This window comes from Sus scrofa, chromosome 2 (genome assembly GCF_054392235.1).
Source record: "Sus scrofa isolate SSC_HxYL_T2T_F1_AM1 chromosome 2, Sscrofa_HxYL_maternal_Yorkshire_Landrace_v2.0, whole genome shotgun sequence".
NCBI classification, from domain to species: domain Eukaryota; kingdom Metazoa; phylum Chordata; class Mammalia; order Artiodactyla; family Suidae; genus Sus; species Sus scrofa.
The window spans coordinates 17,141,599-17,213,687 of NC_139384.1; the positions used below are offsets into that span (position 1 = coordinate 17,141,599).

At 39.5% G+C, this 72,089-nt stretch overlaps 3 protein-coding genes and 3 pseudogenes across 3 annotated transcripts; 4 read left to right on the forward strand and 2 right to left on the reverse strand.

Annotated features, from left to right (window-relative positions):
- Positions 1-9,686: 9,686 nt before the first annotated feature.
- On the forward strand, positions 9,687-10,628 carry LOC110258146 (olfactory receptor 4B1-like). The gene has a single exon (XM_021081303.2). The coding sequence runs from the start codon at positions 9,687-9,689 to the stop codon at positions 10,626-10,628; it is 942 nt and encodes a 313-aa protein (XP_020936962.2).
- Positions 10,629-15,523: 4,895 nt separating this feature from the next.
- On the forward strand, positions 15,524-16,572 carry LOC110258145 (olfactory receptor 4X2-like; annotated as a pseudogene).
- A 13,201-nt stretch (positions 16,573-29,773) lies between these two features.
- Positions 29,774-35,907, forward strand: LOC110258144 (olfactory receptor 4C3D-like). The gene is given in 6 exon segments (XM_085015228.1): positions 29,774-29,788; positions 34,075-34,323; positions 34,326-34,592; positions 34,595-34,727; positions 34,730-34,885; positions 35,813-35,907. Coding segments are annotated over 6 exon segments (915 nt in total).
- Positions 35,267-35,641, reverse strand: LOC110258152 (CDGSH iron-sulfur domain-containing protein 1 pseudogene; annotated as a pseudogene).
- Positions 35,908-40,412: 4,505 nt separating the features above from the next.
- On the forward strand, positions 40,413-41,329 carry LOC110258143 (olfactory receptor 4C3-like; annotated as a pseudogene).
- A 7,036-nt stretch (positions 41,330-48,365) lies between these two features.
- LOC110258153 (olfactory receptor 4C45-like) lies at positions 48,366-49,319 on the reverse strand. Its single transcript, XM_021081306.2, has one exon. It carries the CDS (start codon positions 49,317-49,319, stop codon positions 48,366-48,368), a length of 954 nt encoding a protein of 317 aa, XP_020936965.2.
- Positions 49,320-72,089: the final 22,770 nt, after the last annotated feature.

A 72,089-nucleotide genomic window follows, 5' to 3' on the forward strand; every position in this document is an offset into this window, starting at 1 on the left:
TTGATATCTGCTTTTGTTGATTGTGCTTTCAGTGTCACATCCCAAAATTCACTGCCAAGACCAGTGTCAATGAGCTTCTCCCCTATGTTTTCCTGTGTGAGTTTTATGGAATATGGTCATATGTTTAGGTCTTTGATTTAATTTCTGAGTGGCATAAGAGAGCGGTCCAATTCCATTTTTTTTTTTTTTTTTGCATGGAATTATCCTGTTTTCCCAGGACCATTTGGTGAAGGGAATATTCTTTCCTGGAGTCTTCTTGACTTCCTTGTCAAACATTAGTTGACCATATATATGAGTGTTTATTTTCAGGTTCTTCATTCTATTCCATTGGTCTAAGTGTCTACTTTTATGCCAAGCAATACCTTAGTGTTTTAATTGCAACAGCTTTGTGGTATCATTTGAAATCTGAGGATGCATCTGGCTTTGTTTTCTTCTCAGAATTGCTCTGGTCAGTCAGGGTCTTTTGTGGTATTATCCAAATTTTAGAATTGTTTTTTCTGTTTGTATAAAAAATGCCAATGGAATTTTAAAAATAATATTTTTTTTTATGGCCGCACCCATGGCATATGGTTTCCCAGGCTAGGGGTCAAATTGGAGCTATAGTCGCTGGCCTATGCTACAGCCACAGCAATGCCAGATTCAAGCTGCATTTGTGAACTACACCACAGCCCATGGCATTGCTGGATCCTTAACCCACTGAGTGAGGCCAGAGATAGAACCTTCATCCTCATGGATGCTAGCTAGTCAGATTCGTTTCTGCTGAGCCACAATGGGAACTCCCCCAATGGAATTTTGATAGAGATTATGTTGAATCTATAGATGGCTTTGGGTAATACAAACATGTTAACAATATTAATTTCTCAAATCCATAAACAAAAATATCTTTACATTTGTTTTTGCCTTTTAAATTTTTTACCATGTCTTATAATTATCATTTTACAGATCTTTCACTTCCTTGGTTAAGTTCATTGCTCAATATATATATATATTTTTTTTCTCTTTTTACAGCTGCACCTGCTGCATATGGAAGTTCCCAGGCCAGGGGCTGAATCGGAGCTGCAGCTGAGGCCTAGGCCACTGCACGGCAACATCAGAGCTGAGCTACATCTGCAACCTATACTGCAGCTTGTGGCAATGCCAGATCCTTATCCCACTGAGTGAGACTAGGTTTGGAATCTGTATCCTCACAGAGATAACAGTTGCGTCCTTAACCTACTGAGCCACAATGCAAACTCCAATATTTTATTGTTTTGGTGCTATTGTGATGGAATTGGCTTCTTTCTTTCTTTTTCAGATATTTTGCTATTATTTTATAGAAATGCAACTAGTTTCTGTATCTTGATTTTATGTTTTTCACCTTTATTGAATTCAGTGATTTAGTCCAATAGTTTTTCTGTTGAGTCTTTAGCATTTTCCATATGTAAGATCCTCTTTTGCAAATAACAGCAATGTTACTTTTTCCTCTCCAATTTGGATACCTTTATTTGTCTTACTTAATTGTTCTTGCTAGGACATTCAGGATTATGTTGAATAAAATGATGAGAGTGGGTACTCTTGTTTTGTTGCTGATCTTAGAGAAAAATATTTCAGCTTTTCACTGTTGAGTATAATGATAGCTGCAGGTGTGTTGCATACAGCCTTTATTATGTTGAGGTACTTTCTAAATCCAGTGTGTTGATCATGAAAGGATGTTGTATTTTGTCCAATGCTGTTTTTTTGTATTTATTTAGATGACCATATGAGTTTTACTTTTCATTCTATTAACAGTCCATAAACAAAAATATCTTTACATTTGTATCACAGTGATTGATTTCCATATGTTGACTCCTCCTTACATCCCAGGGATAAATTGCACTTGGTTATACATTTTTAAAGTGTGTTTGTCAACTCAGTTTGCTAATATTTTGTTAAGAATTTTTGTATCTACAGTCATCCAGTAAATTGGTGATAGTTTTCTTTTGCTTAGTGTCCTTATCTAGCTTTGGTGTCAGGGTGATTCTGGCCTCAAAAATGAGTTTGGAATTCTTCTCTTATTTTTATTATTATTTTTTGGAAGAGTTTCAGAAGGATTAGCATTAATTTTTAAAAGGTGTTTTGTGGAGTTCACCAGTGAAGCCATCTAGTCCTGGGCTTTTCTGGGTTGGGAGGTTTTTGGCTGATTCAAATTTTGCTCTTCATTAGTATGTTTAGTTTTAAAAAATTTTTATGTGTCAGTATTGGTATGATACTTGTTTCTATGAATGATTCATTTTTTTAGGTTATCCAGTTTGTTGGCATATGATTGTTATGGTGGTTTGTTATAATCCTATGTATTTCTGTAGAGTTAATTGTAATGTCTCTGTCATTTCTGATTTTATTTGTGTCTTATCTTTTTTTAATTTTAGTTTTACTAAAGGATTGCTCATTTTCTTTATTTTTTAGAAAAACTGGCTTAGTTTTCTTGATGTTTCCTATTTTTTTGGGGGGGGGTTCTGTTTCATTTATTTCTCTTCTGACCTTTGTTATTTCCTTCCTTCTAGGTTTGGGTTTTTTTTTTTTTCCCTAGTTCTTTGAGGTGTAAAGTGAGATTGTTTGAGATCTTTCTGTTTTAATACATCCATTTATCACTGTAAACTTCCCTCTCTGAACAGATTTGGCAGCATCTCATAGGTCTTGGTATGTTTCATTTCCATTTCATTTATTTTGAGATTTTTTTGGGGTCCCCTTTTGATTTCTTCTCTGACCCATTGGTTGCTCAGGAGCATGTTGTTTAATTTGCATATGCTTGCAAATCTTCCATCTTTCTTTTTGTTGATTTCTAGTTATATACCATTGTGGTTGGAAAAGATACTTGATATTATTTCAGTCTTGAAGTTGTTAAAACTTGTTTTGTGTCGTGTCATATGTTCTATCCTTGAGAATGTGCCACGTGTGCTTGAAAAAATGTATAATGATTATGTTAAGTTGGATAGCATGTTCTATAAATGCCTTAGTTTCATTTGTCTAATGTATGGTTCACATCCAAAGTTTTGTTGTTCATTTTCTGTCTTGTAGATCTATTTATTGCTAAAAGTATGAAACCCCCTGTATTATAGTATTGCTTGTTTCTTCCTTCAGGTATGTTAGTATTTGCCTAATATATTTTGTTGTTCAAATGTTGCATGTGTATTTACAATTGTTATACCTTCTTGATGAATTATTTCCTTTATGATATAATGACGTTTTTGTTTCTTATAACTGTTTTTGACTTAAAATCTATTATGTTGGATATAAGTATAGCTACCCTTCCTTTCCCTTTGCTTCCATGTGCACATAATTACTTTTCCATCACTTTACTTTGAGTTCCTATGTATCTCTAAATCTGAAGTGAGTCTCCTGTAGGCAGCATGTAGTTGGGCCTTATTTACTTATTTGTTTTTTATCTAACTAGCCACTATATTCCTTTTGATTGCTGAACTCAATATATTAATGTTCAGAGTAATTATCGAAATGTAAGACCTTGGTAATGCCCATTTTATTAATTGATTTCTAGTATTGTATTTCCATTTTTTCCCCCCTCTGCGTTTCCCTACATTTGTAAATTAGTAGTATTCTGTGGTGGTATCATCTGTTTCCTCTTTCTTTGTATTTTGAGACTCTGCTTTAGATTTGTTGCTTTACGATTACCCTGAGACTTACAGAAAATATCTTCCAGATAAAGTAGTCCATTTTAAGCTGATGGCAACTTAACTTCGATTTCATATCAGAGATCCACATTTTTATACCCCTTTTATTATCTTGATATCACAATTTACCTTTTTAGATTGAGTTAAAAATGACTGTATCTGCAGTTATTATTAGTATTCTTTTCCTTTAATCTTTATAATATTGTTAAGTGTTTAATACCACCATCCTATTATAGAATTAGAGTTTCTAATTTTGACTGTTTTTTTCACCTTTTTCAATGTGTTGCGTACTTCTGTATGTTTACATGTCACCAAGTAGCATCTGTTCATTTTGTCTGGAGGGTTCTTTCGAGCTTTTTTTACAGTGCAGGTCTAATGCACTATAAAATGAACTCCTTAAACTTTTGCTTGTTTGAGAGAGTATTTAGCTTTATTTTTGAAGAACAATCTTACTGAATAAATATATGTGATTGACTTTTTTCCCCTCCAAACTTTAAATCTGTTTTTACACACTTTCCTACTCTATAGGCTTTCTTCTGAGAAACCTGCTGATAGCCTAATTGGCATTCTTTTGTGGGTTACAATCTTTTTTTTCCCTCTAGCTACCTTTAAAATTCCCTCTTTAATTTTGGGCAGTTCATGATATGTCTTGGAGAAGACTTTTTTCCATTGCATAAGCTATTTGTTTCTTGAACTAAGATCGTTCGAGTCTTCTCCTAGGTTTGGGAAATTCTCAGCTATCATTTCTTTTTTTCTTCTTCTTTTTTTTTTTTTTTTTTTTTTTTTTTTGTCTTTCTGCCTTTTCTAGGGCTGCACCTGTGGCATATGGAGGTTTCTAGGCTAGGGGTCAAATCAGAGCTGTAGCCACCGGCCTACACCAGAGCCACAGCAGTGTGGATCCGAGCCACGTTTGTGACCTACACCACAGATCTCAGCAACACCAGATCGTTAACCCACTGAGCAAGGCCAGGGATCAAATCCGCAACCTCATGGTTCCTAGTTGGATTCATTAACCACTGCGACACGAGGGAACTCCAGCTATTATTTCTTTAAATAGACTTCCTCCCCTTTCTTCCTCTTTTCTCCTTCTGAAACTCTTATTATTCTAATATTTGTATGTTTGATTGAATCCCATGAGCTTTCAAACACTCTTCTTCTTCCTTTTTTACTTTGTTCTCCTCTGATTGCGTTACTCAAAGTTCTTGTCTTATAGACCACTTATTCTGTCTTCTATTTGATCTACTCTGCTGTAGTGGTCTCTATTGCATTTTTCATTGCATTCATTTAATTCTTCAGCTACAGAGTTTCTTCCTTTTTTAAAAAAATGATTTTGATCTCTGTTAAATTTCTCATTTTGTTCATTGTATTTTCCCCTGATTTTGTTAATTTTTTTTTCATTGTGCACTTGTTTGCCTCATTGAATTTCTTCAAACAGCTATTCTGAAATCTTTATCAGCTCAACTGCAAGATTCTGTACTTTTGAGCTCAGTTATCAGAGAATTATTATTCTCTTCTGGTGAAAAGATGTTGCCTTGACACTTCATGTTCCTTGTAGTGTTGCCTTGCTGCTTCTGCTTTTGAAGTTTCAGATATCTCCTTGAATCTACACTAGTTCCCTTCAGATGGGGGTAACTGTTCATCCAGTTACATCCGGTGTTTTTCTTTGCATTAGCACACTTTACTTTATACTCCTTGCTCCCTCTTGTGGTGGAATCCTGAAGCTGTTTGTCTTTGGTTACAACTCACCAGGCTGGCTGACTAAAATCTCTCTTTTATTTTCAGAAGGTGATGCTATATAGCTCAAGTTTGGGGTTTCTCCCTTGCCCACAGATCCTCATCTGTTTTCCTGATAGCACTTCTCATACTGAACCCCATCTTTTTATTTTTAAATCAAAGTACAGTTGATTTATGGTGTCGTGTTAATTCCTTCTGAAGAGCAAAGTGATTTAATTATGCATATACACACACACTCTTTTTTTAAAAATATTCTTTTCTACTATGGTTTATCCTAGGACATTGAATATAGTTCTCTGTGCTACAATGTAGCACCTTGTTGATTATGCCCTTCATGTATAATAGCTTACACCTGCCAACCCCTAATCCCACTCCTTCCCTCTCCCAACCCCCTCCCTCCTGGTAACCACAAGTTTGTTCTCTATGTCTGTAAACCTATTTCTGTTTTGCAGATAGGTGCTTTTGTGTCATATTTCAAGTGACATCATATGTCATTTGTCCTTCTGACTTCTTTTTTTTTAATTTTATTTTTAATAGGTTTTTTTTTTTTTTTTTTTTTTGTCTTTTTGCCATTTCTTGGGCTGCTCCCGCAGCATATGGAGGTTCCCAGGCTAGGGGTTGAATCAGAACTGTAGCTGCCAGCCTATGCCAGAGTCACAGCAATGCAGGATCTGAGCCGCATATGCGACCTACACCACAGCTCTCAGCAACGCCGGATCATTAACCCACTGAGCAAGGGCAGGGATCGAACCTGCAACCTCATGGTTCCTAGTCAGATTCATTAACCACTGTGCCACGACGGGAACTCCTGACTTAACTTCTCTTAGTATTATAATCTTTAGTTCCCTCCATGTTACTGTGAATGGCATTGTTTCATTCTTTTTTAAGGCTGAGTAGTATTCCATTGTATATATGTACCACATCTTCTTTATCTATTCATATATTGCTGAACATATAAATGAGCTGTTTGTATATTTTGGAAATTAAGGCCTTATATTGCATCATTTTCAAATATTTTATCCCAGTCCATAGTTTGTCTTTTCTTTTTGTTTATGTTTTCCTTTTCTGTGAAAAAGCTTATAAGTTTGATTATGTCCCATTTGTTTATTTTTGCTGATCTAAGAAAACATTGCTATAATTTATGTTAATGTTTTGTCTATATTTTCTTCTAGTTTAATGGTGTCATATCATATGTTTAATTCCTTAAGTCATTTGAATTGACTTTTATATATGGTGTGAGGGTGTGTTCTAACTTCATTGATTTTCATGTGGTTGTCCAACTTTCCCAGCACCACTTGCTGAAGAGACTTTTGCCTCCTTTGTCAAAGATGAATTGACCATAGATGTGTGGGTTTTTTTCTATGCTCGCTATTCTGTTGCATTGATCCCTATGTCTGTTTTTGTACAAATACCATGGTGTTTTGACTGTGGTAGCTTTGTAATATTGTCTGAAGTCTGGGAGGGTTATGCCTCCTGCCTCCCCCACTACCCCCAGGATTGCTTTGGCAATTCTGGGTCTTTTATGGTTCTGTATAATCCTATGGTTTCATAGGATTATTGGTTCTAACTATGTGGGAAATGTCATGGGTAATTTGATAGGGATTGCATTAAATTTGTAGATTGCTTTTAGTGGTATGGCCATTTTAGCAATATTAATTTATCCAATCTAAGATTATGGGACTAAAAAAAGTATATAATGATAAATGAGTCAATCCAATAAGAGAAGGTAACACTTAAAAAAATTTATGCATCTGACATAGGAATACCTAAATGTATATCAAAATACTAATAGTTCTGAAGGGAGAAATGGATAGCAATATAATAGTAGTTGGGAATAGCAATATTCATATTTTAACAATGGCTAGATCTCTAAAAGAAATCAATAAAAAACACTGGAATTAAAGTACACATTGCATCAAATGGATTTAATACAGTTTAAAATTTTTTTTCATCCAATAGCAGCAATACAGATTCTTAAGTGTACATGAAACATTCTCTAATGTACATCATAGGCCACAAACCAAGTCTTAAAAAATTTATGAAGTTCAAAATCTACCAATGTTCTCTTCTGACCACTATGGTATAAAACTAGAAGTCAGTTACAAGAAGAAACTGGAAAATTCACAAATGCATGGAGATTGAAAAAACATCCTCCTAAATAACTGATGATTCAAGGAAGAAACAAAAGAGAAATCAAAGCATGCCTTTAGACAAATGAAAAGGGAAATAAATATTCCCCTGATGAAGCAAGAGCAGTTATAAGAGAAAAGTTCATGGCGATAAATACCTACATTAAGAAAAAAGAAAGAACTCAAATAAACAACATTATTTTATACCTCAAGGAACTAGGGAAAAAAGAGCAAAAAAAGCTTAAAGTTAGCAGAAAGAAAGAAATAACAAAGGTCAGAGTGGAAAGAAATAAAATAAATGCTTAAAGACAGTGGAAAATATCACTGGAACTAAGAGCTGTTTTTTGAGAGATAAAAAAATAGACAAATCTTTTTCTAGACTTACCAAGAAAAAAAAGAGAGAGGACTCAAATCAGTAAAGGAGAAGTGAAACAAGAGAAATTGTAACTGAAACAATATAAATCCAAAGATAATAAGAGATAATCATGAATAATACTCATCAGTCAAAATGTTAGAGAATCTAGAAAATAGATGAATTCCTGGAAACATAAAGCCTATCAGAACTGAGTCATGAAGAATGGAAAATATAATAGATCTATTGCTAATAATAAGAGTGGATTAGAAATTAAAAAACTCCCAATAAACAAAAGCTCAGGACCAGATCACTTCACTGGTGATTTCTACCAAACATTTAGGTAGAATTAATACCAATCCTTTTCAAACTCCTCCACAAAACAGAAGATAAGGGAACACTTTGAAATTCACTTTATGAGTCCAGTCATGCCCTTATGACCAAAACAGGGCATGCAATAACACTACAAGAAAAGAAAATTACAGGTAATATCCTTGTGAGTACAGATGCAAAAATCATCAAAAAGTTATGGCAAACAGAATTTAACAATTCATTAAAATGAGCGTATGCTATGTAAAATGGCATTTATTCCTGGGATAGAAGGGTGGTTCATCATTTGTGAATCTATTGATACACCACATTGACAAATGAAGTATAAAAATCAAGTGCAAAAAGATATGAAAAAAGCATTTGATAAAATTCAACATCCATTCATTTTAAAAACTCTCAAAGACTAGGTATAGAGAAAATGTACCTAACATAATAAAAAAGTGTATATATGACAAGCCTACCGCTTAGATCATAGTCAATGGTGAAAAGCTATAAGCTTTTCCTCTAAAGTCAGAAATAAGACAAGGATGCCCACCTTCATTCCTTGATTCAATATAATCTTAGCCAGACCAGTTAGTCAAGCAAAAAAGTAAATGCATACAAATCAGAAGGAAGGAAGTAAAACTGTTTCTATTTTCAGATGACATATATGTAGAAAACTCTATAGAATCCATTATAGCACCTGAGAAACAAATTTGGTTAAGTTGCAGGATACAAAACCAATGTACAAAAATCAGTTGCACTTTTAAACACGTGTAAGGAACAATCCAAAAGAGAAATACAGAAATCTTATTTACAATTTCACAAAAGTATAAGATACTTAGCATAATTTTAACCAAATGGTGAAAGATTGGTACACTGAAAGTTATGAAACATTGATGAAAGTAATTGAAGAGAGATATTCCTTGCTCATGGATTGGAAGAATTAATATTAAAATGTTCATATTACCCAAAGCAATTTACAGATCCCGTGTAATCCCTATCATAATTTCAATGGCATTTTTCACTGAAAAATGTATGTTGGTAACAGAGTAAAGATCTTCAATGTCCTCACTAAAAGAAAAAGATAAATATTTGAGATTCTAAGTGTGTTAATTAATTGGAGGGTGTGATCCTTTCACAGTGTAGAGTATGATAAACCACCAGCATGTACACTTTAAATATTGTGTAATTTTAACAATTATACCAAGTAAGTAAGCTGAAAATAAAGGAAAATCCAAAGAGAAGAAGAAAAAGAGATAATACTAAAAAATGCAATGGTGATAATAAAAAATGTAGGCTATGAACTTGAATGAAACCTAAATCAGAATATCTTGTGATGGCTTTGGATTTCTAGCATTTAATGCGGAATGAGTATAGATAGGCTGGATAAAGTGTTGGTTGCAAGTGTATATTGTATAGTGGTTTATATAGTGTAACATGCTATATCTGAGGTGAATTAGTTACAGTCAGTGTTTTATTGCAGGCCTCTGATTACCTCCTGTCAAGCACACCTGAATGGATTCCATGGCAACTACAAATAATGTGACCGAGTTGATTATCACTGGTCTTTTTGAGGATCCAGAGGTGCAGAGGGTGTGCTTTGCAGTGTTTCTTCCTGTGTACCTGGCCACAGTGGTGGGCAATGGCCTCATTGTTCTGACAGTCAAAGTCAGTCAGAGTCTGCATTCCCCCATGTACTTCTTCCTGAGTTACCTGTCCCTGGTGGAGATCAGCTACTCCTCTACTGTCGCCCCCAAGTTCATCGCAGACTTGCTTTCCAAGGTTAAGACCATCTCCCTGGAGGGCTGTGTGGCTCAGATATTCTTCTTTCACTTCTTTGGAGTTGCCGAGACATTCCTGCTCACAGTAATGGCCTATGACCGCTATGTGGCCATCTGCAAACCCCTGCACTACACAGTCATCATGAGCCGGGCTGTGTGTCACCGTCTGGTGGCTGGTTCCTGGCTGGGGGGCTTTTTTCACTCCATGGTTCAGATTATTGTCACAGTCCGATTGCCCTTCTGTGGTCCCAATGTGATTGACCACTACTTCTGTGACCTCCACCCCTTATTCAAGCTCGCCTGCACTGACACCTCTGTGGAGGGGCTTATTGTGTTGGCCAACAGTGGATTATTCTCTATCTTCTCCTTTCTCGTCTTGGTGTCCTCCTATATCGTCATCCTGGTCAACTTGAGGAACCATTCTGCAGAGGGAAGGCGCAAAGCCCTCTCCACCTGTGCCTCTCACGTCACGGTGGTCGTGTTGTTCTTTGGACCTGCCATCTTCCTCTACATGTGGCCCCCTTCCACCTTCACCGAGGACAAACTGGTGGCCGTGTTCTACACAGTGGTCACCCCCATGCTGAACCCCATCATCTACACCCTCAGAAATGCAGAGGTGAAAATCGCTGTGAGGAGGTTGTGGGGTAAGAAAGTGAACTCAGGGTTGGAACAATAATGAAAACCTTAAAAAAAATTAGTATATGTTTGGTGACAAAATATACCTTCTGATTTTAGTCAACTATGAAGAATAGAACAAAAGTTCCCCTATTCATGGTTTTGTTTTTGTTTTTGTTTTTTTTTTTTGGTTTTTTTTGTAGATGAGCCTTTATATTCCATAATATAAATCAGAATGCTTTCATAGCCATTTGTATTTTGGGGAATGTTGAAAATTGATCTGCTTCACTTCTGCATGGTCTTTAGTGTAAAGGGCATCAACTTTAGCAAGTGATTACTTGGACTGGAATCCCACCTCTATCATCTTCTACCTTTGCAGCCTTGAGTTCATTCACTTTAGCCCTCAGTGGTAGCATGCTATAGTATGTGGGGAGATTGTGGTGCTGGGAGAAAGAAGTTTATGATTTGTTCTTTCCCTCGCTATCAATGTGATCTTATGGGAGTACCTTGAAGGTTTTCTACTTCATTTTGATTTCCCTACTTTATTAACCTGATTCCAATGTGTACAGTTGCACAGTAGGAGCTTTGTTTCGTGGGAGTAGGGCACTGTTAGCAATGAAATGGTCTGTGGGAGGTGAAATATAATAAAGCTATTAGTATCCACGAATGTCTTAACCGGAGCAATTTTATACGACCCTTCCCTTTCTAGACAGTTATCTAGGCATTGAGTTATGGCTTAAGCCAAATCTAACCTGTTGCCTATTTCAGTATGCCTGAAAGGATTTTACATTTTTAAATGGTTGAAAAAAATTAAAGTAGGATAGTATTTTGTGATACAATAAAAATTATATGAAATTCAAATTTTATTGCCCATATACAGGATTTTAGTGGACTCTAGTCATGCCCATTATTTTACTTTTCATCTATGGCAGTTTTTGTGTTACGACAGTATGCTTGTGATAGAGACTGTATGGTCTGCAAAGCCTAAATATTGTCTATGCAACACTACTGAAAACTTGCCAGCCCCTGGTTTAAGCCACAGTAACAATTATTAACTCCTCCGCACAAAATTTGGAGGTCATTGATTGCAGGGTTTTTTGTTATTCCTAAGATGCCCAAGTATGCATCTTCTTGGTGCCCCTTCTAATCTCTTGGCTGTCTGCTCATGGCTGTAAGATGTCTATGGCAGCTTGAGGTATTATATGCTCACGCAGGGGATGGAAGGGCTCTCATTTTATTTGAGGAGTATTTCCAAGGACCTCTCCAGAACATTCTTGTTTTGTTCTTATTGAGCAGAACTAGGTCACATGTCTGTACCTAGATGCAAATGAGACCAAGATAGTGAGTAGTGGCAGAAACATTAAAAGAATAAACTGACCAATTCATCTCATCATTTTAACTTGCAAAATAACTTTTCATAAGAAGAAGTATGTGTAGTTATAGCTCTACTTTTTTTTTTTTTTCATCTTTTTAGGGCCGCACCTGTGGCATATGGAAGTTCCCAGGCTAGGGGTCAAATCGAAGCCACAGCCACAGTAACGCAGGATCCGAGCAGCATCTGTGACCTACACCACAGCTCATGGCAATGCCAGATCCTTAACCCACTGAGCAAGGCCAGGGGATCAAACCTGTGTCCTGATGGATGCTAGTCAGATTCATTTTCACTGAGCCACGACGGGAACTCCTGTTTCAACTTTAATTTTAATCAAGGCTGAATTAATGACATTTGTGAGTAGCACTGGTGTAGAGCATGTTGATTTTGTGAAGTGCCATTATGGCCTTTGTAAGAACTTTCATTACAGAAAATTTAGTAAATATACTGATGTGGTCAAAGGAGATTAATAAACTCACATGTAACCAACATCCATTTAAATAAATACCAATCCGGATATTTTGTTTTATCTTTAGCAGGATATTTCAATAGCAATAGTATTGTGATTTGGGCTCAGATAATCTTTTCTGGAGTTCCCGCCATGGTGCAGTGGGTTAAGAATCTCACTGCAGCAGCTTGTGTCACCGCAGAGGTTTGATCCCCAGCTCAGTGCAGAGGGTTAAAGGATCTGGTATTGCCATAGTTGCGGCGTAGGTTACAGATGCTGCTCGGATTCAGTCCCTGGCCCAGGAACGTCCATATGCCATGAGTGTAACTATATACATTAAAAAGAAAACTTTGCTGTGAGGGTCTTCCTGTGGATTGTAGAATGTTTTTTATAGCTTTTCTGGGCTCTCCTCACTAGATGCTTGGAGTGCCTTCTCCCCACCCAGGTTGGGACAATAAAAAATGTCCCTCCAGATATTGCCAAATACCCTGTCAGAGGCAAAATCACCCATGGTTGAGAACTACTGTTCTATACCTTTATCCACATTAAAGCCAAGGAGAAGTACTATTTCAGTTTTCTGATACTTAAGGCCCTTATTCCTTGGACGAATCCTTGTAATGGTGTCATTTCACGTAAAGCCCCATGGGTGAGTTTGCCATAAGCAAGAGCTGTGTCCAAATGACCTGTGAAGAGCATAGAGCCCCAAAGCCTAAGGGCCCTGTGAATATCGGCTGAAATTAATTTAACATTTCCTATTGATTTCTGAAGTCATGTTTCCTACAGAGACGTCTGAGATGTTAGTATCCAGGTCCTGCTTCCCAGGAGGCTGTCTGCCTGATGAGGAAGGGGAGCCTGGCTCTCTGGGGACCCACCTGCTCTCACTTGATCATCATGCCTTCCCCCTGGTGTCTCTCCAGCAGAGTGAACGCAAGGCTGAGCTGCCAGAATTCTTATTTCTCTATGGAACACATGGGAGGCAAGTCTACTATGTTCTTGGTCTAAGTCAGGTGGAGCAGATCCAGTGGCTTAGTCTCAGCATTCCCAAGCCTAAGGCTGTCGGGGGAACAGATCCTCCATCTGGAAACTTCTGAGATGTAGGAGTTCTGATTAGTAGCTTGGCTTTACTGCTTTCTGACTAGCTAACTGGGAAACCCGCACAAGCTGAGGGCTTTTCTCAGGGCACAATAGTGTCTTTCTGTGGTCAGAACAGAAATAGGAACTGTGGTGAGAACAGCAAAGTTACAGAAACACTGGGGTGAGCATGTGTGTATTTTGTTTTGTAAGCATGTGTGTATTTTGCATGTGATGATTACAATTCCACTTTGAAAGCAAAGAGAATGTTGCAGAAGCCCATAGCTTTTTGCAAAGTGCTCTCACAGTGGTCTGGTCTTTGCCCGAGGCAAGTAGAGTGATAGATACTGGAATTCAGGGATGAAGAAGACATGACTATATGCTTTGTTCTTTTAATATTTAGTGAACACCAACAATGTACCAAATAAGTGCTAAGAAGGCTAGGGAAGATCTATACCCACAGTTTTCTTCATTCTGTGTTCATTCAGGAAATGCTATTTCCTGAAGCTGCTTCAGTTAGCACTGGAGATGAAGTGTTGAGCAAGATATCATTCCTTCCTTGAGCACGTTTACAATTTAGAGGGGCAGATGGTCACTTAACACAATTATGATTCAATGAGTAACGTGCTGTAATTCCACGGGGTCCTAGGAGAAGAAAAACTGACTATAAGGACATGTGGATTGGGAAGATGGATTTTCTGTCTCTGAGAAGCTTCCCAGGCAGCACAGTGGATGAATATTTAACTTCTGCTGGGATGGGGTGGGACAAAGATGTATGGCTTCTACCTGTGAGGTAGGTCTTATCTCCATGGTACAGTTTGGCTCTTGAGTCTCTGAGAGGTTAAAGAGATTTCTAGGGATCACTAAGATACCACTGGAAGAAACCAGGATGTAAATCCAAGAGTCTGGACTGACAGCAGTGCTTTCTTTCATGAGTGATTTGGTGAAATTCCCAAGTGAATCTGAGAGTTTATGGCTGTTCTCTGACTTCTCTTGGTTTCTGCAGTCATGAACTCTATTAGTGATGTCCTTGTGGTGGTGGCTTAATCACCTGGGCATGTCCTTTTTGTTAAGGGAAGGAAGCTTGTGGCATGGGTGGGTATCATGTGACCCCTGATCTCAGGTGCCCTGGATGCTGACTGTATTGGGGATGTCTTGATACCAACTGATATCAGTCACCTTGGACAAAGTCCAGTATGGATGAAGATAGACTGCTAATAAGTCAGTGACCAGTCTTGGTGATGCTTTGAAGTGTTGGAAGGCTGGACTTCAGAGAAGGATGTGTCACAGCCATGAGCGTGCAGCCTGGGTGAGAAGTGCTTTGTACTTCTATTGCCACTGGAGGGAAATGAAGGTAGCAGTGAAGAGGAGAATTGAGAATGAGTTGTAACTGGACCTTTGGAAGGAACTAGGTCACCTAATGGCCAAGAGTAGAAGGAAATAATTGGGAGGAGAAGAAGAAATAAGAGTGGGTACTGAGTGTCAAGGGACATGTCTTCAGAAGACTCAGAAGGGTATATGGAGAGGTGAGAATCCTATTCTGCAAACCAAAAATGGAAAAGGAACAAACGGAAGCTGCCAGCAAAAGACGAAAGGATTCAAATGCAATAGAGAGACAGTTGTCATGGAGACAGCAACACTGTCCTTGCAGCCCTACATCACCCAATGGGGCACTCAATCTTTGTAATAGGTTTTTCCTCCCTCTCATCTGTTTCCACAAGTCCAACCTGTACGTAGAAAGTGATTTTTACTTTCCAGTTGACTAACATTCCTAATGATTCCGCATTGTCCCCTGAGTAAACCTGAAAATCCCAATAGTCCTTTATGAACTGGACCTAGAATTTCTTTTTAGCTTTATGGTTACTGTTCTCCAGTTTATTCCAGACCCATTCAATACATTTTCAAAGCCTTTCTCTTTTCTTAGAATTCTCTTCCCTTCTTCTTTGTATAACTTAACTCCTACTCATCCTTCTGTATCCAGCTTACAAGTTTCTCAGACATGAAAGAGATTATTATATAATTCACCATCCTAATGTAGGAGTCTTCTTTTGTATCATTTCAGATCTCTCTACCTAAAATATTGCCTCCTGGTGGTGACATCATGGCTAACACACACAATGTGACAGAATTTATTTTTTGGGACTTTTTCCCAATCCGAAGGTGCAGAAAATCTGCTTTGTGATATTTCTGCTCTTGAACACAGCCATTGTGCTGGGGAATTTCATCACTGTGCTCACCGTCATGACCAGCAGAAGCCTCGGCTCCCCCATGTACTTCTTCCTCAGCTCCCTGTCCTTTGTGGAGATCTGCTACTCCTCTACCACAGCCCCCAAACTCATCTCAGATTTGCTGGCTGAAAGAAAAGCTATATCTCTGTGGGGCTGCATGTCACAGGTTTTCTTTACCCATTTCTTTGGTGGAGTTGAGATGTTCTTGCTCACTGTGATGGCCTATGACCGCTACGTGGCCATCTGTAACCCCCTCAACTATGCCACCATCATGAACAGGCAGGTGTGTGCCTTCCTGGTGGGAGTAGCAGGCACAGGGGCCTTTGTGCATTCCTCGGCCCAAATCCTCCTCATTTTCCGCCTGCCCTTCTGTGGCCCCAACATGATTGATCACTACTTCTGTGATGTGCTTCCCCTGCTCAAGCTTGCCTGCTCTGATACCTTCCTGATTGGTCTGCTGATGGTTGCCAATGGGGGGACCCTGTCTGTGGTCAGCTTCCTGGTCCTTTTGGTCTCCTACGCGGTCATCTTGCTCCATCTGAGGACTCAAAGCTCTGAGGGGCGGCGCAAGGCCCTCTCCACCTGTGGGTCCCACATCGCCGTGGTTACCCTGTTCTTTGGGCCCTGCCTCTTCATCTATCTGAGGCCTTCCACCATCCTGCCTGTGGACAAGGTGGTAGCTGTGTTCTACACAGTGATCACCCCACTCCTGAACCCTGTCATCTACTCCTTGAGAAATGCCGAGATGAAGAAAGCCGTGAAGAGGCTGTGGATCAGGACAGTGAAACTAGAGGAGAAATAGAGTCTGAGTCTTGGTGTTGATCCTTGGGTTTAGAATGATGTTGAGTCCAAACTGAAGGGACAGAGTGGGACGAAAGACAGATGCCAGGACTTGTTAGTTCTAGAATTTTTCTAACAGGTTCCCATTTTCAACAGCTTCACTGTAATCACTTGCCAAATGTTTTCTCTTATTGTTACTTGACTAACCATTTTTATGATAGATGTTTAGATTTTTTTATGATTTTTTTATTACTATAAGTAACAATGGGCTAAGTTTCTTTAATGGAAATCCTTAAATATTTTTAAAGCTCCTTTGCTATCGTACATTTACTCTGTTAAAATTTACAGTAAATTTTGATGCGTGGTGTTAAATCAATTCTCAGAGTGGTTGTAATCCAACACTGCCATTAAACTCTTTTTTTTATAAGAAATAAGATTTTACTTAGTCTCAAAATATCTCCCTACAAAATATTTATTAATCGCAAAAGGTTAAATTTGACTTTATAATCGGGAAATCTGGAAGACATTCCCTGAAACACCTATATGTTTATGGTACTTAGATTGAGAGACACGGAATGTCATTACTGTGACATTCCTACCAAAAATATGTAACCTCAGGAGTTCCCATTGTGGCACAGCAGAGATGAATCTGACTAGTATCCATGAGGATGCAGGTTTGATCACTGGCCTTGCTCAGTGGGTCGGGGATCCGGTGTTGACGTGAGCTGTGGTGTAGTTTGCAGATGCAGCTCAGATCCCATGTTGCTGTGGCTGTGGCTCAGGCTGGCAGCTGTAGCTCTGATTTGACTCTTCACCTGGGAACTTCCACATGCCATGGGTGATGCCTTAAAAAGAAAAAAAAAGTAATGTTAGTTTAATTTTGAAAACTGTCAGTTAAGCCCAAACCAAACAATATTTTGCAAAGAGAGTGGTCAAGATGATAGAATAGGAGGATGCTGGGCTCACCTATCTTCATGAACATATCAAAGCTCTAACTACAAATATAGTGATTTGTACTGAAATCTACCAGAGGACTAGCAGGATAACTCTTCTACAACCAAATCTGTAAAGAAATATTTACTGAATTCTGGTAGGAATGGAAGAGAAGGGATCAGGACCCATAACCTCTGGTTGGGGGATCCAGCAGAGGAGGGTGATATCTCAGGCTTAGGGATCCTCCCTGGGGAGTGAGGGTTTCAAAGTACATATTAGGCACCTCAGCCCTTTGGTGTCCATACCAGGAAGACAAGACAAGCCCCCCCCCCCCTTAGCTGAAAAACCAGTTGAGATTACTGGAGGCTATAAGAAACTGAGACTATGCTCTTAAACACACACACACACACAGGCACACACATGCTCATGGGTGCTTACTCCCAGTCACAGTATAAGGCAGCAGGTAGAAAACTTCCTGGGGTTCTTGTTTGCCTGCCAGGACCATCTCAGTGTGCTGTCCAGCCCACAGCAGGCTCCTGCTTCACCCCTATTCCTCCTGGTGTTTCTCCTCATTAAGACAGAGGCTGCCATTGCCAATGAGGATGGGCACACTTTGGGTTAACAAAGCCAGTTTGGACCCTGGTCTTGCCTCTAATCAGGATAGAGGCAGCCATTGCCAACATATGTTTTGGGAGAGAGCAAGGCTGGCTCCAGAGTGGATACAGCCACTGCTAGAACACCTGCCCCTGCACACACTCTCTGAAGGGAAGGAGGCTAGCTTGGGTGGAAACCTCCATCCCCAGAGTGTGTCGTGTGCACACTTGACAGGGGATGGGGCAGGCTCAGTTGTGTGGCACCAACCCCCCAGGCCCCAACCCATCCTGTAATGAAGGTAGAAACACTGGGAAAAAAGTGAAACCAACACACTCCAGACATGTCCCAAACCAGGGTAGAGACTGACACCACACCTGGGAGAAACCCAATTCCCTAAGGGATCCCTCCCATAGTAGGGCAGTGAGGGCCATTGAGTGGACCGCCAAAGCCACTGGGCACACATAGACCACATAGGAATGCTCCCACCAAAGAATGTGCCTTCAAGATCAGGATAGGTGACTAAAACACTGCTTTCACAGAGAGAGAGTTAAACAAAAGGAGAAAACTGAAGGATACACTTCAAACAAAAGAAAAACAACAACTAAAAAAAAAAATCCCAAAGAACCTAAGCAAAACAGAGATAAATAATTTGCAATTCAAAAGATTGTAATAAGAATGCTAACTGAATTGGTAAAAGAACAGGCAAACACTGAGAATTTTAACAAAGATTTAGAAAATATAAAAAAGAGCTAGTTAAAGCTGAAGAATAAAATAACAGAAATGAAAAATGCAGTGAATCAACAGCAGAATTAGGTGATTCATAAGAATGAATAAGTGATTTGGTAGATAAAATAATGGAAGTCACTAAACCAGAACAGCAAAAAGAAAAACAAATTAAAAAAAATGAAAATAGTTTAAAGGACTTTTGTCACAGCATCAAATGTACCAACATTCATATTATATGGCTCCCAGAAGGAGAAGAGAGAAAGGGGTAGAAAATGTATTTGATGAAATTATATCTGAAAACTGAACTTGAAGAAGGAAATTGATATGGTGGTAAGGAATCACAGAGAATCCCAAACAAGATAAACCCAGAGAGCCACATGAGGACATAATTAAAATGGCAAAAGTTAAAAAGAGAATTCCAGAGTTCCCGTCGTGGCGCAGTGGTTAACGAATCCGACTAGGAACCATGAGGTTGCGGGTTCGGTCCCTGCCCTTGCTCAGTGGGTTAATGATCCGGCGTTGCCGTGAGCTCTGGTGTAGGTTGCAGATGCGGCTCGGATCCAGTGTTGCTGTGGCTCTTGCATAAGCCGGTGGCCACAGCTCCGATTCGACCCCTAGCCTGGGAACCTCCATATGCCGTGGGAGCAGCCCAAAGAAATAGCAAAAAAAAAGACAAAAAAAAAAAAAGAGAATTCCAAAGGCAGTAAAATAAAAAGAGCCACATATAAGGGTACCCCCGTAAGGGTAGCAGCTGATTTTTTCAGCAGAAACTTTGAAAGCCACAAGGGAGTGGTATGATATAGTGCCGAAAGGGAAAAACCTACAACCTATGATATTCTGCCATCAAAGTTATCATTGGAATTGAAAGAGAGATAAAGAGCAAAAATTAAAAGAACTCATTAATACTAAACTATCCTTAGTTATTATTAACTTCTTATTAACTAAGAAGTGTTAGAGGGTCTTCTTTAAGAGAAAAGAAAAGGCTACAACAAGAAATAAGAAATGATAGGAAGGGAAAAATCCCACTGGTAAAGGCAAATATACAATAAAGACTGTGGATCAACCACTTAAATAAGCTAGAGTGAAAGTTAAAAGACAAAAGTTATAAAATCAACTATAACTATGATAAATAGTTAAAGGAAAGACATGAAGATGTAAAATATGACATCAAAAATATGGGGGAGGAGTAAAAATTATAATTCTAAAATTGAGATTTGTAGCATGTTTAAACTTCAATAACTATCAATTTAAAACAAGTAGATAAAATTATAGGTCATTGTGCCTGAACTCAATGATAACCACAAATAAAAAAACTATGGTAGATACACAAAAGTAGAGAGAAAGGAACACAAACATAACACTAAAGAAAATCATCAAACTACAAGGGAAGAGACTAAAAGAAGAAAAGAACAGAGAAGAACAACAACCAGAAAACAACAAAATCACCATAAGCCCATACCTATTAAGAAACACTTTAAATATCCATAGACAAAATGCTCCAATCAAAAGCCATTGGGTGGTTATTTGGATAAAATAAAGACCCATCCATTTACTGCCCAAGAGACTCACTTCAGTGCTAAAGACAACCACACCCACTGAGAGTGAGGGGATGAAATAAGGTATTCCACGCCAGTGGAAATGAAAAGAAAGTTGGGGTAGCAATTTACATAACAGACAAAGTAGACCTTAAAACAAAATCTGTAATAAAGGACAAAGAAGGACATTATATAATGATAAAGGGATCATTACAAGAAGAAGAAATAACATTCATAAACATAAGTGTCGAGTACAGGAACATCCAAATAAATAAATATTAACATAAAGGGAGGAATGAATAATAATACAATAATAGGAGGGGACTTTAACACCCCACTTACATCAATGGACAGAACATCCAGATGTTTAACATCCATTTAACATCCTATCCACCCTCCAATGCCCATTTGCAATGCTCCTGCCTTTCGGAAGCTTTCAGGATTATCCCAAGCAGATATGTCTTCTTCCCTCTTTGAATTCCCATGGCACTCAGAATCTTTTCAAGCTTTTACTACCTATATTTCAGTGTTTTATTTCCTTACCCTCCTTCCCCCCAGCTGTCACTCTCTTGGGAATATGTTATGAATCTTAACTTATATCTAGCTCTAAATGATATACAATGAAACAATAAACATTTGGTCAGTTAAATTTCTGAACGTCAGTAGTGCTTTAGACTATATGTGACTAATGGTTATTACATCTATTTTCATCTCAATTATCTGAATAATATACTAACATTATACCACTAAGACCAACCAATAATCACTGAGAATTGTTTCAGAGAATAAATATATGTGCAAAAAAAGAGCATGTATTGTGTGAATATTTTACTATTAACCAAGAGACTTCCAATTTTACCACTAACCAAGAATATTTTAATCTCATTTCATCCCAGAACACTCAGCTGATGTAGGTATGAGTCTCCTGTTTTATAAAGAGACTGAGGCTGTGGGAGGTCATTGCTTTGATACTGGTCACAGAGTTAGTAACTCCCAGTGTCTGAGTTCAAACCCAGGACTGCCTGATTTCTAGGCTCTTGCTCTCCCTGTGCATTCCTCTGCTTCTCTTTAAAGATCATCAGAATGCTGACATAGCTAAGCCTCTGAATTCTAAATCTGAGGTCTCATAATCTCCTTATTGTCAGGCATTTTTCCATGAAATCATTTTAATGTAAGGGATCTTTTTTTAATATAGCATGTACTGCCTTATGATGTTCACAAGTATTCCTGGGTCCACATAAAACCAGGGCCTGAGATACCAGATCTGGGAGTGGAGGGTAGGAAAGCAGCAAGATATGATAGTTCTGTTAGCTCAGCCTCCTGTTCTCATGACAGCAAAATCTGGTCACTGAACTGCCAGAGTTACCTAATATATGGGATCAAAACCCAATATATTGGTGAAGAAATTTTTTAAAATGCTGAAAAAAGGCAGCATTATTGAGAATAACATACATTTCAGAAAATGGGAAAAAGAAATCAAAAGATTAATGTGAATTGAGCATCCACCAATAATATTCCTAAAATTAGATCTCAGGGAAGACAAAGCTCACTTTACAGCTGAGAAAACTTCAGGGCAAGGACTCATCAGAAGCCCTTGATTTTGTTTTTTTGTTTTTTTTGGTAGCAGTTGTTTGCGAATAATGATTTAGAATCCAGAATTCCTCAGATACCTCCGGGATGGGTGCAGGGGCAGAGCAGGGGAGGATGGGAGGCAGCTGAACAGGTAGCTGTGGGATTTCAATAAAAGCCGCTGATTGTCTCATTAAAAATATGTTTTATATAAGATTTATGTTGATGAAAAACAGTCAAACCCTTAAAAAAGTTTAAACCTACTCCAATATGCTGTGTCTATACCTCTTTCTTGATTGGTCATAGTCAATCAAGTTTGGATGTGGAGTTGCAGACTTTAGGAAATGACTTCCATTCTGAGCAGGGGAAGCAAAGCCAAAGCTTCTTCTAAAAGTCATATCCAGAGAGTCAAGGAAAGAACCTCCCTGTTGAGAGTGAAGGTGTGCCTCAGAACACATAGCATGTCCCATTGGGGTGAATGCCCTTGAACATGTGGCATTGACTCAGCCCAGCCTGAAACTGCCTCCACTCCTGGGATGATGAAACTCTTGTGTCTTTCTATTATGGTTGCAGACTGTGGCATAAGACTTATGGCATTGAGTCTTCCTCGTAATCTTTTTCTTTTTTTTTAATTTGTGAGTCACAAAGGAAATAGAAATACCTTCTAGTCTGACCTCCTTGCCCATTAGATATTCCAAGTTTTATGATTCTTTGTACTTAAAATTTAATAAAAAATGTTTTGAAATAAATAGAAATAGAGAAGAACCTGGAAATAAAGCCCTTGCATGCTATCTCCCACTTGACTCTGACATGCAACAATTGAGATCTAATAATACTTGATATTAAATAAGCACCTACTAAGAAACTGCATCAAATACTTCTACACTCTCTCACTGTCGCCATCTTAGGTGGTGTGTAGTATCATCACCAATCTGAAATATGTGGAGAGAGAGTTTCTGAGGTGTCAAGCAACTTGCCCAATGTCATTCAGCTAGGGAATGGGAGAACTGGAAATCAGTTTTACAGAATCTGCACCTAGATTCTTGCTGACTGTGATGGTGCTGCCCAGAGCAGTTTGCCCTTGATGGCCTAAACACCAACTGTGTTGTTCCAAGTACTTGGTCATTTGGTTTTACAGAAGAATGTCCTTGCTGAGTTTTTTTTTGGGGGGGGGATGGTGAAGAGTATCACAAAATACCAGCTAGAAACAACGAGCATGTTTTACACTTATCATAAGACCAAATAAAAATAAAATATGGTAGAATTTCTTTTTTGTGAAATATGCTTAGGTAACTTATCTGCTATCAACGTCTTTTTGGGGGTCATACATGGTGATTATATTATTTTTGGTTATAGCATTCCTTCAATGGCAGGACCTGGCTGGCTATTTCCAAGGCTGTTTCTCCTTTTTTGTCCTGTGGTTAAAGATAACCATCTGATCAAACCATTTTCAGACTTTTAGAAGGGAGTAGGAAAATGATTTTGTAGTAAAATACATATATTTTCTTCTGGGAATTTCTGGGAGCAGGAAATGCTTAATAAGCTTGGGCAGAATGTCCCAGGAGAGGACAATTATTTCCTGGTTCCCACCTCTGGCATTGTCATTGCTTATTGTTCTAATTTTCATGTGTATCTGAGTTTGGCTCCTCTGAGTGAAACCCCTTTGTGCCAACCTCAGTGAGTATATGCCAAAGGCATTTTGGTTCTTCCTCTCAGTCTTCCGTCAATCCTGTATCAGGATACTAAGTCCCTGGGAGATGTAGGAACTGGAGCTTATTTAAGACCTTATAATACATGATGGAGGACTCTCTGGACTCTTCTGCTAGTAACAAATATAATTTGACTTTTTTTGCTACCACAGTAACAGAATGACTGTTGATACAAAGGGTGCTCAAATATAGGTCTGTGGGATTTCACTTTCCTTATCCCCACCGTCTAAAATACTGCCCTTGACAGTGAACCAGAGATAACAATCAGTGTCCTCCCGTCACTGATGTGCTCACTGTAGCCTTACTGCAGGTTTCCAAGGTTATTGTCAGGCCCAGAAGAGAAGTCCTGCCCATATAAAATGAGAAAATTAATAAAATGTATTTCCAAAGGTGACTGTGTTGAGATTTAAACTGATATATGCAAGGAGGTAAGCCTCTGTCTGGCACATATTAGTGTAAGTAAATATTAGCTCTTTGACATAAGATTATGTGCAGTTGTGAAGTCCTATATATGTATAATTTTTTAAGCCCTATAAGTATCATTTATTCCTTCAATCTGGAAATATACATTGAGCGCCTGCAATGTGTCAGGCAATGTTCTAAGCACTCAGCATGCATTAGAGAAGAAAAGAGACAGTGAACCTTGCCCATGGAGCTCATATTCTAGTAAGGGGAGGCAGACAATAAAATATCAATAGAATAAATTAATTATATTCTATATTTGAAAGCAGCCTGTGCTATGGAAAGAAGAAAAAGCAAAGCATAGCAAAAGGGGCTGGGTGTGTGCTGAGAGGTTGCAGTTTTAGCTTTCTTTTTAAAAAAATTTTCAATAAAGTATAGTTGATTTACAGTGTTCTGTCAATTTCTGCTATACAGAAAAGTGTCCTAGATATATATATATAAAACATACACACATTCTTTTTCTTATATTATCTTCCATCATATTCTATCACAAGTGATTGGATATAGTTCCCTGTGCTATACAGCAGAACCTCATTGCTTATTCATTCTACATGTAATAGTTTGTGCCTACTAACCTCAATTTCCCAGTCCATCCCACTCCCTCTGCCTCCCCCTTGGCAAGCGCAGGTCTGTCCTCTATGTCTGTGAGTCTTTTTCTGGTCTATAGATAGGTTCATTTGTGCCCCATTTTAGATTCCACATGTAAGTGATATTATATGGTATTTGTCTTTCTCTTTTTGACTTACTTTACTTAATAATGATTTTTACTTAATAATTTACTTAATAATGATTTTTAAAAATGATTTTTACTTAATAATGTCTTCTATTCCTTTTTCTCTTTCTATTCCCCACATTGTCCCTGCCCTTTCCCCCAAAGCTCTCATAGCTATCAGATTAATTATTCACTCTTCAGATATATTAATCACCTAGCATCTTATAAGTTTGTTCTTTTTTCCCCACCTGGGTTTATTCAATATAAGTCCCTGCCCAGCCCTTCCTCAGAGAAATGACTAAGCTGGGGAACAAAACACAGGAGGGCTGCTGAGGAGTGAGTGTGGATGGGGTGGAGCCTGGGGTGAGGTTAGGATGTACCTGGGACATTGGCTCAGCCTCAGTGCCCACCCCTGGACCACCAGCAGGCTCCAGGTGGGGTCAGTGAAGGTGTTTGTGAGAATAGGTTTTTGATTTTCTGCCAGTGTTTTAAGCCTGCATCCTTGACCCTGGTGCCTTTCCTGGTAGGAGCTAGAGATATAGCCGAAAAGAAACAGACAAAAATCCTTTTACTTATGGAGCTTATATTTAAGTGTGTGTGATAAAAGCTGACATTGAATTCTTCTAATATTCCTTTCTGGGACTATTTTAGAGTATTGATTCAATTATTTTAATAAGTATGAGACAATTAAGGCTTTCTGTTTCTTTTTGGATCAGTTTTAGTAGAAGGTTATATTCATTTCATCAAACCTTTTGAATTCATGAAATAAATTCATAGTTCACTTTTAATAGTTGGGAGGGGGATCCTTGATGGGCTTCCCTTACAGTTGAGAGATTATTAATGCCTCAATGAGTGTCCTATTCAGGGTCTGCTTGTTCCGCATTGATATTTCTCAGATAATCTTGTCCCCTGTAATGCTCCTATGATGCCATGTTTAATTTTATCAATTGATGCTGGAGATCTCAGTTGATCTGTATGCCAGAATTGCCATATAACATGTAAGGTACTATTACGACAGAGAATGGGAGCTCCACAGGGTGGAAAACTTGATGAACTCATTTCTGTGCTAATTCTGGAATGTTTTAGTGCACTGCAGTTAACATGAATCTTGTTTAATGGATTATATTATTTATCTTGTTTAAACTAACCATCTGGAAATGGACATAGGTCCAAAAAATTTCTTTCAAATAATCCCCAGATGGGCATTCCTGTCATGGCACAGCGGAAACAAATCTGAATGGGAACCATGAGGTTGCAGGTTCGATCCCTGGCCTCGCTCAATGGGTTAAGGATCCAGCGTTGCCATGAGCTGTGGTGTAGGTCATAGACTTGGCTTGGACCCCACATTGCTGTGGCTGTGGTGTAGGTCAGCAGCTACAGCTTCGATTGGACCCCTAGCCTAGGAACCTCCATATGCTGTGGGTGTGGCCCTAAAGACAACAACAACAAAAAAATCCCCAGATAAAAAATAATACCATTAACACCATTAACACACACACACACATCTCTTCAGTTGTGATACATCTCATCCTTTAATGTAATAAAGCCATTAAGGTTAGCAACGTGTTTAATTTTTTTCTTTTTAGGGCCGCACTCATGGCATGTGGAAGTCTCCAGACTAGGGGTTGAATTAGAGCTGTAGCCTCTGGCCTACGCCACAGCCACAGCCACAGCAGTGACATATCAGAGCCACATCTGCAACCTACATCACTGCTCATGGCAATGCCAGATCCTTAACCCACTGAGTGAGGCCAGAGATTGAACCTGAGTCCTCGTGGATACTAGTCAGATTCATTTCCTCTGAGCCAGACGAAACTCCAGTAACATGTTTTAAAATATTTTATTTCACATTTCTCATTCTTTAAATTTTTTGATATATTTAAAAATCTATCAAGTATCTTTTTTTTTTTTTTTTGTCTTTTTGCCATTTCTTGGGCTGCTCTCTCAGCATATGGAGGTTCCCAGGCTAGGGGTCAAATTGGATCCATAGCCGCCAGCCCATACCAGAGCCACAGCAACACGGGATCCGAGCCGCGTCTGCAACTTACACCACAGCTCACGGCAACGCCGGATCCTTAACCCACTGAGCGAGGCCAGGGATCGAACCTGTGTCTTCACAGATACTAGTTGGATTCATTAACCACTGAGCCACGATGGGAACTCCCCAAGTATCTGCTATTTAGGCTACACATGTAGATGATTTATTAAATGTATAAATTAAAACTTTTTAGTAGTAGAGGCAAGATTAAAAGTTGAGACAACTGCACTATTCCCCATGTTTGTTTTCTTCTTCACACTAATGCAATGTCTATTTCTTTGCTTCTTTATTTGTTTATTGTCTCTCTCCTACCAGGATTTAAGCTCCTTGAGGGCAGGAACTTTTTCATCTGGGCACACAGACTGCATTTCCTAACCTTCTTACCTCCATGTGGGCTCTTGTCACTAAAGCGTGGAAATAATGTTCCTGTTTAGGTTTGGTCCATAAAATGTCCCCAGTGATCCTTCATCTATCTCTCATCTTTGGCTGGCTGGGTGCAGATGACCCAGCAGATGGTTCTGATACCCTGGAGACTGGAAGTGTCACAAGTTGGAATGGGCCTGTATCCAGGAGTCATAGCCTGGTGGAGAACTGCCCACAAGTCCTGCCTGATAATACAGATCTGCATTGGACTTAGTGTGAATGAGAAATAAAGTTTTATTGGGATTAAGCTACTGAGTTTTGGGCTTTTTAAAAAAATTATTATTACTATTATTATTTTTTGTCTTTTTGTCTTTTCTAGGGCTGTACTCGCAGCTAATGGAGGTTCCCAGGCTAGGTGTCCAATCGGAGCTGTAGCTGCTGGCCTATGCCAGAGCCACAGCAAAGTGGGATTCGAGCTGCGTTTGCAGCCTACACCACAGCTCATGCAACGCTGGATCCTTAACCCATTGAGCGAGGCTGGGGATAGAACCTGCAACCTCATGGTTCCTAGTCGGATTCATTAACCACTGCGCCATGACGGGAACTCCATGGAGTTTATTTTTGTGTATGGTGTTAGGTGTTGGACTCTTTGTAATGACCCCAAGTTCATTTAACTCTTTTATGAATTTTGATTAAATTTTCCAAAATCCTATCTTAATCCTGTTTTTAGGGTGTGAATTGAAGAAAAAAAAAAGATAAATAGCAATCAATAAGTTACTTTTTTTCCTAGAGCTTTGCAATGTTTACAATCTGTTCATTTATTTATTTATTTTTTGTTTGATCCCGTCAACACCCTCGCTGATGTTTATAAGCCCTAATCACCAATCAGGGGTTGGAGCTTAGTTATAGAGAAGGGCATTGCAGAACTTGAAATAGAGGGATCCCGAGTTTAGGAGGGCTGGGGTGTGGTGGAAAAATCCGTGGAGCACGTGGGAACGAATGGGAGATGTGAGAGGCTATCATCCAGGGGCCATGAAGTGGCAGAGGCAAGGTACCCAGGTGAGAGTTGAGTACATCTGTGCAGTATGAAACAGACTGCCTGATTTCTTTCACAGCCCTGAGTACCATTCTCTCTGTGATAACAGGGACCACGCTGGTTTCATCTGCTGCTTCCCCATCAAGCAGCCCAATACCTGACGTAATTCATAATGAGTAAATGAATAGAGGATCTAAGAGTTTTTCCATATCTCAATTCTATTTTACTTTGATTTGATTTATTCTAGGAGGTGTTTGCTGATCCACTAAGGTGGAGAGCTCCATCCGTATGAAAGCTAATCAGAAAGGGACCCACCAGGGTTGCCAAGGCCACTCTCAGGAATACACTACTGCTCCTTTGCTGTGTTAACACTGGGTTAATACTGTAATATTAATATTTTCTTTCTTTTTGAATAAAAACATTCCTTGGGTCATTCATATCTGTTAGAACGCTGCAAGTTGTTGTTGTTGTTGTTGTTGTTGTTTTCTTTTTACAGCTCCACTGCAGCACCAAGGAAGTTCCCAGGCTAGGAGTCAAATCAGAGCGGCAGCTTCTGGCCTGCACCATAGGCACAGCAATACTGGATCTGAGCTGCATCTGTGACCTAATGTTTTAGCCCATAAATCTCCTGTTTACCCAGAGTGAACGTCTGCTCCTTTTGGAAGAATCTATCTAATTGTTATTCCCAGCCCATCACAACTGATTTTTTTTTCTGCACCTATCGCATGTGGAAGTTTCTGGGCCAGGAATCAAACTTGCAATTCTGATCTGTGCCTCAGCTGCGGCAACGCCAGATCCTTAACCCACTGTGCCAAATGGGAACAGCCACAATGGACCATTTAAAACTTCAGGATCATTCCTTTTTGAACCCCTAATGTGTATTCAAATGGCTTCAGTGAAAATCCTGACTGGGCCACTCATTGGTCATGGGAGGTAATCTTGAGCATGCTACTTATCTTCTCTTTGGCACAAGTCCTTCAATATAAAGATGGCACTCAACTTTTTTGGATCATTGTGGAGATGGAGTGAGCTAATGCATGTAGAGAGCTTGGGACAGAGCCCCAAATGATTACACATCAGTATGTGCTTGTTCTTACTCTCTTTCTAAAAAACTATTTCTATTCCTTGGTTGTTCTCGCTTTGATTCCTCCTCCCCGGAAGCTTTTGTTTGTAGATATTGCCTGTCTTTCCATTATCCTTTTAGTGAGACTTTTCCCTCTTGTCTGTAAGTCTGAGGATTTTTCTGTAGCAGAGTCATCTTGGACACTAAACTTTGGCTGGGTATATGAGCCTTTCTGACTTTGTTGAAATTCTTGTATATGGTTTTCTCGAGGTGATGGGTTCACTACATCGTGTCTCCTCATGACCAAGATAACTGCAATACGACCAGGAGAGTGCAATACATGTTTAGAGCTCTAGTCTTAATCTATTAGGTGTTTGCTTTTTAGGGCTGCACCTGCGGCGTATGAAGATTCCCAGGCTAGGTGTTGAATTGGAGCTGTAGCTGCCGGCCTACACCACAGCCACAGCAATGCAGGATCTGAGCCACGTCTGTGACCTACACCACAGCTCACAGCAATGCCAGATCCTTAACCCACTGAGAAAGGCCAGGGATTGAACTTGCATCCTCATGGATGCTAGTCATGTTTGTTAACCTCTGAGCCATGACGGGAACTCCTCAATCTTTTAGCTTTTTGTCTGTAGTTTAGGTTGATATGTCTGCAAGGAATGTGGAAAATGGAGGATGAATTCCTTCATTGCTAAGATTGTACCTACGTCCATTTTCCCCAAGCCACCAAGAGAAGGTATTTTTGGGTGGAGTGATTGTGGGTGAGAGTTTCAGATCTACTGTGGATCCAGGGAGCTGTGGGTGAACTCTGATTTTATTTGGCTTACAAATAATTTGTGATATCTCCATCATGATTTTCCATAGCTCATCTTTCAAGATGTGGAGAGAATGTTTAGAATCCTTCTTTCAGACTTGCAGTTGCTGAAATCACTAACTTTGGAGTTGCATGGGACAAAATCAGTGGATTGATGGCTAGCGTCTTGAAGGAGTGAGCTGGCCTAGAGGGATCCCTGAAGGTCATTTGTGATGATGCCAGGGGAAAAAGTAAAAGTATAATTTATTCCTTTATATAAACAGAAGAGGACATCGAGGCATAAAGAGGTTAAAAATCTGCTCAAGTTCACATTATCAGTAAGTGCCAAGGGAGTTCCTATTGTGGCTCAGTGAGTTACGAACACGAAATAGTGTCCATGAAGATTTGGGTTCCATCCCTGGCCTCACTCAGTGGGTTAGGGATCTGGAGTTGCTGGAAATTGTGGTGTGGGTTGCAGATGTGGCTCAGATCCCACATTGCTGTGGCTGTGGCATAGGCCTGCAGCTGCAGCTCCGACTTGACTCCTAGCCCTGGAACTTCTATATGCTGTAGGCGAGGCCATAAAAAGAAATAAAGTGCCAAGCCTGGGATGCAAATCCAGGTCGCAGATTATGTTCAGATTATAATTTGCAAAAGCAGTGGTTCACAAATACAAGGGAAAAGTTCAGTTTACTAATAAGGCGGGTTAATTATAGCTGATAATACTTTCTCCACCTCCAGTTTTCCTCACTTTACAAGTGAGAATACTGTGGCTTAGGAAGATGAAGTGAATCTCCAAAGGTCTCAGTTACATATGGCTGACTTAGGACCAGGCCTCCTGACTCCAGGTCAGGCACTATTACCACCAAGTTGTGCTGCTTAGGAAAGAGAATTATGAAACTCTGAAGCAGTTTTCTAAAATAAGAGGATGATACAATGAAAAGTGTGTGAATCTGACATCAGATACAGCTGTGGTCAAGTTGTTTTCTTACTTACTAGCCTTGGGATAGTAGGTAGGAGAAGAAATTTCACTGATGTTTAATTTCATCATCGATGAAGGAGAAAATAAAATCTGCTTTTCAGTCTCATTGTAATGATAAAACAGGATGGTGTATAACAAAGTTCTGAGTTACTCATTCAAGCAGACCAATTATAGGGACATATGATTTTCTTTGCCGGTTACCAAACTGGCTCCCCAAGAAAATTGGGAAACGTCATTCATCTACTAAGTTACTTCTCAGTTCATTTGAAATTGCTCTTTACAGCTTTAATAATTTCCAAAAGAGAGACCTGGATAGAAAAACAAAGAATGTTACCTACTATCATCAGTGGCCAAAAAAATAGAAATTTTTTAAAAAAGATAAAATTTAGAAAAAATATCCTTATATCCATTACTGGCTGGGATGAAAGAGAGAAAGAATTGACCTCATTTTGGTGACAACTGTGTAAATTGGGAGGTCCCTTTTGGTGAGAGATATTACAAATATTTATAATATCTGTACTGCTCTATTTTGTATACATCTGAGAAATTATTCTAGGGATCCAGAAATAATTTAATACATGCTGAGGTTTTTGTGGTGTTAGAAATAATGACATTATTAGATACATCCACTTAGAATAATATGCAGTCATTAAAAGTAATACTTTTTGGAGTTCCCATCGTGGTGCAGCAGAAATGATTCTGACTAGGAACCATGAGGTTGTGGGTTCGATCCCTGGCCCTGCTCAGTGGGTTAAGGATCCGGCATTGCTGTGAGCTGAGGTGTAGGCTGTAGATGCAGCTCAGATCTGGCATTGCTGCAGCTGTGGCATAGGTTAGCAGCTACAGCTCCAATTCGACCCCTAGCCTGGGAACCTCCATATGCCTCAGGTGCAGCCTTAAAAAAAAAAAATTAAAAAATGATACTTTTAAAGAGTTTCTAATGATATGGGAAATGTTTCAATTATAATACTAATCAGGATGGTATATTAAATATATGATGAGATTTCAAATGTGTAAATGAGAAGTGAGCAAAAATCTACATATGGAAGAAAGACTGGAAGAAAAATACACTAGAAAATTGATAGTTTTTCTTTTTGGATGGCAGGGTTAAGAGTAATTTTTTTCATCCCCTTTAAATATTTTCTGAAGTTTGCCTAATCATCATGTGTTATGTTTGTAACTACTTTTACTCTCCTTTTCCTTAGAGGATCTGCTGATACACAACCTTGGCAAAAAAGCAGAGATAACCACTCGGTCTTTTTTCTGTTCCTTTGTCCTCTCCATGGGCTGAGTAATCTGGGTTCTGAGATGACACATTATGATGTAGGAGGGGTACAACCTGAGGAGTCAGAAGACATGGGGTCTGCGTTCAATCTCTCACAACCTCGCTTCTGTGACTTGGGCTGCCTACTTAGTATTTTCAGCTCAAAATGTTAGCATTTTAAAACTAAAGATGTTTGCCCCAAATTCTCACCAAATCACTGTTCTTAATGAGTTTTTAGTAAAGAAAATGGGAAGTGATGATTTAAGCGGCCCCCTGTAGCCCATAAATGGATGAAATCCCTTTTGCAGTTTTTGAAGCCGTGTCACTTAGTGGGAGATTTCCAAGTCAGGGAAGTGATTATGAAACCATGCAGTTTATCACTGCATTTTTCCTCTCTGCAGGAAGCTTCTTTAATCCTGTCTAGGCATCATTCAAAGCAGGGGAAGGAGGATCAGATGTTGCAGAAGGATGGACCAGATGACCTGTTAGGATTTCTATTTGTTCTCTCACTCTGTCATGTTAGAATGTAATAAAAATTCTGATAAGAAGCTATTGACCTCCTTAGATGCCAGTGTAAGTTTCCTATATTGTTTGGGGTTTTAGTTTTTTATTCATTCAGCACATACTCATTGAGCACTGCTCTAGGTCTGGCAATAAGGATATCAAGCACAAAAAATTCCTGCTTTCAAGGAACTCCAAGTGTAGTGTAGGAGGGTGGGGGAAGACCCATGCAAGATAGCATGCAAAGAGCTAGGATGAAGATGCTATATGAATACAGCAGAGTCCTTATCGTCTATCCTAGGGTGGGTAGAAGAGGTCATCTTTCTTGTGGAGGTGATAGCTAAGCCTAGCATGTTTAAGAATAGGTCAGTTGAATTGGGAAAGGGAGTGTAGGATGGGGTGGGTGGGATGGTGGCAGTGAGGTGTGAATGAGCATGACTTGGTCAGGAATTTAGGAAAGTTTAATGTGGCTAAAGCACATGGTAGTGGACAGAGATGGGAGCTGAAGGAGAATATGGATGGGTCAGTTGGGCCCAGGCTTTTGTAATGAGACTAAAATGCCTAGATTTTATTTTGAAGGCTGAGAGGAGTCTTTGGAGATTTAAACTGGGTAATGACATGACTGAATGATTAAATGTTATAAGTATCACTGTGGTTGCAGTGTGGATGATTGAGCAGGTGTCTGGGGAAGATGTAAGGGGAGACCAACTGTGATGTTGTTGGAGCAACCATCGACTTATTTTGCTAATTAATCTAAATTTAGTGCTGAGAACTATGGTTGGGGTCTGGCAGGTACATAATCATGTTTTCAGAATAAATAAATGAATGGATGGATGAAGCTAAAGGAACAAGATTTGTGGGTGTGATTAATGTTGGAATTATGAGATGTACTAGTGAAGGGAGCAGTCAAGGTTGACTCTCATGTTATGGTGGATGGTGGAGGAAATATAGAAGGAGGAGCTAGTTGATAATGGGTGAGATGAGGAATTCAGTTTTTGAAGAGATGCCCACTGATTTTTTTTTTTCTTTTTAAGACCACACCTGCGGTATATGGAAGTTCCCAGGCTAGAGGTTGAATTGGAGCTGCAGCTGCTGGCCCAAACCACAGCCACAGCAACACCAGATCCAAGTTGTGTCTGTGACCTACACCACAACTCACAGCTACATTAAATCCTTAACCCACTGAGTGAGGCCAGGGATCAAACCCTCATCCTCACAGACATTATGTCAGGTTGTTAACTTGCTGAGCCACAGTGGGAACTCTGGTAAATCTCTTTTAACTCAAGTTCTTGTTGCAGCTCAGGATTCATGGATAGTCCAAGAACGGTACAGAGTTTTTCATGCTGGGACTTTCACAAAACCCTGAGGCGCCAAGAGTGTTATTTGTGCTCTTTTTGATTGTCTACCTGGTCTCTATTTGGTGCAACCTACTTATCATGATCACCATTATCTTCAGCCCACCTTGGGCTCTCCTATGTATTTTTTTCCTCTTCTATTTGTCCTTTACTGATACTTGCTATTCTTCATGTGTGACCCCCAAACTCAATGCTGACTCCTTGTATGAGGAAAGCAAATCATTGTACCCATTTCTTATGAGGGCTGCCTGGCTCAGTTCTCTGTTGCCCATTTTTTTGGAGGTGTTGAGATCTTTCTGCTCACAGTAATGGCCTGTGACTGCTACATGGCCATCTGCAAGCCCCTGTGCTATACGACCATCATGACCTGGCATCTCTGTGCCCTACTGGTGGGGCTGGCTTGGCTGGGAAGCTTTCTGCATTCATTGGTTCAGCTATTGCTGGTCCTTCTGTTGCCCTTCTGTGGACCTAAACTCATCAATCACTTTTTTTCTGTGACTTGTACCCCTTGCTAGAACTTGCCTGCACCAACACATATGTCATTGGTCCACTGGTAGTGGCCAACAGTGGGGTGATCTGCCTGTTGACCTTCCTCATGCTGGCTGCCTCCTACGTTGTCATCCGCATTCCTTGAGGTCCCACCATGCAAAGGGGAGGCGCAAAGCCCTCTCCACCTGTGGGGCCCACTTCATTGTTGTTACCTTATTCTTTGTCCCCTGTGTATTTATTTACATGTGGCCATCATCCACTTTATCCACAGACAAAACAGTGGCTGTTTTTTTTAAATGTTTTTTTCCCTAGATTGTTATGAGATTAATGTAGTTTGATAACATCCAATTTACTTCTAGATTAACCAAATAATATTAAATGGTGATAAGTATAACCTGCACATACATGATTTTGAGAAAAATTTAATACGTTAACTTCACCATACAACTATATTCTAATGGTATTCTTTTTAAACATAAAGAAATGGATCCCTATAAGACCAAAATAACCCAAAGGCCATGAGGTTAGTTTTTACTTTTTCCTTTTTTTTTTTTTGTTTAAACAAAATGTGCACCATGATGGTTCCACAAGTAAGGCAAATGCCTTGAATATGAAAGCTGTAGTTTGCAATGTACCACATTTAGAACCCAGGGGAAGTGAATCATTCTAATTAAACAATCAGGAAACACCATGACAAGTTGGTTTGCAGCATCCAAAGTGTCCATTTAAGTGTTTTTTTCTTAATGATCAGAGCTCCCACATTATCACCAGTTTCTTCATTGTGTTTTATGTGTGATCCATCATAGAGTGGGAACTTTTTGGGCCTCCAGCAGTGGCAGTACACAGGTTTATATCCCAAATCCTCCATGTCAAAAGCATGTACTACCTTGGGGTTGTCTTTCTGGATGTGAAGGTTTACCATAGATTTGTTGCAATGATCTTTAACATAAAATCTTTTGTAAGCTAGATAACCAAATGCAGCTCTCCCAGCAGCAATGGTAACTGCTGAGATCCATTCAACTCATACACTGGAAGTCGTACTCATGGTGCCGTCATTTGCAAGGATGTGCACAGGATGCTGAGCACAAACCGGCTCGTGTGGACAGCGGGGATTCAAAGGGCCACAAGCGATAGTTCTAAGGGCTCCAGGATGCTACCACGCAGGTGTCGTGGCGGGCCTAGTGACTGTATTTCATTATGTGTTTTTTTTTTCCCCTCTATTGTGTTTTGACACTCATGTTCAACTCCCTGATTTATACACTGAGAAATGCAGAGGTGAAAAATGCTATGAAAAATCTCTGGAACAAATGAACCATTGTGGATGGAGGATGCAGGTATAGTAGGGAAAGAAATAACCTGTTGTTCTCAGTAAGAATTCTTAAATAATAATAATAATAAAAAATACAAAGAATGGCAAAAAATTGGACATATACCTCACAACATAAATACGCAAATAGCCAATATGCACATGAAAACTTGCTCAGCCCCATTAGTCACCAGGGAAATATGAATGAAAACCATAATGACATACCATTATCCTCTTTAAAGAATAGCTCAAATTGCAAAGATTAAAATTTTAAATATTGGAGAGGATGTGAGATAACTTACACTCATATATTCCTGATGGGGCATAAGGAAAAGTAATAAATTAGTAAATAGAGCACCAAGACAAAGGGCCTTGTAAGTGGCCAGTATGCAAAAAATTCAGAAAACTAGAAATTTGTTTCTTAATGACATGCTCTGTAAAACATAAGTCATGAAATCAATTGACTTGCCCAATAGTCAAAATAAAATATGTCTTAACTATGAAAAAAAAAAGAATTCTTATTGTCATGATGAAAGCTCAGGAATCATTAAAAATGTCAAAATAAAACTGATTTGAATGTTTGACATTCCAGCTTATATATCTATGTTTCCTGTTATTGACCAGGCACATGTGTATATGTCACTTCATTTTTTTAAGTTTACCCTAGAGTGTGGAGCATGGAAATACCACTTCTCGCTCATCAGCTTGTGTTCGAGATGGTGCTCTGGTCAACCTGGGGCACTGAGAGTCTATCACAAGAAGGATCCCCTTGTTGAAATGTTACTAACCTGATCCTCCAACTGCACATCATAATACTGATCACAGTAGTCATTGATGGTTCACCTATAACTGATTCCTGTCGACAATGATATCAGAAAGCATCTATAGCTTGAGTCCTTGAGAATACATAAAATCAATTAAGAATGACTGAACCCAAATCATGGAAGTGTATAGAATAGTATTATAGTAAAATTAATATAGATATGATTATAGACTATAACTGTAATGAGGCATTAAATTCTGAAATAACTTTTGTGTACATGTGAACACATGTATATATGTATATATGTGAACACATGATATATAGTTTACTGAGCATTGACTTGATATTAGGCATTGGGTTATTAACCAGTTTATAAACAAGATCTCATAAGATCCTTATAAGAAGTTGACATTGTTTTCTTTCTACAAATGAAGAATCTTAATTCACAGAGGCTGATTTATTTAGCCAAGGTTGAGCTAGAATTTAAATCCAGATCTTTCTGCCTTCAAGTTTGAGTTTGCCAGCAGGCTTGGGGCTTTACTGATCTTCCTCTGCATGTTTTATTTTGTTTGTGTTTTCTGCTTGTAAGCATCCCGTTATCAATGTCCTTATTTTCAATCTCTGATTAGTAATTGCCCAGAGTCATTATCAAGTATATTATCAACTCAAAAGTTTCAAGTTATAATGAAACATACAAATGGAAAGCAAATCCTTCTCCTGGTAACAAGTGGATTAGAGAGAATCAAAGCCCTCTTGGAGTTCTCGTTGTAACTCAGTGGGTTGAAAACCTGACTATTATCCATGAAGGTACGGGTTCAATCTCTGGCCTTGCTCAGTGGTTTAAAGATCTGGTGTTGCCATTAGCTGTGGTGTAGGTCAGCAGCTGCAGCTCCCATTCCACCCTTAGCCTGGAGACTTCCGTATGCCACCACTGGGGCCCTTTTAAAAAAAAAAAAGCACCTAGTATTATTCTGGGAAACTTCAGCTCAGATGCATTCCTGAGATCAGTAAAACCTGCCTAATCTGTGCTTTGCCTAAGTAAGAAAAACAGTTTGAATCTTATCCAGTAGTTCAATCACATGAAGCAGTGAAATTTGGGATGCTATGCTTGGAGCTGGTTTAGATGTCCCTTTAATAAATCTCCCAGGTCCACTATTCTATGATGTTAGGACATAGAAAAAACAAAAAAGGACAAACCACCTGCGACCTGTTTATTTCCTCAGATCCAGCCAACCTAAGTTTTCTGTAATCTATGTTAAAGGTTAAATAAAGAGTTCCTGTCATGGCTCAGTGGTTAAGGAACCCGACTGGGAACCATGAGGTTGTGGATTCGATCTGATCCCTGGCCTTGCTCAGTGGGTTAAGGATCTGGCTTTGCCATGAGCTGTGGCGTAGGTTGCAGATGGGCTCCGATCCTGTGTTGCTGTGGCTCTGGTGCAGGCCAGCAGCTACAGCCCCAATTAGACCCCTAGCCTGCAAACCTCCATATGATATGCTGTGGGAAGCAGTTCTAGAAAAGGCAAAAAGACCAAAAAAAAAAAAAAAGGTTAAATAAGAAGAAATACAACTCACATAAAAATGCCAGGGAATAAATTTACTAAAATTCTCATTACTTTCCACAAAATAATTTTGTTTTTCATGGATAACACAAAAAGGAGACAATTTTTTTTTTTTGCTTTTTTTTTAAAGTAAATTTCTTTGTACTCCCAAAAATTTGAATTACGGAGATGAACGAGCTTCATATTTTGATTTGGGGGCACATAATTTCATTATTTGGCTAAACTGTACACTTAGCCCACTGATTGTTTTTACCCTCATATTCTGTATGAGGATAAGTAGGGCATTTTTAATATTTGTAATATTTTAATACATGCATAACTTAGGTCCTTAGCTCCTTAAGCCTCGTGAGGAATTTGTTGCCCAAAGCACTGATGACAGGGACTTCACAGACACCACTTATTGAATGTTTATTCCGTTCGGGCTCTGTACAAAGTCTTGACGTGCACTGTTTTCATATACTGCTCTTTGCAAACTCAGAGTGTAACAATACTCTTATTTTCATTTTATAGTTAAGAACATAGAGTCTTTGAGAAGTTGTCTATGATTACATAGAAAATAAATAGCAGAGGAAGTATTCAACCTAAATGAGCTTAAGTGACAGTATGGTATGGTGAAACCCACAGACTCTATACCAGGACTGCTTGGGTGCAAGTCCTAGCTCTGCCACTTATCCGCTGAGTATACTTCTATGGGTTTCTAAATGTGTCTCTCAGTTTCTTCCTCTACAAAATGAGGATAAAAACAGTAATCTACCTTATGGGGATGACAGGAGGATTAAATGAGCTGTTGTATGTAAAGCAGCTAGGACAGTGCTTGGCAAAGCCTGTTACATAGGTGTTGGCTCTTAGGACTGCTGTCTGTACTCTTAGTCACAGTGTTCTTCTCTGAAAAGATCCCCATCCATCAGACCTGTCACGTGCAGAAGCAGTAGTTGTCATCTTGTAATAAAGCTTGGAAAGAGAAAAAGGATGCAGCTTTCTGATCAGTACAGGAATCTTCTCTCCAGCATGCCTTATATCTGGCTGTCTCTTTCTTCCTTTGAAACTCAATGATTGTACTTGAATTCTTACCATATGATAGGGCATGAAGTCCTCGGCAAGTTGGGAGTTTCAGCTACTTTAAGAAGACTTAGGTTTCCCAGGAAAATAATAGATTGTTGGTGGGTGGGATGAGTGACAGCTTTTTGTTTAGCCAAAACTTAGATAAGCACAGGCATTTCCTGAATGTAATTAAGAATAAAGGGTGAGTAGGAATATTTGCCAGATGAGATTCTAATTTATATTTAGTTAAGATAGGACATCTATTCTCCCTCCTTCTGTAGCTTCCTTTATGCAGTGAATAGGCAGATAATCATTTAATAGAGTCTTTCACTGGTGGTCACAAAACCTTTTTTTTTTTTTAAACTTTGACTCCTCCCTGTAGGCTTCAGAGGAAATGGTAGGCTTTCACGAGCAGGATGTCACCAAACCCAGGGAAAGCAGAGCCCAGAAGTATGTATAATGTAGAAAGCAAGGGAGAAGAGTAATTTAACCTCTTATACACGATACTGTCCACAGCACAGGTGTGAAGTGGGAATAAATGCAAGGAGAGAAATGGAGAATTTGGTCAAGTTTCCAATTTCACCCAAGTCAGCTTCTCCCACTCCTCCTTCAGCTTGCTTTATATCAGTTTGTGTTACTGCTGGAAACACAACAGAAAGTGTAGCAAACCTCATGGTGAAGTCCAAGAAGAAAGATTTAATTCACAGGGTATGGACTATACATGCAGAGATTCAGGAGAGTCTTAATATTCATGGGTTTCTCAAGCACCTTTGTATGTTATGTGGAACTCTGCTGAAAACTGTCAGACGTACTCCAGTTGAATTAAAAAATCAATGTCTGCTGGATTTTCAATTTCAGGAGAAACCGAATAAATTAAAATAGAGGTAATTAAATTATCATTTTCACTTAATGACTTAGATATCTAGTGCCCAGTAATGCTAAAGCTAACAGACATGCTCCCGTCTTGTAGTTAACAGGATGAATTGGCACATGAATTTTGGAACAGAAAGGGTTAAGAGGAATAAAGGGAAGTGGGCATGGCTAAAAGAAATCTTTTCCCTCCCTACAATGACTTCTGTTCCAATCATGTTTCTCTCTTGACTTAACAGGCAATATTGTACCCACAACCTCTCTGTCCTTGGACTTTATGGCAATACCACACAATATCATAGAATTTTTCATGGTGGAATGCTCACAGAACCCAGAGATGCAGAGGGTTCTCTTTGTGGTCTTTTTGATCATTTATGTGGTCACAGTTTGTGGAAATATTCTCATTGTGGTCACCATCACTTTCATCCCACCCTGGCTTCTCCCATGTATTTTTTTCCTGGCCATCCTGTCCTTTATTGACACCTGCTACTCTTCCTTTATGGCCCCTAGACTCATTGTTAATGCCTTGTATGAGGGGAGATGCCTTGTATTTCTTATGAGAGCTACATGACTCAGCTCTTTGGATCCTATTTTTTTTTTTTTTGGAGATGTTGATATCACTCTGCTCACAGTGATGGCCTGTGACCACTACATGTCATCTGCAAGCCCCTGCACTACATGGCCATCATGACCTGGCATCTCTGTGCCCTGCTGGTGGAGGTGGCTTGGTTGGGGGGCTTCCTGAATTCACTGGCTTAGCTTTTGTTGGTCCTTCAGTTGTCCTTCTGTGGACCTAATGTGATCAATTACTTTTTCTGTGACTTGTATCCCTTGCTGGAACTTGCCTGCACCAACACATATGTCATTGGTCTGCTGGTGGTGGCCAACAGTGGGATCATCCGCCTGTTGACCTTCCTCATGCTGGCTGCCTCCTACTTTGTCATCCTGCATTTCTTGAGGTCCCACAATACAGAGGGGAGGCGCAAAGCCCTCTCCACCTGTGGGGCCCACTTTCCTGGTGTTGCCTTGTTCTTTGTGCCCCATATACTTACTTATATGTGTCCATCATCTATTTTATCTATGGACAAAAACATGGCAGTGTTTTGTGGTATCCTGACTCCTATGTTGAATCCACTCATTTATACCCTGAGAAGTGAAGAGGTAAAAAATGCCATGACAACTTCCTGCACATAGTAAGAAATTGCAGGTGGATAATGAATGGTAAAGCAGGAAAGAAAAACTGCTTTATTTCTGAAAGAGGAACAACTCCAAAGTTGTTTTTTTTTTGCCATACAACATCTTAATCCATTTTATCTATTCTTTAATCTTCACAGACTTTATTGGTTTACTTAGACTTTCACTTGAATTTCATATTTTAATTATATAATGACCATATGAGACATGTATGGCATGAATGATTGTTATCTCTTTTAGAAATGAGGAAACCGTGTCTTCTAATGTGGTTAATTGATTAAGGTTGTCTAGTTTTGAACTGCCTAAACCAAAACTCAGAATCAGTTATTATTATTTTTCGTTGGTATATGGAGTTCCTGGACCAGGCACCAGATCTGAGCCATAGTTGTGGCCACACCCGGATCCTTTAACACACTTACACCACAGCAGGAACTCCAAACTCAGGTATTTTTGATTCATCATCCCAATCTTTAAATAGAAATCTACGTTGACATCAATTGAGTCTGTGTGACAACTGAAATATAGAAATGAGAGAAAAAACACAGCAAATAACTTCACACATGCCATATATAGTTGTCAGTGTGTTGTAGGCCTGGTTTCTATTGCTTCTCATCACCCTTTATGACATCAGCAGCATAGCTGCACATTATAGCAGAGGGTAAGATCTTGGTTGGGAGACAGATTAACCTAAATTTGCATTTTAGGCTTCCTCATGGCATGATTCTGCATAAGTGACCAAACTTTTATGAGCCTCTGAAGCTCGCCTTTAAAATAATAATTAAAAAAAGACGAAAAAAAAAGATAATACTCATCCAAATTATTACTATTAGAATTAAACTAGATAATCTGTGTAAAGCTCTTAATCCAGTTTGTGGCACATATGTGCCCCAAATTTTAGCCGACATTATTTCCACTTCAACCCTTTCATAATCTTCCAAAAGAGGCTATTTTCTTTGGCTTTTCTATATCTATTAAATTTGAAATATATGCTCCACTTAGAACAGAATGGCTTATTTTTTGGCCAGTGATGCAATGCGGCATTTCCTTTTTATTGTTCCTAACTCCTTCTCTTTCAAACTCTAAGGGATTCCAGGATTCTGGAATTTAAAACACATACCCATGCCTATTCCATTCCTTTCCTGATTTTAGAAACTGATCACACCCCATTCCATGCTGCACTCTTTAAGACTGTAGGCTCTTGGAATTTCCTGGTGGCGCAGGTTAAGGATCTGGCATTGTCACTGCTGTGGTTCTGGTTACTGCTGTGGTATGGGCTTGATCCCTGGCCTGGGAACTTCTGCATGGTCCAAATGCAGCCAAAAACAAAACAAAACAAAAAGTCTGTAGGCTCCTATAATTTATAATAAGCTTATGCTTTGTTTAACAAATAATCAGTAATTCCTCATATTGCAATTATTCACTTTTTACACTAAAAAAAAAAACAAACAAACCTAGAAATTGGTATGTAAAACAGTTTCCCTCCTCTAAGTGGTCAGAATCAGTCACCAACTACCAATACATTCAGGAGATCATCAGGAAATAGTTATTGTGTTACCCCCAAACTTCTATGCCTAACAAAAAAAAAGTTGCACAGTTCTTCAGCAAAATAGTCTCCTTTGACTTTGCCACATTTTGATACTGTAGTTAATAATAACTAAGTATAACTGAGATCTTGAGTTCTATGTCTATTCGTTTCTGCTGTGAGATAATAAAAGTATAATTGAGCCAATTCTCCAATTAGCTAAGAACTATGAAATCAGAGTGAGGGTTACCAAAAAAGAGCCTATCTTTTTTGGCAGCTTGCCACAAATTAATCTCAAGGAGCTTTCTAGGAAAAAACAAAAAATACTTTAGTTGAAATTTGAAAAGCACTTTTATTTTTAGCTCAGTTAAAATAGCAACTAGCATATGGAGTTCCCCTCATGGCTCAGCGGTTAGTGAAACCAACGGGCATCCATGAGTACCTGGGTTTGATCCCATCCATAAGGACCCAGTGTTGCTATGGGCTGTGGTGTAGGTAGCAGACATGGCTTGGATCCCACATTGCTGTATCTGTGGCATAGGCCAGCGGCTATAGCTTCAATTTGACCCCTAGCCTGGGAACCTCCATATGCCGCGGGTGCGGCCCTAAAAAAAAGACAACAACAAAATATCAAATAGCATAAAGGACTGATCCGGGTGCCCGCTTGTTTGGTGTTGTCCAAATCAAGGTTCGCAATGGCCCAATTATCTTGTGAATGCTGCTTATTCTTGAAAATTTTCAATCTGCTAGAATAAATACATAAGTGAGTTTCACCAGAAGTGTGCTAGTTGGTTTAAAAAGTATTACAACTTTCACCAAGAAAGGGATATCTCCATTTTGGAGACTATATGAAATACCTTCCCTCCCAAACACTCGTCTATATTAAAACTTAGAAAACAAGAACGAAAGATTGGCAACACACACATGCATATGTGTGTGTAAATCCACTTACAAGCCTGTTACCTAGAGGTAATCACTGTCAACAATTTGTTAGCTTTCCTCCAGTTATCATCATCTTTTCCTCCTCCTCCACTTCTTTCAACTCCTTCTAGAAACTTGGTTAAGCCTCTACCCTCCTAAAAGTTACTCTCTGGGGCCAAATTTCTTTGTTCAAGTTACAAGACAAATCCTTTCTGATCCTCAGTTTTCTTGTCCCCAAATGGGCAACTTCATCCTTCTGTCCTTATGAAAGGAGAATGAGTATAAAGTGCATCGTGTCTGACAAGTAGTTGAGTCTAATGAGTGTTTCTCTCCCTGTCAGTGGGAAATAGAAGAAGACCAGAAATAATGTAAGGCTCTGAATTTTAAATACTGTTGAAAATATTCTTGTGGAATAAAAAGAGAACACTTGGATTTGAGATTTTTATTCCACAGCTCGTTGTTATCTGGCTATTGGTGAGCTACTTAAAACATAGTTTTCTACCTCCCTTGAATTTCCCCTACCTCAAGCAGAGTTTTCTTTTATTTATTTACCTATTTTTAATGGACCACAGCAGAATGAACACACATTCCTATCAGACACACTTACTAATGAAAAAAAATTACGAGAGGAAAGTACTACCATATAAGCCATTGGATACTCCTTTATGTATAAACTAGTGCAGATGGAGAAGAGAATAATTTCAAAGGACTTTCCTGTTAGATGGGCATCAAAACACTCATGAAGTTATAAACTACTGACTAGTCACTACTCAGGGCTTTGCAGACACATGCATTTCAGGTCTATCTGTGAAAGAAAGACCACCTTTGAATTGGTTTAAATGATGCAGGCCGGAGGGTTTCAGAAGAGAACTGTAAAGATTCCAGAGAAATGTGAGAAATTTAGTTTGTTGTTTGTTTCTACTAAGGGAATGCAGAATGGGTTTGGGAAAGTACACAAGCTTTGAGTTAGATGGACCTAGATTTGAATTGTGTCAGCCAAATTTTAGCTATTTGATCCCAAGCAATGTAATGAACCTCTCTTTACATATGTATTAATATATAATGACCCCTTGTTTCCTATTTTATGAAGTGGGAATAGCAATATTACTGCACTTATAGGGCTGTAGTGAGAATTAAATAACAAAATGGATACATAACACTTTGCACATAGTAAACACACAAGATGAGCTGTCAAAATTTTTCACACTAGCATTGATTTATTGATGTTCATACCTTCCTAAGGGTAGGTTCACCATTATGTTCAAGTAAAGAACTATTTTAGACAGAGGTAAGTTCCAGGGTTTGAGGCTTAAAATAAATGAAAGACATAAATTAAGCAGAAATTTGCTGCCTCCAAAACATATAAAATGAATGATTAGTTTAAGAATTCATTCACAGAAAGGGCTCAGGAGACCACTATAATCATCATTATCATAAGTGTCATCATCACTGTCTCTTTTTTTTTTTTTATCTTTTACAGCTGTTCCTGGGGCATATGAAAGTTCCTGGGCCAGGGGTCAAATCGGAGATACAGCTGCTGGCCAACGCCGCAGCCACAGCAATATAAGAGTCAAGTATCTGTGACATATGCTCTCAGCTTGTGGCAATGCTGGATCCTCAACCCACTGATCAACGTCAGGGATCAGACCCACATCCTCATAGACACTAGTCAAGTTCTTAACCTGTTGAGCCACAGTGGGAACTCCATAATCACAGTCTTTCTTTTTACATTATCCTAGTTCATTCTGTTTTTCTTGGGAGCTACAACTAAATGTCTGCAAGATAAATGTGATTTTTTAAACACTCAGTTGCTTGCAAGTACCTACAAAATGACCACTCATAGGAAATTATGGCAAAACATCTATTTTGTGATGGCCTTATGTGTACAGTGAGATCTAACCTGATATAGTGTCCTGCGAACATGAGAAATGCCAGCATCACATGATAGTCAAATTCCTTGTTGAGCTTCTTTCAGGGAGGTTAAATAAGCAGTAAGGTTATAAGTTTTGAAATCATCATATCTAATTCTGAAATAATTCAGAACTTCCTTTTGGCCTTAATACACCATCTATTGGTTCCTTTTTGAGTTGCTGTGTTAAAACAGGCCGTGCAGTGCTATGAGCTGCAGCATGAGAGTAGCAGTTAAAGTGGGGTCTTTTCCTAGAACTGAATCATCTGGATTTAAGTCCTAGCTCTCCCACTTAATAGCTTTGTAACTTCTTCTCCGTACCTCAATTTCCTCCTTGGGAAAATAGGAGAATAAGAGGACACACCTCGAAAGGTTATACAATGATAACTGGGTCACTTTGCTGTATAGCAGAAATGGACAGAACATTGCAAGTCAACTATAATAAAAAATTTTTTTAAACTGTTACTAAAAAAAAAAAAAAAAAATTCCCTTGTTGAGAAATCTCCTGAAGCAAGTTTCTGAGCTCTTCCCCAGACATCACAAGCTCTATGCAGGGACTGGCCTTTTGGTCTCTAGCACTGGGCTCTCCTTTCTCCTCTTCCTTCCAGAGGACCAGAAAAGGACAGGATCCATCATTAATGAGAACCTTTGAAAGCATCTCACAGTTGATCCAACCAGCTCTCCCATTTGCTTTTTTTTTCTTTCTTTCTTTGTGTTTTTTAGGGCCCCACCCACAGCATATGGACGATCCCAGGCTAGGGGTTGAATTGGAGCTGTAGCTGCCGGCCTATGGCACAGCCACAGCACCACCAGATCCGAGCCGTGTGTGCGATCTACACCACAGCTCATGGCAGTGCCAGATCATTAACCCACTGAGAGAGGCCAGGGATCGAACCTGCAACGTCATGGTTCCTAGACAGATTTGTTTCCTCTGAGCCATAATGGGAACTCCTTTTTTTTTTTTTTTTTTTTTTTTTTTCCATTTGTAACTATAGACATATTTAAGGACATTTTAATCCCAGAATAGGGACTTGGTGCTGGGCTGGCTCTTAATATCCAGAGATCTTCTCACTGGCTGGGATGATACATGTTAAAGTGAGGCTGGCACAGATGTCTGGTCTCCCTTCGATCATGCTGAGGGAATGGCAGTAGCAGTGTTCTTGGGCTCCTCTGTCAGGAACTGCCGTCCCCAGCACACCTTATTCTCTGGTGGCCTTTCTGAGATGCTGGATCAATATCTGAGCAGTTTTCATTAATTTTCAGCTGACTCATTTTTCCAACTTAAGCCATTTAATTCTCACAATTTAAGGAAGTACATAATGTTATTTTCCTTTTACAGATTAAAAAAAAAAAACAGGTAGGAGAAAAAGAAAACAGATAGAAGCACCTTGCTAACATTTACAAGACAGATGAATGCTGGAGATGAGAAATGAAGGTGTTTTGATCCAAAGCTATTAATCTCTGACTTCAAAGCATCTATTTCTAAGTTCTTTAGAATTTCATTATAGTCAAGGTGTGCATTATTTTCTATAATCCAGATTTGGGCTTGGTGTCCAGGACACACTTGTTATTAAATCATTGGTAATTTTTGTAAGTGTTTCATTTTCAGAATCTTCTATTCCTTTATCCATGTCTAAAACTAGACTTTAATGTACAGATATTTTCTGGACTAATGGAATTTATCAATTATGTTTCCTTTATTCTGGCCAACTTGGTTCCAACACTTTTTGTAGACTGTTGTGTAATACAGAGAATGATGGAAATGTAATTTTTGAAGAGTACATTTATGTGCAAACGCTCTCTTCCTGGGATTGTGTTAAGGAAAAAGTTTGGGTTTTTTTTATTGCTGTGGGGGGATAACATTTATAAACTTCTAAAACTTAGGAGGGTCAGAAAAAGTATATTTTGATAAATGTACTTTTGAAGACTCTTTCCCTGTTCTACATTTTTTCCATGTGTCATTGTTCTTCCTCTTTTAAAATAAAACTGTATTCTGCTGGGTATAATGAGTGTTCAAGAATATCACTATTGGAGTTTCTGTCATGGCACAGTGGAATGGAATCCGACTAGGAACTGTGAGGTTGTGGATTTGATTCCTGGTCTCATTCAGTGGGTTCAGGATCTGGCATTGCCGTGAGCTGTGGGGTGTCAGCTGCAGACATGGCTTGGATCCTGCGTTGCTGTGGCTGTGGTGTAGACTGGCAGCTGTAGCTCCAATTTGACCCCTAGCCTGGGAACCTCCATATACCACAGGTGTGGCCCTAAAATGCAATAATTAAAAAAAAAGAATGTCGGTATTGATATACTTAGTATCCACAATCAGGAAAATATTATGACATTAGTGGGTCCTTCATGCTTTTTTGTCCTCATGGGTTGTTTCTTCCATAAAAATATTAAAAATTCTTTTATGATAGCATTGGTATATACATCACTACAATCCAAATTGAATTATTAATTTTTTCTTCTTGTGTTAAAAGAAAAATTGCAGGGGTTCCTAAATGTATCTTCGGCTCTAGACTCTGTGCCCACTATGCTACAATGGGCATCCTCCCTGATCACAATATATGGGGTCATAAAGAAAACTGATCCAGATAGTATAATACTCCCAAGTTGATCAACTAAGAACAGGAATAAATCACCATGAAATACCACAAGATTTTTTTTCTTCGTACCCCACACAAAATTTATTTACCACCAGTTTTCATTATTTGTCCCCAGAGTTTTTTCAAGGCATCCTTCACTTCTGCATTTCTGAGCGTATAGATTAAAGGGTTCAGCATGGGGGTTACTATGGTGCAAAACACAGTCACAACTTTGTCAGTGGGGAAGGAGGTCATGGGTCTCAAGTACAGGAATGAACATGGTACAAAGAACAAGATAACAACTGTGACATGAGAGGCACAGGTAGACAGAGCCTTGCGACGCCCTTCAGAGCTATGAGTCTTCAGGGACCTCAGGATGGCACCATAGGAAGCAACCAGCATGCAAAAGATTACCAAACACAGGGACCCATTGTTGGCAGCAATCAGGGGCCCCAAGGTGTGTGTGTCTGTGCAGGCTAGCTCCAGGAGAGGGATTAAATCACACATGAAATGATCAATGACATTGGGGCCACAGAATGGTAACTGGACCATGAACAAAACCTGGATCCCTCCATGAATAAACCCTAAGGCCCCAGCCATTCCGACCAGGAAAGTGCACACAGGTGGGCTCATGATGGTCATGTAGTGCAAGGGCTTACAGATGGCTACATAGCGGTCATAGGCCATGACAATCAACATGATGATCTCAGATCCAGCAAAGAAATGTTCAGCAAAGAGCTGGGTCATGCAGCCCTTGAAGGATATGGTGTTTGTTCCAGAGATCAAGTCAAAGATCATTTTGGGTGCGATGGAAGAAGAGTAGAACACATCTATAAGGGACAAATAGGACAGAAAGAAGTACATGGGAGAAGCCAGGGCTGGGCTGATGAAGATGGTGACTGAGATGAGCAGGTTGCCTGCCAATGTGATCAAGTAGGTGGTTAACAAAACACCAAATAAGAGTTTCTGCAGTTCTGGATTCTGGGTCAGCCCCAGTAGGATGAATTCTGTGACATTGCTCACCCTTGCCGTCAACTCATCTTGGGATGAGAGCATGTGGTCCTTCTGGAAAGAGCACAGTGTTACTGAGTGATGATGTTTAAAATTCAATATGAAAAGATTTCATCCCCTCTTTAGTCGTGGATTGGGGGAGCTACACCTTCTACCCGCCTCTGAGATTTTACAGATAATCCTAAAGAAGAAAGGAAGGAGGGTAGATTTGTCCTTATTCATATTAATTGAATATATAATGACAAAACCTTAAAACATGACACTAAAAGCAAGATGTTATTGTGAACATTGACTTATGGTTGACTTCTAAACTTTCTTTGCAGCTCTAAAGTTCTCACAGATAGCTTTCTTTCACATTGGGGGGCAGGTTTCATCAATCATAATTATTATTTAAAGTTCAGCTTATCTATGGGCATGAATATTTTTAGGTATAGGCACACAATGTTCTTTTTAAAAAAGTCATCAACTGTGTATCAGATATGAGAGTAGCATCCAAGCCTTTCTCTGTCTATACCAGCTGTGTTGTCTGCGCTCTTCCTGCCTTCTGTCAAATGAAAGCACATGCACACACAGGGACAGGGATACAGATGGGGTTTTTGTCCCTCAAAATGGCAAGGAACTATCTTTATAACAGCTCATTGAGCAGCATTCACTCAACCGTCCAGGGTGTTTTGTCTGGCTCAGCGTGACTCTTCCACGCTCGCTCTTTCCCTGTCTTTGAATGTGAACATGTGAGTGGTACAGAGTTCCCTGAAAAGCTCTCGATATTCCTGAAATGAATTTTCTGTGCAATTGCTCTCTCATCACACCTAGAATCCTGCTCTGGATGAGATCTATTATACCCTCCTCACATTTTACAAATGGAATTAAATGAGCTGTGAAGTTTCCCTGAGTCTCCTACTGACGAGACAGAAATGTTACAGTCACCTGAGATAACCCACTTTCCCTTCCATCATGTTTAATCCATTAGGGTGAACTTGAAGTTTTAGCTGCTCACTGGTGGAAGTATTGACTCTATGTAAGAATACATTCTTCTTCTGGGGAACGATCTGGACGTGGATATTCAAAAGTGAGTACACGTTGTTATTAGAAAAGACTGTAAGATATTTTACTCTTTATCCCTTTCTCATTTTGCTTCCTTCTCCAGTCCTTGCTAAGAAGCATAACCATGTGTTTTTCCTCTAAAATTCCTGGGCACTGACTTCCTTGTCATGATCCCTCAGTGTCAGTAAGGATGAGGGAAGATCTTGTAATTTTCAAGAAAGCATAGTCTCTGAGTGGTTTCTTCTGTGTCCATGGCTCCTTTGGCTGGTGACTGTGTGGTTCATCATTCTTTTACGATTTCATTGACCCGCTCTAACTTCAATGTGGTGACATGGAATTCATGAAAAAGGGAAGGAATTTCTAATCCTTACAAACAGAGATGTGCAGACTCAATCTACTTAGTGGGACATAAATGTGAACCACGATCTTGTGAAAATGAGTAGTCGTTCTCAAGAGTGTCCTGCCTGGGAAAATCAGAGAGTGTTTTCTTCATTTGTTTTTGCCTGGGCCCATGGCACGTGGATGCTCTTGGGCCAGGGATCAAATCAGTGCCACAGAACTGACAGCCTCAGGTCCTTTACCTGCTGAGCCATCAGGGAACTGCCAGACAGTGTTTTCTCTTGCTCTTTTGGTATCATTGTGTCCACCTTCATTTTTAGAGAGAAGGATTAAGCCTCAATGGACAGACCTCCCATTCTAAGAACTATCTCAGTGAAACTGAATTGGCTAAATTAAGTTAATCTACTTAAATGTTGGGAAAAAGAATTAGTTATCACTCACCTGGATTGGTTGATTGTGTATCCTTACTGTTTAGATTAGGCCCAGTCACTGCTTCTTCCCCTCAGGCATTTGCCCTATAGCTGCAAATCTACATGCATTAGCCAGGGAGACACTGGAATTCTTCTCTCACTAGACAAGTCTCTTAGTCTGGTTTCAGTGTATTTTTGTTCTCACTGGCAGTCTGGATTTACTCAGAAAATGAATTGTTGTAGTTAGGAAACTTGGTTAGCTGTAAGATGTAATTTGGACTCACTTTCTTGGCTTCTACTGAAACCATAAACGAATCTTCAAAATATAATTATGAAAAGTTCTTCAAATGGAGAAGTATAAACTGTATGAGTAAATGAAATCCATTTGATTGAACATGCTTCTCTCCAGGCAATTCTGCCAAAGTGTTGTTTCCCAAAAAGTCTATGAGCAATGGGGAGAGAATTCCTTTTATTTCTGATACAAGCCCACATTCAAACTCATACTAGGCTTGGCAGCAGTGTCTCCCCAGGAGATCTTCAGCTTGTTGATGCATGGCCCTGTGGCTCTTGTTTCCTTAAAGGTCCTTCTTTGTAATTCATTCTTCGCTGACTCTAGAGAAATGTTTAAATAGCCTTTCACCAAGTGCAAGTTTGGGTAATGCGTTGACCTCTCAAGTCCTCCGAGGACTAGTAATTGGCCCTGCTGGCATCTTTTCTGAAGCATCAGCCAAAGCCTTGCCTTTACTCCCACTTGGCTCCCACAGACAACCTTAGAGGCCACGGTTAGAAATGCACTTGGGCTTTGGTGAAACATATGCCTCTGGCCATAGTTTAGGATGGGATTTGTGTAAGGTTCTTGGAAAAGTTTGTGTTGGGGCTTCCTTGTTCATTTTGACACAGGTGGGCCTGGCATAAGATATATGGGGGTAGTTTCAGGCATAGGTCAGAGCCCAGATGATGCCGGAAAGATGTTACCGGAGTCTGGGTTCTTTGTGCGGTCGAAGAATGGAGTCCGCAAAAACCCAGGCAACAAGCACACAAAGTCTTTATTACAGGAAAGCAAATAGCTCCCATGGCTGCTGTGTGGGGGGAGAAGTGCCCCCCTTCTCTATTGTCCTATAAAGGTTTTTAATTCCTTAAAGTGTGTGTGTGGGGTGTACCAACATGGGGTGCAGAAAGATGTGGTTTTCTCCCACTGGCCTTGCTCAATATCCTATATCAGTCCTTATCCAATAGGGGTTTTAGGTGTGGAAGTGTCCTGTAGGTCTCATGGTTTTCTTTGCCCTTTTCTTCCCATAAACTGAGTCACAGGGGCTTAGGGATTAATGTCCATCTGGGGGTAGGTACACCTCCTTATAGTAAAGAAGGCCTGTGGGGATGTTACTCCCTGGAGCCCTTCAGCCACAAGTGATAATCAATAGCCATACCAAAGAAGGCGTCTAAGCCCATGTTCCTCTACTGACTACCTGAGTTAGTATTCTGCCTCACAGAGAATGGACTTTTCTGTGAAAACATGATTCTTCTAAATGTATGGTTATGCTAAGAATGGAAATGTCACTTTTTGAAGTTATGTGCCAGGTTGACACCTTGAAACAGAGCAGGACCCTGTGCGGCTCCTAGACACAGATACACAGAGCAATATCTTTGAGATTTTCTGCCAAAGGAGTCATCATTCCAGAAAGAAGGTCTTACTTTGGGAACCACCATAGCTCATCGCAGGACACTCTGAGGCCAGATTAAAAGAATACAGGCTCTGAGCAAACTCTGATCCTTAGCAGCAAACCCACCCTTGAGCCATTTCCATAAAACTCCTCACCAAACCCTACCAGGGTGGGACACAATCCGGCTGATTCCCCTTTTGCCTGGCAAAGCAGTAAAGCTATTCTTTTCTTGTATGACCAAAACCTCATGTCTCCAAGGTCCAGTTTGGCGCCAGTGCACAGAGGCTGGGCTTCAGCAACAACATTATCCTGGGACATTGTGACATTTTTATTAGTGACTGAGAGACACAAGTGGCAGGGTTCCCAGCTCCCTAAGATTGAGTACGTCACGATCATATCAACTTCATTTAGGGTGAGTGGGCACCAGATTGCCCTGCTGTATTATTACATAGCTTTTTTGTGTCTGCCTCACAGAGAGAGAATCATGGGAACTTCACGTACTATGCTTTCACAGAGTAGCCATGGGAAATCACACCCAGACAGGCACTCCATGGATAAAGACACCCAGAGGGAGCAAAGAGAAACACTGTGGCAAAGAGGCTGCCTACAGCTTCCTCTCCCTCAGCTTCTGAGGTGATAAAGAGCTGGCTGGAACCCTGCGCAGAATTGCCTTTCTCTTTCAGCAGCCTTTACCTTGAAACCAGATCAACACACTCCTGAAGTTCAGAGCAGAGAGGGAAGCAATGATGTCAGCTCTATCCTCAACAGTGAACAGTTTTTCTCATGTGTTTGCTGCCTGCCTCTTGCACAGTCTGTCCCTCCCTTGATTTTTTTAAAAATTGTGGCAAAACACACATGGGATTTACCATTTAAATAATTTTGCTCGTGCAGGTCAGTGGCATCCAGTACATTCACATTGTGTGCAACCATCCTCACCAGCTATCTCCAAAATTTGCTCCTCTTTTCAGACTGAACCTCCACATCCCCTAAATCATTACTTCTCATTCCTGCTTTCTCCCAGCCCCTAGAAACCACTGTTATTCTCTGTGCCTGAGTTGGATTTTTCTAATATGTTGCACAAAAATGCAATTACATAGTATTTGTCCTTCTATAACTGACTTTTTCCACTTAGAATAGTGATCGCAAAGCTCATCTATGTTGTCACATAGGCCATGATTTCCTTCTTTTTAAAAACTGAAGAATATTCCATGTATATACAGCATATTAAAAAATGCATTCATCTATCGATTGATGTGTAGGTGGTTTCTACACCTTGGCTCTTATGAATAACGCTGAAGTGAATATAGCACTGCAAATATGTCCTTGAGATCCTACGTTATTTTGGATAAATACCCAGAAATGGGATTACTGGTTCATATGGTACTTCTATTTTTAATGTTTTGAGGAATGCCCATACTGTTTTCCATAGAGGCTGTCGCAATTTACATTCCCACCAGCAGTGTACAAGGGTCCCCTTTTCTCCCCATCGAGGTCAATAATTGTTTTCCCTTGTCTTTTCTATCATAGCAATTCTAACATGTATGAGGTAATAGCTCACTGTGGTTTTGATTTGCATTTCCCCAATGATTATTTATGTAGAATATCTTTCGTATTCTTGTTGGCAATGTGTGTGTCTTCTTTGGAGAAATGTTTATTCCAACCCTTTGCCCATTTAAGAATACAGGCTGTTTTTGCTATTGAGTTGTATGGGTTCTTTATATATTTTGGATACTAACTCCTCATCAGATACATGGTTTGCACATAATTTTTCCCATTCCAACACAGTTGCGTTTTCACTCTCTTGTTTCTTGTGTTGCAGAGAAGCTTTTAATTTTGATGTTGACCCATTTGGATATTTTCACTTTTGTTACTTGTGCCTTTGGTGTCCTTTCCAGAAATGTCCAATGTCACACTACCTCAAAAAATGTAATTGGACATTTCCAAGAAATTTCCAATGTCACACTACCTCAAAAGCACTGACCAACAACATCAGCCCTCAGGAAACATTCCACAGCAGTGACAAGCAAACACTGCCCAGCCACGGGGAGTACAACTCTACCATGAAAGAGAAAACAACAAGCAAGATGAAGAAGCTGAGAAACCACCCCCAGTTAAACCAACAGGAGAACTCACCTAAAGCAGTCAACAGGGAAACAGATCTCTGCAGTCTGAGAGACCTGGAGTTCAAAAGAGAAATAGTGAAAATACTGAAGGAATTAAGAGAAGATATGAACAGTAATGCAGACACCCTCAGAAAGGAACTAGAAAATATAAGGAGGAGCCAAGAAAAACTAGAACATTCATTTGCAGAGATGCAAACTGAGCTAAGGGCAGTAAAAACCAGAATGAATACTGCAGAAGAACGAATCAGTGATGTGGAAGATAGAATAATGGAAATTACCCAATCAGGTCCGCAGACAGAAAACCAAATCAAAAAGCATGAAAGCAATATAAGAGACCTATGGGATAATATAAAGCGGGCCAATCTACGCATAATAGGAATTCCAGAAGGAGTAGAAAAAGATAAGGCAATGGAAAATATATTTGAGGAAATTATTGCTGGAAACTCCACAAATCTAAAGGATACTGAGTTCAAGGTACAGTGCTCCAAACAAGTTGAACCCAAATAGACCCACACCAAGACTCATTATAATAAAAATGGCAAAAGTTAGTGATAAAGAGAGGCAGCAAGAGAAAAGCAGAATGTTACCTACAAGGGAACCCCCATAAGGTTATCAGCTGATTTCTCTACAGAAACTCTACAGGTCAGGAGGGAATGGCAAGAGCTACTTAAAGTGCTAAAAGGAAAAAATATGCAACCTACAATACTCTATCCAGCAAGAATATCATTTAAAATAGAAGGGGAAATAAAAATTTTTCCCAACAAACAAAAGCTAAAAGGATACAGCGATACAAAACCGAGGCTAAAAGAAATACTGAAAGGGCATCGCTAAACCAAAAAGAAAGGAAGGAAAGGAGGAAAAAAAAAATAGAAGAGGAAGAACTAGGACTGAGGAAACCACAATCAGAGAGCAGTCACTCAAATAAGCCAGCATACAGATTTAATCATGATCATGCTTCAAACAAAATAAAATTAAAAAGAAAAAAAAGAGTCCTCAAAATCATAAAATATGGGCAAGGGATGCTAGGAAATAAATAGACCCTTCTTTTTGTTTGTTTGTTTCTCTTCTTAATTTTAATATAGTAATGAAGTGTTTGAACCTACAGGACCATCAGGCTAAAGCACACAATTATAGGAAGGGGTTAGCAGACTTAAGAAACAGGGCAACCACAAGCCAAAACCAAACATCGCATTCACAAAAAATTAAAAAAAAAAAAACACTCAAGCAGATAATAACTGGAGACCATCCAGCCAAGAAAAGAAAGGAAGGAAGAATGGAGAACCATAGAATCAACTGGAACACGAGGTTCAAAATGGCAATAATAATCTATCAATTATCACCTTAAATGTCAATGGACAGAATGCCCCAATCAAAAGACACAGAGTGGCTGAATGGATAAAAAGGCAAAAACCTTCAATATGCTGCCTACAAGAAACTCACCTTCGGACAAAAGATACATATAGATTGAAAGTGAAAGGGTGGGGGAAAATATTTCATGCCAATAGACATGACAGAAAAGCAGGAGTCGCAATCCTCATATCAGACAAAATAGACTATAAAACAAAAGACATAAAGAAAGACAAAGAAGGACACTATTTACTGATTAAGGGATCCATCCAAGGAGAGGATGTTACTATCGTCAACATATATGCCCCAAATACAGGAGCACCCAGATACATACAACAAATACTAACAGACATAAAGGGAGAAATTGGTGGGAATACAATCATAGTAGGAGACGTTAACATCCCCCTCACACCAATGGACAGATCCTCTAGACAGAAAACCAATAAAGCAACAGAGATCCTAAAGGAAACCATAGAAAAGTTAGACTTCATTGATATCTTCAGGACACTACATCCAAAAAAATCAGCATACACATACTTCTCAAATGCTCATGGAACAGTCCCAAGAATCGACCACATATTGGGACACAAAGCTAACCTCAACAAATTTAGGAACATAGACATTATCTCAAGTATCTTCTCTGACCACAATGCCATGAAACTAGAAATCAACCACGGGAAAAGAAATGAGAAAAAACCTACTACATGGAGACTAAACAACATGCTACTAAAAAACCAATGGGTCAATGAGGAAATCAAGAAGGAAATTAAAACATACCTTGAAACAAATGATAATGAAGACACAACCTCTCAAAATCTATGGGGTGCTGCGAAAGCAGTGCTCAGAGGGAAATTTATAGCGATACAGGCCTTCCTCAAAAAAGAAGAAAGATCCCAAATGGACAACTTAACCCTCCACCTAAATGAATTAGAAAAAGAAGAACAAAAAAGACCTAAAGTCAGCAGAAGGAAGGAAATTATAAAGATCAAAGAAGAAATCAATAAAATAGAGATTCAAAGAACAATAGAGAAAATTAATAAAACCAAGAGCTGGTTCTTTGAAAAGGTAAACAAAATTGACAAACACCTGGCCACACTCACTAAAAAGAGGAGAGAAAGAACTCAAATAAACAAAATGAGAAATGAAAAAGGAGAAATCACAATGGATACTGCAGAAATACAAAAAACCATAAGAGAATACTATGAACAACTATACGGCAACAAGTTTGACAATCTGGAAGAAATGGACAATTTTCTAGAATCCTACAGCCTGCCGAAACTGAATCAAGAAGAAACAGACCAACTGAACAGACTGATCACTAGAAACGAAATTGAAGAGGTCATAAAAACACTCCCTACAAATAAAAGTCCAGGACCAGATGGCTTCACAGGCGAATTCTATCAAACATATAAAGAGGACCTGGTGCCCATCCTCCTTAAACTCTCTCAGAAGTTTGAAGAAGAAGGAATACTCCCAAAGACATTCTATGATGACACCATCACCCTCATTCCAAAACCAGACAGAGATACCACCAGAAAAGAAAACTATCGGCCAATATCTTTGATGAATATAGATGCAAAAATTCTCAACAAAATCTTAGCCAACCAAATCCAACAACACATCAAAAAATCACACACCATGACCAGGTAGGGTTCATCCCAGGTTCACAAGGATGGTTCAACATACGCAAATCAATCAACGTCATACACCACATTAACGAAGGAAAAGTCAAAAATCATATGATCATCTCAATAGAAGCAGAAAAAGCATTTGACAAAGTCCAACATCCATTCATGATCAAGACCCTCGACAAAGTGGGTATAGAGGGAATATTCCTGAACATAATCAAAGCCATTTATGACAAACCCACAGCAAATATAATCCTCAATGGGGAAAAACTGAAAGCCTTCTCACTCAAATCTGGAACAAGACAGGGATGCCCACTCTCACCACTGCTCTTCAACATCGTTTTGGAAGTCCTAGCCACAGCAATTAGACAAACCAAAGAAATAAAAGGCATCCATATAGGAAGAGAAGAGATCAAACTGTCACTGTATGCAGATGACATGATACTATACATAGAAAACCCCAAAACTACTTGAACGGATTAATCAATTCAGCAAAGTAGCAGGATAGAAGATTAACATTCAGAAGTCAGTCGCATTCCTGTGTACCAGCAATGAAATACTAGAAAAGGAATACAAAAATACAATACCTTTTAAAATTGCACCTCAAAAAATCAAATACCTCGGAATACACCTGACCAAGAAGGTAAAGGACTTACATGCCGAGACTATAAAACTATAATCAAAGAAATCAAAGAAGATGTAAAGAAATGGAAAGATTTCCCATGTCCATGGATTGGAAAAATCAACATTGTAAAAATGGCCACACTACCCAAAGCAATCTACAGATTCAATGCAATCCCTATCAAATTACCCATGACAGTTTTCACAGAACTAGAACAAACAATCCAAAAATTTGTATGGAAAAACAAAAGACCCAGAATCGCCAAATCAATCCTGAGAAACATATGTATGTCTTCTTTGGAGAAATGTTTATTCCAACTCTTTGCCCATTTAAGAAATCAGGCTATTTTTGCTATTGAGTTGAATGGGTTCTTTATATATTTTGGATACTAACTCCTCATCAGATACATGGTTTGCACATAATTTTTCCCATTCCAACACTGTTGCATTTTCACTCTCTTGTTTCTTGTGTTGTAGAGAAGCTTTTAATTTTGATGTTTTTTTGTGTGTATTTTTGCTTTTGTTACTTGTGTTTTTGGTGTCCTTTCCAAGAAATGTCCAATGTCACGAAGTTTTTCCACTATGTTTTATTCTAGGATTTTTACAATCTCATCTTTTAAATTTAAGCTTTTAGTCCATTTGAGTTGATTTTTGTGACTGGTGAAAGATGAGGGCCCAATTTCAGTCTTTTGCATGTGGATATCTAATTTTTCCTGCACCATTTAGTAAAGACACTATTCTTTGTCCATTGTGTGCTCTTGGCATCCTTGTCAAAGATCAGTTGACCATACGCATATGCATGGGTTTATTGCTGGGACCTCTATCTGTTCCATTGGCCTCTATGTCTGTCTTTGTGTCAGTCAGTACCACACTGTTTTAGGCATGTAGGAACCTTCCCAGACTGGTTTAGAAATAAGTAAGTGTAAGCAGAAAGGTGTAGATTCTAGATGGTAGTTCCCTTAACTCTATCAGGGTGTCATCCTCCTGTTTTGTCTTGCTTCTTTTGGCCACACCCTCAGCATGCAGAAGTTCCCATGCCAAGAAACAAATGGCACCTCAGCAGCCACCAAAGCCCTCAAGCCACTGCATTGACATTGCTGGATCCCTAACCCAGTGAGTCACAAGAAAACTCGCAGTACCAGTTTTAATTTCTCTAGCTTCATAATATAGTTTGAAATCAGGAATAGGGATGCCTTCAACATTCTTCTTTCTCATGATTTTTTTTTTTTTTTGTCTATTCAGGGTCTTTTGTGGTTCTGTTCGAATTTTGGGATTGCTTTTTCTAGTTCTGTGAGAAATGCCACTAAGATTTTGATAGGGATTGTCTAAACTTTGTAGAGGGCATTGAGTAGTATGGAGAGCTCGACAATATTGAATCTTATAATCCATGAACATAAGCTGTCTTTTCATTTATTTGTGTGTGTGTGTGTTTACTTTCACCAATGGTTTGCAGTCTTTGGTTTAGAAGTCTTTCATATTTGTAGTTAAGTTTATTTTTAATTATTTTGTTCTTGTTGATGCTCTTGTTAAATGGGATTCTTTCCTTATTTTTTTCTTTTCTTTTGGGTTTGTCTTTTTAGGGCTGCACCCATGGCAGAGGAAGGTCCCCTAGCTAGGGGTCTAAATGGAGCTACAGCCACTGGCCTGCACCACAGCCACACAATGTGGGATCTGAGCCGTGTCTGGGACCTACACCACAGCTCACAGCAATGCCAGATCCTTAACCCACTGAGCGAGGCCAGGGATTGAACCTGCGTCCTCATGGATCCCAGTCAGATTTGTTTCCACTGAGCCATGTCATGATGGGAACTCCATGGGATTCTTTTCTTAATTTCCTCTTTTGATAGTTTGTCCTTAGTGTAGTATACAGAAATAGAAATGATCTTTCACATTGATCTTATATCCTGCTGCTTTACTGAATTTGGTAATTAGTTCTAACCGTTTCTTTTTTGTGTTTTTGTTTCTTTTTGTGTGTGGAGTCCTTCATGATTTCTACAAAAAGTTCATATCATCTGGAAATAGATACTTTTACTTCTTTCTTTATGATTTGGATGCCTCTTATTTGTTCTTCTTGCCTAATTGCCCTGGCTAGAATTTCCAGTGTTATGTTGAACAGAGCAATGAGACCGGGAATGTGTTCCCATTCCTAACCTTTGAGGAAAAGATTTCAGTTGTTCATGTGTTCAGTTGTTGAATAAAGAAGTTCTTTAATTATTGAGTGTGGTATAATCTGTGGGCTTGTCATATATGACTTTCTGTATATTAGGTTGGGATAATTTCCTTCTACTCTTAGTTTGTTGAGAGTTTTGTCATAAAAAGCTGTTGGAGCTGGTCAACTGCTTTTTCTGCATCTATTGATATTATCACATGATTTTTATCCTTTATTGTGCCATGCGGTATATCACGCTTACTGATTTTTGCATGTTGACCCATCCTTGCATCCAGGGATACATCCCAGGTAATTTTGGTGTACAGTCCTTTTAATATGCTGTTGAATTCAGTTTTCTATATGTCACTCAGGTTTTTTGTTTGTTTGTTTGGTTGGTTGGTTGGTTCATTGGTTTTTTTTTTGCATTTATGTTCATCAGGGATGTTGGCCTCTAATTTTCTTTCCCTCTGGTGTGTGTGTTTGGCTTTGGTGAACAGAGTAGTGTTACCCTTATCAAATGAGTTTAGAAGTGTTTTTTCCTCTTTAATTTCTTGTAAGAATTTAAGAAGGCTTGGCATTAGTTCATTTTAAAACCTTTGGTAGAATTTACCAGTGCATCAACCCATCTTGTCTTGCTTTTTTTTTTTCTTTTTCTTTCTGAGGAGTTTTTGAATACTTCCTTAATGTCCTTGCTTACTGTTGGTGTGTTCAGATTATTTCCGTTTTTTAAAAAAATTGAAGTGCATTTGATTTATGATGTTGCATTAGTTTCAGGTGTATAGCACAGTGATTCAGTTATGTAATTTTTTCCAGATTATTTTCCTTTATAGGTTATTAGAAAATATTGAGTTCTACTTCCCTGTGCTATACTGTAGGCCCTTGTTGGCTATATATTTTATGTATGGTAGTGTGTGTATGTTCATCCTAAATTCCTAATTAATCCTGCTTTCCATTCCTTTCCCCCTTTGGTAAGCATAAGTTTGCTTTCTGTGTCTGTGATTCTATTTCTCTTCTGAGCATAGGTTCATTTGTATCATTATTTTTGTATTTCACATATAAGTGATATCATATGATATTTGTCTTTCTCTGTCTGACTTACTTCACTTAGTATGATAATAGGTAGGTCTGCCCATGTTGCTACCAATGGCATTATTTCACTTTTTATGGCTGGGTAATATTTCATTGTGGGTGTCTATATGTGTGTGTGTGTCACATCTACTTTATCCATTCCCCTGCCAATGGACACATTTAGGTTGGTTCCATATCTTGGCTATTGTAAATAGTACTGCCATGACCCCTGGGGGTGCATGGATCTTTTCAAATTATGGTTTTCTCCAGATATATGCCCAGAAGTAGGATTCCTGGATCATATGGTAGCTCTATTTTTAGTTTCTTAAGGGAATCCCTGCTGTTTTTCTTAGGGACTGTGCCAATTGATATTCCCACCAACAGTACAGGAGAGTTCCCTTTTCTCCACACCTTCTCCAACATTTATTATTTGTAACCTTTTTGAAGATGGTCCGTCTGACCAGTGGGAGGTAGTGTTTCTTTTGTTCATTTGCTTTTGCTTCTTTTTTTTTTAAGCATATAGTCGATTTATCCTGTTGCATCCATTTCTGCTGCTCAGCATAGTGACCAAGTCACACACATATATACAAACAATCTTTTTGTCATATTATCTTCCATCATGTTTTGATTTGCATTTCTCTAATAATTAGCAATTTTGAATATTTTTTCGCGTGCCTGTTGGCCATGTGTGTGTCTTCTTTGAAGAAATGTTTTTTTAGACCTTCTGATCATTTCTTTGATTGGGTTTGTTTCTTTTTTTTGGTATTGAGCTGTATAAACTGTTTGTATATATTGGAAATTAATCCCTCGTCAGTTGCATCATTTGCAAATCTTTCCTCTCATGCTGTAGGTTGTCTTTTCATTTTGTTTATGGTTTCCTTTGCGGTGTGAAAGCTTTTAAGTTTAATTAGGTTCCATTTGTTTATTTTTGTTTTTATTTCCATTACTCTAGGAGACAGATTTAACGAAAAAAATGCTGTGATTTATGTCAAAGTGTGTCCTGCCTATGTTTTCCTTTAGGAGTTTTATAGTATAGTATATTATCTTGTAGTCTTACATTTAAGTCTTTAATCCATTTTGAGTTTATGTTTGTATAAGGTGTCAAAGAACGTTCTCATTTCATTCTTTTCTTTTCTTTTCTTTCTTTTTTTTTTTTTTTTTTTTTTTTTTGCTTTTTAGGGCTGCACCTATGGCATATAGAAGTTCCCAGGCAAGGGACTGAATCAGAGGTGCAGGTACTGTCCTATGCCACAGCCACAGCAACCCAAGATCCAAGGCGTGTCTGCAAACTGCACCACAGCTCATGGAAATGCCTGATGCTTACCCCGCTGAGTGAGGCCAGGGATTGAACCCATGTCCTCATGGATACTAGTGAGATTCTTAATCTGCTGAGCCACAACAGGAACTCCTCTAATTTTATTCCTTTTTTTATTTTTTTTTACATTTTTTACATTTCTTTTTTTATTAAGATTTTTATTTTTTCTATTATAGTTGATTTACAATGTTCTGTCAGTGTACATTTCTAAAATGTATTTTTAAAATACACATTTAAAAATATTGTTCTAGGTATCCATGGGGACAACAAATTTCTTCTCTAGAGCTATAAAATTACAAGTGACTCAATATCTTTTTAACTGGACATGGTTTTCTGTTGTCAACTCTGCCATGGTTTATTTTCTTAAAGTCCTTGCTTAGTGGGGTGAGAATTTGTCTCTGAGTAAAAGTTTTTTGTCCCACTCTGTTTTTCCTGAAAACCCATACCAAGCTTGAGAACAGCATCTTCATCATTCATATTTCCACTTTGCTGGAAAACTCCCCATCAAATAAAATGCATGTGTATGTGTGTATATATATATATATTAAACGGATTCACTTTTTTGTAAATTGGAAACTAACACAGTGCAGGGCTCTGCTGATGTACTGACTTTTCAAATAATCAGATGATTAGTAAGCAGTACTGTTGGAACCTGCGGAAATGGATGCTGACAACTTTTACTTATTGCCAGGTGCTAAGATAAATATCATTAAAACAATCTGAGTATGCAGTTGGGCCTGAGTGTGAAGTATGTACCAGCTCATGCTTGAGATTAGATTAGGGTGGGGTATATCTGAAACATTGATTGGAAGGTCTGACTGTGGTTTTCTTGATCCTGGCTTTGCTTTGGTGCTGGGTTTAAGCCTCACTGTGTTCAGATGAAAAAAGTCTCCCTTTGATGATGATCCATGTTTGGTTGTCCTTAGAAATGCCAGTCTTCAGGTTGTTTACCTACATTTCCTGGAAGACTGACCTTTTCATTCAAGATTGACCAAGAGGCTTTAGAATTCCTGTTATTCTCATTCCTCAGGTTAGGTGATTTAAAGGCATGGATATAACTTTTTTTTTTTTTCATGTGGGCATAGGATGCCATATACCATAATCTATTTGGGGGAATAATGGTTGTTTCCTAATCCGCAATGGGGAATCATGAGGCATCAAGTTAGAGGTTTTGCTTATATGCAGAAGTGATTGACAAGAATCACACTCAGCCCAAGTTCTCTGGGGAAGGCACCTGCAGGCGTGTGGAGAAAATCACTGTAAGGAGGAAGGCTCTTTCCTCTTTCAGCTTCTGATGTGGAGTCAGTGGCAACCTTGAGAGGAATGGTCTGGGATGATGTTCCTGACAGGGGACTTTGCGTTCAAGCTCTTCCTCTCCCGCAGGAGCTGATGAAAAATAAAGAAGAGTATCCTCCCCAGTCAGAATGATGTGCCATTGGGAGAACAGCTTTTTTTCACAAAAATTTTTTTTTTCCTTTTCTCTCTCTCTCTTTTTTTTTTTTTTTTTTTTTTTTTTTTTTTTTGCTTTTTCTAGGTCTGTATCCGTGGCACATGGAGGTTTCCAGGCTAGGGGTGTAATCGGAGCTGCAGTAGCCAGCCTATCTACAGTAGCAGCTCATGCAAATGCCTGATACTTAACCCGCTGAGTAAGGCCAGGGATTGAACGCATGTCCTCATGGATACTACTCAGATTCTTTTTTTTTTTTCCCACTGTACAGCAAGGGGGTCAGGTTATCCTTACGTGTATACATTGCAATTACATTTTTTCTCCCACTCTTTCTTCTGTTGCAACATGAGTATCTAGACATAGTTCTCAATGCTATTCATCAGGATCTCCTTGTAAATCTATTCTAGGTTGCGTCTGATAAGCCCAAGCTCCTGATCCCTCCCACTCCCTCCCCTTCCCATCAGGCAACCACAAGTCTCTTCTCTAAGTCCATGTTTTTCTTTTCTGAGGAGATGTTCATTTGTGCTGGATATTAGATTCCAGTTATAAGTGATATCATATGGTATTTGCCTTTGTCTTTCTGGCTCATTTCACTCAGTATGAGATTCTCTACTTCCATCCATGTTGCTGCAAATGGCATGATGTCATCCTTTTTTATGGCTGAGTAGTATTCCATTGTGTATATATACCACCTCTTCCGAATCCAATCCTCTGTCTATGGACATTTAGGTTGTTTCCATATCCTGGATATTGTGAATAGTGCTGCTATAAACATGTGGGTGCACGTGTCTCTTTTAAGTAGAGCTTTGTCCAGATAGATCCCCAAGAGTGGGATTGCAGGGTCATATGGAAGTTCTATGTATAGATTTCTAAGGTATCTCCAAACTGTTCTCCATAGTGGCTGTACCAGTTTACATTCCCACCAGCAGTGCAGGAGGGTTCCCTTTTCTCCACAGCCCCTCCAGCACTTGTTATTTGTGGATTTATTAATGATGGCCATTCTGACTGGTGTGAGGTGGTATCTCATGGTAGTTTTGATTTGCATTTTTCTTATAATCAGCGATGTTGAGCATTTTTTCATGTGTTTGTTGGCCATCTGTGTATCTTCTTTGGAGAAATGTCTCTTCAGGTCTTTTGCCCATTTTTCCATTGGGTTATTGGCTTTTTTGCTGTTGAGTTGTATAAGTTGCTTATATATTCTAGAGATTAAGCCCTTGTCGGCTGCATCATTTGAAACTATTTTCTCCCATTCTGTAAGTTGTCTTTTTGTTTTCTTTTGGGTTTCCTTTGCTGTGCAAAAGCTTTTCAGTTTGATGAGGTCCCATGGGTTTCTTTTTGCTCTAGTTTCTATTGCTTTGGGAGACTGACCTGAGAAAATATTCATGATGTTGATGTCAGAGAGTGTTTTGCCTATGTTTTCTTCTAGGAGTTTGATGGTGTCCTGTCATATATTGAAGTCTTTCAGCCATTTGGAGTTTATTTTTGTGCATGGTGTGAGGGTGTGTTCTAGTTTCATTGCTTTGCATGCAGCTGTCCAGGTTTCCCAGCAATGCTTGCTGAATAGACTTTCCTTTTCCCATTTTATGTTCTTGCCTCCCTTGTCAAAGATGAATTGGCCATAGGTGTCAGGGTTTATTTCCAGATTCTCTATTCTGTTCCATTGGTCTGTCTGTCTGTTTTGGTACCAGTACCACACTGTTTTGATGACTGTGGCTTTGTAGTATTTCTTGAAGTCTGGGAGAGATATGCCTCCTGCTTGGTTTTTGTTTCTCAGGATTGCTTTGGCAATTCTAGGTCTTTTGTGGTCCCATATAAATGTTTGGATTGTTTGTTCTAGTTCTGTGAAAAATGTCATGGGTAATTTGATAGGGATTGCATGGAATCTGTAGATTGCTTTGTAGTATGGCCATTTTTACACTATTGATTTTCCCAATCCAGGAACATGGAATATCTTTCCATTTCTTTACATCTTCTTTGATTTCTTTGATTAAAGTTTTCTAGTTCGTGGTATATAGGTCCTTTACCTCCTTGGTCACGTGTATTTTGAGGTATTTGATTTTGTGAGGTACAATTTTAAAAGGTATCGTATTTTTGTATTCCTTTTTAATGTTTCATTGCTGGTATACAGAAATGCAACTGACTTCTGAATGTTAATCTTCTATCCTGCTACTTTGCTGAATTGATTAATCAGTTCAAGTAGTTTTGGGGTTGAGTCCTTAGGGTTTTCTATGTATAGTATCATGTCATCTGCATACAGTGACAGTTTCATCTCTTCTTTTCACATATGGATGCCTTTGATTTATTTGGTTTGTCTAATTGCTGTGGCTAGGACTTCCAAAACTATGTTGAAGAGCAGTGGTGAGAGTGGGCATCCCTGTCTTGTTCCAGATTTGAGTGAGAAGGCTTTCAGTTTTTCCCCATTGAGTATTATATTTGCTGTGGGTTTGTCATAAATGGCTTTGATTATATTCAGGAATGTTCCCTCTATACCCACTTTGGCAAGGGTCTTGATCATGAATGGATGTTGGACTTTGTCAAATGCTTTTTCTGCATCTATTGAGATGATCATATGATTTTTGACTTTTTTTTTGTTAATGTGGTGTATGATGCCGATTGATTTTCATATGTTGAACCATCCTTGTGAACCTGGGATGAACCCTACCTGGTCATGGTGTATCATTTTTTTGGTATGTTGTTGGATTCGGTTGGCTAAGATTTTGTTGAGAATTTTTGCATCTATATTCATCAATGATATTGGCCGATACTTTTCTTTTTTGGTGGTATCTCGCTCTGGTTTTGGAATGAGGGTGATGGTGGCCTCATAGAATGTCTTTGGGAGTATTCCTTCTTCTTCAACCTTTTGAAAGAGATTAAGGAGGATGGGCACCAATTCCTCTTTATATGTTTGATAGAATTCACCTGTGAAACCATCTGGTCCTGGACTTTTATTTGTAGGGAGTGATTTTATGACCTCTTCAATTTCATTTCTAGTGATCAGTCTGTTCAGTTGGTCTGTTTCTTCTTGATTCAGTTTTGGCAGGCTGTAAGATTCTAGAAAATTGTCCATTTCTTCCAGATTGTCAAACTTGTTGCCGTATAGTTGTTCATAGTATTCTCTTATGGTTTTTGTATTTCTGCAGTATCCGTTATGATTTCTCCTTTTTCATTTCTCATTTTGGTTATTTGGGTTCTTTCTCTCCTCTTTTTAGTGAGTGTGGCCAGGTGTTTGTCAATTTTGTTTACCTTTTCAAAGAACCAGCTCTTAGTTTTATTAATTTTCTCTATTGTTCTTTGAATCTCTATTTTATTGATTTCTTCTTTGATCTTTATAATTTCCTTCCTTCTGCTGACTTTAGGTCTTTTTTGTTCTTCTTTTTCTAATTCATTTAGGTGGAGGGTTAAGTTGTCCATTTGGGGTCTTTCTTCTTTTTTGAGGAAGGCCTGTATCGCTATAAATTTCCCTCTGAGCACTGCTTTCGCAGCATCCCATAGATTTTGAGAGGTTGTGTCTTCAGTATCATTTGTTTCAAGGTATGTTTTAATTTCCTTCTTGATTTCCTCATTGACCCACTGGTTTTTTAGTAGCATGTTGTTTAGTCTCCACGTAGTAGGTTTTCTCTCATTTCTTTTCCCGTGGTTGATTTCTAGTTTCATGGCATTGTGGTCAGAGAAGATACTTGAGATAATGTCTATGTTCCTAAATTTGTTGAGGTTAGCTTTGTGTCCCAATATGTGGTCAATTCTTGGGACTGTTCCATGAGCATTTGAGAAGTATGTGTATTCAAACAAACAAAAACAAGGGTCTATTTATTTCCTAGCATCCCTTGCCCACATTTTATGATTTTGAGGACTCATTTTTTTCTTTTTACTTTTATTTTGTTTGAAGCATGTTCATGATTAAATCTGTATGCTGGCTTATTTGAGTGACTGCTCTCTGATTGCGGTTTCCTCAGTCCTAGTTCTTCCTCTTCTTCTTCTTTTTTTTTTTTTTTTCTTCTTTCTTCCCTTTCCTTCCTTTCTTTTCGGTTTAGAGAAGCCCTTTCAATATTTCCTTTAACCTGGGTTTTGTGTTGCTGTATTCTTTAAGTTTTTCTTTGTTTGGAAAAATTTTTATTTCCCCTTTATTTTAAATGATATTCTTGCTGGATAGAGTATTCTAGGTTGCATATTTTTTCCTTTTAGCACTTTAAATATCTCTTGCCATTCCCTCCTGGACTGTAGTGTTTCTGTAGAGAAATCAGCTGATATTCTTATGGGGGTTCCCTTGTAGGTAACATTCTGTTTTTCTCTTGCTGCCTTTAGGATCCTCTCTTTATCACTAACTTTTGCCATTTTTATTATGATGTGTCTTGGTGTGGGTCTGTTTGGGTTCAGTTTGTTTGGGGCCCTCTGTGCTTCTTGTATCTTGAACCCAGTATCCTTTAGATTTGGGAAGTTTCCATTGATAATTTCTTCAAATATATTTTCCATTCCCTTATCTTTTTCTACTCCTTCTGGAATTCCTATTATGCGTAGATTGGCCCGCTTTACATTATCCCATAGGTCTCTTATATTGCTTTCCAGTTTTTTGATTTGGTTTTCTGTCTGTTGACCAGATTGAGTGATTTCCATTATTCTATCTTCCACATCACTGATTCGTTCTTCTGCATTATTCATTCTGGTTTTTACTGCCCCTAGTTCAGTTTGCATCTCTGCACATGAATGTTCTAATTTTTCTTGGATTCTCCTTATATTTTCTAGTTCCTTTCTGAGGGTATCTGCATTACTGTTCATATCTTCTCTTCATTCCTTCAGTATTTTCACTATTTCTCTTTTGAACTCCAGGTGTGTCTGACTGCAGAGATCTGTTTCATTGTTGACTGTTTTAGGTGAGTTCTCCTGTTGGTTTGACTGGGGGTGGTTTCTCAGCTTCTTCATCTTGCTTGTTGTTTTCTTTCTCCTGAGGGAGTTGTACTCTCCATGATCGTGCAGTGTTTGCCTTGTCACTGCCGTGGAATATTTCCTGAGATCTGACATTGTTGGTCAATCTTTTTTGAGGCAGTGTGGCTTTTCTGGAGTGTTGATGGGGCTAACAGTGTTTCTTTGAAGCAAAGGAGGACTTCCTGAGGGCAGACAGGACTGGGAGGTCCACACCGTGATGGTAGCAGATTTCACTTGGTCATGCAGAGCTTGCTCTGGTGTTTTTAGGCTGTGGGGTTCTCACTGGGGGTTGGCGGTGTTGGGCAGCTGCTCTTCAGGGGTGCATCACCCCCTGGGGGCTGGAGCTATCTGGGTCACTGAGAACCTAAGAGGCTCTTCCCTAGGGCAGCCCAACTCAGAGAGACAGCCTGAGAATGTAGGCGGATCTTTTCACAGTCTGGCCAAGCTTGTTGCAGCTTTTCTGGGCTGCAGGGGCTCTTCTAGGGGGCTGGTGGTGCTGAGCAGTTATTTCACGGGAGTGGGGCACCCCCTGGGGGCTTGGGCGGGTAGCAGGGCTGTTGGGGTCCCAAGAGGCTCCTCCTCAGGGCAACCCAACTCAGAAAAACCGTCTGAGATCTTTTCCTGACTCGGCCAGGCTTGTTGCAGCTTTTCTGGGCTGCAGGGCGTCCTGCCTGGAGCTGGCAGTCCTATGCAGCTGGTCCACTAGAGCATCCCCTGGGGGCTTGGGCGGGTAGCAGGGCCATTGGAAACCTAAGATACTCCTCCCCGGGGCAACCCGACTCAGAAAAACTGTCAGAGAATTAGGCAGATCTATTCACAGCCTGGCTAAGCTTGTTCTAGCTTTTCTGGGCTGTAGGCCTTTTCTCAGGTGCTGGTGGTGTTTGGTACTGCTCTGCAGAAGTGTAGCCCCTCCAAAGGGCAAGCAGGCCTGTGCAGGGACAGCCCCTGTGGTGGTAGGCTTCAGGCAATTGTTGAGGCCAGCCCTCCTGGATGGCAGGCAGCCCCAGGTCGGGTGAGAGCGTAGGGCGTGGCAGGGATGGGGGGAGGGGATGCACTGTGAAGCAGAGCTTTCAGCTACCTAGCGGGCCTGTAAGCTTGCTGTGGCATGGGAGGTATTCTATGGGGACCTACCCCTTCTTCTCTCCCCTCCCCGGCACGGGCGCAGACCAGGCTCTTCTCCCAGGTTCCCTCTGATGCAGCTTTCCACTTCCCCGCCCCTAGAGTATTGCTCCCTTCCTATGTGACAGCTTTGTTTTCTAGTCTCCCAGGCAGTCTCTGCCCCATCAAATGGTTTCTAGACCTCCCAAGCAGTTTCCGCTCTGCCCCGCCCCCCTAGCCCGGGGACTAATCTCTGGAGCCGAGGTCTCGGTGCCCAGCCCCCACCCAGGCATCCCCCAGCCCCCTCTCGGGGACTAACCTTCAGAGGCGAGGTCTCGGTGCCCAGGCCCTACCCAGGCGTCCCCAGGCCCTTTCTCAGGGATTAACCTTCAGAGGCAAGGTCTCGGTGCCCAGCCCCCACCCAGGCATCTCAATTTTTGGTGACTGTGCCCGTAGTTCAGATGGTCCGTTGGGTTCTTATCGGCTTTTCCGTACTCTAACTTACTGCTACACTCTTCTCTGCATCTGGAGATTCCTCCGGTTCGTTTGATCTTTCCCCCGAGTAAGTGACTTTCCAGGGTGCGGGATCCCTTTCTCCTCCGCAGTTCCCTTTTGGGAGCGCCCGTCCTGCTCGGATTCACCTTCTCTCCCTCTCCTCTTTTCTCCCGTTCTGCCCAATAATGTCACGAACTTCTTGCCGTGATTGGAGTTTAGGTTCCTCTGCCAGCGATTGGTTGCTGTTCTGTGCGCGTCATTTCTTCTGTAGATGTGCTTTTTTTGTTGTGTTTGTGGGAGAGGGCGAGCGTGTCCCCCTACTCCTCCACCATCTTGTCCTCTCGATACTAGTCAGATTCTTAATCTGCCGAGCCCCAAGAGGAACTCCTTTAATTTTATTCTTTTATTTATCTGAGCTGCATCTGTGACCTACACCACAGCTCAGGGTAACGCCGGATCGTTAACCCACTGAGTGAGGCCATGGGTCCAGCCCACAACCTCATGGTTCCTCATTGGATTTGTTTCTACTGTGCCATGCCAGGATCTCCAAAAATGTAATTTTTGAAAAAGCACATTTATGTGTAAATGCTCTCTTTTTGGGATTGTGATAAGGGAAAAAATTTTTTTTAATTTTCTTTATTGCTATGCTAGGGTACGATTTATAACTTTCTCAAACTTAGGATGGTCAGGAAAAGTGTTTTGATAAATGTCCTTTTTGTGGACTTCCTGCTATTCTACAATTCTTTTCTCATGTATAGGTGTTTTTCATCTTTTAAAGTAAAACTTTAGCTATGCTGCTGGATATAATGAGTGTTCAAGAATATCGCTACTGGGAGTTCCCATTGTTGCTTAGCAGTTAACAAACTGACTCGAGTAGTATCCATGAGGACAAGGGTTCAATTCCTGGCCTTGCTGAGTGGATTGAGGATATGGCGTTGCGGTGAGCTGTGGTGTAGTTCACAGCCACGGCTTGGGTTCACATTGGTTTTTCTCTGACATAGGCTGGCAGCTACAGCTTGGATTGGACCCTAAACCGGGAACCAACAAATGCCGTGGGTGCAGCCTTAAAAAGACAAAAAGACAAAACAAAAATATCGCTATTGATGTGCTTCATAGCCAGAGTCCTGAGAACATTTTGACGTTTGTGAGT

Bases quoted from the DNA above. Each gene is read 5' to 3' on its own strand.
- LOC110258146 (XM_021081303.2), top strand. From the start codon at position 9,687: ATGGATTCCATGGCAACTACAAATAATGTGACCGAGTTGATTATCACT.
- LOC110258153 (XM_021081306.2), bottom strand. From the start codon at position 49,319: ATGCTCTCATCCCAAGATGAGTTGACGGCAAGGGTGAGCAATGTCACA.